Source organism: Nestor notabilis, unplaced genomic scaffold, assembly GCF_000696875.1.
Source record: "Nestor notabilis isolate BGI_N333 unplaced genomic scaffold, ASM69687v1 scaffold1338, whole genome shotgun sequence".
NCBI classification, from domain to species: domain Eukaryota; kingdom Metazoa; phylum Chordata; class Aves; order Psittaciformes; family Psittacidae; genus Nestor; species Nestor notabilis.
This window is the reverse complement of record NW_009941270.1, coordinates 10,722-82,810: the sequence shown is the minus strand read 5'-3', so window position 1 is coordinate 82,810 and position 72,089 is coordinate 10,722. Positions and strand designations below refer to the sequence as shown.

Sequence of the window (72,089 nt, the reverse complement as noted above, 5' to 3'; positions counted from 1 at the left end):
TGTTTCCGCGAAGTTAACTCCAAGGTGACTTCTCACTGCACATGGACAGTGATGAGGCTGCGTGGAGCAGCTTCTTGATATCTCAACTATGGAAGGCCAACTTTGTGCTAACTTTGAGATTTCTGTGAAAAAACCTCCAGGAGCAAGTCCTCCATCCTTCATTGCTTTGCTGAAGGTTTACAGAGAACTTTTGGTCAGTAGAATCCGAAACACACAGTGTTTGATTGACAACTTGATTGAGAATGACTACTTCTCCACTGAAGATGCAGAGATTGTTGTCCAATTTCCAACTCAAGCAGATAAGGTAAACTTTCTATTTCACTAGCCAGGGTAAACCTTTTGTTGCTTTCAACTTATGATGGGGGTTTATGGGTATATCTGGCAATTTCATATCTAGCGTCTTTTCTAATCTTTGTTATATTGGAGTTTCCTCACCCCATTCCTTCTGGACGGGGATTCACAGCACACCTCTTTACACCATGACTGGCACTGCTTGTAACGCCCATTGGCAGCTGTCAAAATGAGCAGGGTGATAATTGCTGTTCTGTCTCCACTAGCTGCAGCTTTGTCCTCTGATAAGATGTGGCCACAGCAGCTGTTGAGTACAGCTTGCTACACACAAGCCTTCATTATTTTGCAGAGCACTGCAAGGAAAATCTGCTTCAGGATGCTATGGGACATTGTCCTGCTTTAGAGGAGCAGAGCTGGAAATGAACTGCTATTTTAAAAGTTAATGACTGCCCATGTGCACACCCTCCCTTCTCTTTAAAGACGTGTGTACCTCGCGAATGTCTCTGTGGAAAACTGAGACATCCTGGCACGTTTGGGTTCTTGATTTGTCTTTGGACATCAGTAGCAAAAACTATTTCTTGGTCTTTTGATAGGAGAAAATTATCACATGTGCACAGTAGCTCTTTGCATCATGACTTAAAACAAACCCCTAATTTCTTTCCCTGAGAAACCAGCCATGCAGCTGCAGAATAGTGTCACAGTTAGAGGCAGACAAACCACAGAAAATTCAAAGACCTTGGACTGCACTGACAGTGCAGGTTTTCATAAAGTAATCATTCTTGGTGGCAAGTTGAGATGGTGGCACAGTGCTCACTCTGTATAGGGTCAAAGCTGGATAAACGCACACCGTATAATCATCTGCATTTCTTACTGTTCAGCACAATATACATGATCGTAACGAGGCCGAGGGGGAGGCCATGCGTCAGGAGTCTCAGCAGAGACCGCAGGCCACAGCAGTTTAAGTGAATTGGAGTCTGGGGGAGCTTCTCTGGGAGGCATAAAGTTACACTTTTAAAAGCATAAAAATGCTTTTTAGAGCATACGAATTGTAAAAAAATACTGTGTTTATGCTGGGCTGCATGTTCCTCACCCTGCTTAAAGCTCACAAAAGACCGCAGTCTCTATAAACACTTTGTCTAGTTTAGAACTGAATTCTTCATTAATTTCTAGCAAGAGGATCCAGACATTCAAAGTGGGTCGCCAGATGATTGCTGTGTCTTGAAAAGAGGGTTTTGTACTAGGGTTGCCCTGTCCTAGTTGCACAGAGATCGTGCCCTGCCTTGCATTCAGAGGTGAGGCTTAGCCTTGAACTTCTCCAGCCACTGCCTGGTAGCCAGGTAAATGTGTTGGTAAATGTTGCAGGCAGCGAGTGCATTGTAGCGAGAGAGCCTGCAGAACTGAGCTGCTGTGTTAAAAGGAAGAGTCGTAAGTTTTGGGGTCTGCATTAAGATCCAGAGAGAGAGCTGCCTTTCCTGCTTTGGATCTGGCTGGATCCTGAGGTAAATCTGAATGTGACTGGAGTTCCTTAGAAACCAGAGGGTGAACTTGGGGCACTGGGAAACCACCCTTTTTTAATCTTAACCAGCATGGGATTTAAAATACACTAGCTAGTCAGGCTGAGGAAATCCTTTGGGTCCCTTCTTGAGGAGCAGTTTTTATCCATTTTGTTTCTGGTTAGCATATGATTTAGGTAAAAGTTCAGTCCTTAACTTGCAGAGCCAACTCTCTTGCATCATCCCAATACAAACAGCAAGTGAGGTTTATGGCAGTTCAACTTCAGAGCTCGATTTTGCATTCACATTGTTGAAGCACCTGTTCTGATTTTGGTCCCCTGTTCCAGTCCAGAAAGGATCCTAAAGTAGTCTACAAGTGTACCTGTAATAAAATGCTATGTGTCAACGATCTTTCATGTGGTATTTCTTCAGGTTCGCAAGATTCTAGACTTGGTTCAAAGCAAGGGTGAAGAAGTTTCGGAGTATTTCATCTGTGTCCTGCAGAAAGTCACTGAAGCTTACTATGAACTTCAGCCTTGGCTGGATGAAATAGGTTATGAGCCTTCAGAGAACATTTGTAGTAAACCTGTGGTAAATACAGATCCAGGTAAGACCTATACTAAGCATCTATACTCCTTCCCTTAGAACTACCTTGCTACGTAGGAAGCTCTAACCAGGTGACATGAGAGTGGGAAAGTCTAGGCAGGCACAGGCAGTGCATGCTGTACTTGCTAGCAGTGGCAGCCGAGTAATTAAAAGGCACGCCGTAAGACACAGCAGTCATGTTGATATGTTACATCCTGTCTTGCTGAAGCCAAACTCTTTCTGCGTTTGTTTGTGGATATGTAGCATAATGGCATAACCATCTTGTGCCAGCTGTGGCATTTTCTAGGCCTCTACTATAATTTATTAGCAATACTGTGATGTTCTGGCAATGGACTAGCCAGTATTTCAGGATGAGGGCAGTCAAGCAAAGAGGCACGTTGCCCAGAGAGGCTGCGCAGTTTCCATACTTGGAGGTTTTCAAGATCCAACTTGATAAAGCCCAGAGTAACCTCATCTGTTCTCGTAAATAACCCTGCTCTGAGCAGGAAGTAGGACTGAAGACCACCTGAAGTCCCTTCCAACCTGAATTATTCTATGATCCTAAACGAATTATACCAAAAGTCAGAGTTAAAATACTGCAGAAATAGATGTTTTCCTCTTTAGAGATATTTTCATACTATATAAATACAAGAATTACTTTGTCCCATCTGAAGCAAAGTTTCTGTGGCAGTAAAAACACAAACCAATGTGTAAAAAAAAATAATCTTTTGAGATGCTTGGCACCTGGTTTCTAAAATGCATGCCTTCTATTTACAGTAATAAAAGTTAAAAACAACTTAGGAAAGAATAACCACCTCCTTGATAGAACTCTCAGGTAGCATATAAATATAGTGAAAAGGCAGATGCCAAAACTAATCGGTGACCAACAAGCTTTTGCAGAGAGTAAAACAGCCTTTGACAAAGTGTCAGGGTCTTGGCTTTGAGTCTCAACTGAAAAATGGCAGCCCCTTAACCCAATGCAATGTCAGTACTGGCTTTCAGGAAATGGTGGCTACACATTACCTTTCATTAGCACCTGAAGAGTGATAATGGCAGCACAAATACAAGTAATCTGCCAAAGAACCTATTTTGCATTAGTATTACATTTGCTTATTACCCCTCTCAGTTCCCAAAGAGGTGGCTCATTGTATACACAGGCTTTTTGATAATAGTCTTTTTAATAATAGTTCACTGTCTTTTTAGTTAGCAGGTATTGCCAGAAACTCAGATATGAACTGGGACGGGACTCCAAGTTTGTTATGTCATATGCTCAGAGGGAAGAGATGCTGCTGGAAGAAATCTACTCCAACAGTATTATGGAGCTGGTCAGTTTTACCAATGAGAGCCTAGGCAAAGTGTGTCAATTAGAAGCCCTTTTTGATGACACAGTTGGTCTAATTAATGAAGATGGAGAGACCATTTATGTCTTTGGTGATGCAGGAATTGGAAAGTCCATCTTGCTGCAAAAGATACAAAGCCTTTGGGCCAGAAAAGAACTGGACATAGGGGCCAGGTTTTTCTTCCGTTTCCGATGTAGGATGTTTAGTTGCTTTAAGGAAGACGAAGCTGTATGTTTGAAAGACCTACTCTTCAAATATAATTGCTACCCAGACCAGGATCCCACAGAGGTGTTCCATCACATCTTGCGATTCCCTCATACGGTTCTTTTCACATTTGATGGATTTGATGAGATCTATTACAACTTTGATCTCAGCAGCATGCCCGAGATGTGTTCACCCAGTGAACCCGTCCACCCCCTGGTGCTGCTGGTAAGCCTTCTCAGAGGAAAACTGCTTAAGGGATCCAAGAAAATTCTTACAGCGAGGACAGGAACTGAGATCCAAAAACACATCATTAGAAAGAAAGTGCTGCTTCGTGGCTTCTCCAGCAATAACCTGAAGGACTACACTGCTGTGTTTTTCAAAGATGAGGGGCAACGAACACTGGTATTGAACCAGCTGGAAGCTAACCCCAATCTCTGCAGTTTGTGTACGGTGCCTTTATTTTGTTGGATTATTTTTAAATGCTATGAACACTTCCATTCCATGTTTGACAGCCATGAGCTTCCAGACTGTTCCGTTACACTGACAGATGTATTTTTGCTCATGATTGAAGTCCATCTGAACCGGTCTCTGAAAACAAGTTTGCTGAAGAACAACACCAGGAGCCAAGCAGAGGTGTTCAGATCACAAAAGGAAACTCTTCTAGCTTTGGGTAAAATGGCATATAAGGGGATGGAGAACTCTCTCTTTATCTTTGAGCAGGAGGAGGTCTCATCAGTGAACATCTCTGAAGGAGATTTGCAATTGGGCTTTCTTAGGACAGTTAAAGGTTACAGCGGCTGTGACGATCAGTTCACTTACGAGTTCTTGCACCTAACCCTTCAGTCTTTTTTCACAGCTTTGTTCCTGGTTATTGAAGAGAAAGTGAGTGCCAAGGAGTTACTTCGGTTTTTCAATGAGTGTTCCTCCACTGAGACTGCCCAGCCTACTTGCCTTCGTATTCCTTGGTTGAAGAAACAACTAGCAGGGGAGGATCCTTTCCGAAATAATGAACACTTTCATTTTACCAACCTGTTTCTTTGTGGCCTGCTTTCTAGATCCAAGCAGAAGCTCTTTAGACATTTAGTTTTGCCTGCAGTCATTAAGAGGAAGAGGAAGATACTCATCACATACCTTGGGGAGAGCATGAAATCCCACCTGAAAGGCCTCACTCGGTCCAGGCTTCCAAACTACAATCAGATCCAGGTCCAACCCAACTTTGTTTGGATGCTGAGGTGCCTCTACGAGACTCAGAGCGAGAAAGTGGGGAAGTTGGCTGCCAAACGCATGCACGCCAATTACATCAAGCTCACGTACTGCAATGCCTACTCTGCTGACTGCAGTGCTATTTCCTTCGTTGTGCATCACTTCCAAAAGCGCCTGGCTCTGGATCTGGACAACAACAACATCAATGACTACGGAGTGAAGCAGCTGCTGCCTTGTTTCAGCAAGCTTGCAGTGATCAGGTGGGAGCCTGTGCAAGCAGGTCTTTGCTTATTCTTAGTTTATTACACAAACTGCTGGGCTGGAGGAATTGATCTCCAAAGTGGAGAAGGATGAGGATTCTTACTGCTGCTGGAAATCAAAGTTTCATATTTTCTGAACTCTTTGTTCAGCCAGTCACAGGAGCCAGGGACAAGCTGTGAATTTGGAAACCCAAATGGAAAGGGTGATAAGAAGTCCTTAGAAGCCAGGACTGTTTAAACCTGTAGGTTCAGTTAGCTCCACCTCAAAAGAGGATTTTTATGGGAGAAAGTGCATAAGGGAAAAGAAAGGACACAGGAGTGCTTCCTCCATTACCTCAAGATTGCCTGAGCCTGTCTTTGTCCTTGGTCATGTAGGGTAAGAGAGGATCTGCTGTTCACAATAAGCCTTGGTCAAAAGCTCTGAATTTCTTGCTTTTACAACTTGCCAAGATGCCTGGCTTTCACGGAATAAAAGCTAACATGTTGTACTCCATGAAGGATGTAGCTGTTGTCTTTAGATGTGGTGTTTCCCTGAGGTGATGTGGAGAGAGGACATGGCTTGGTGTGATTACGGAGAACTAACTCCACTTCTAACATCACAGGCCAGATTGTTCCACCTGTAGTCCTTTGAGGTTGTGCCATGTAGTTATACCTTGTTCGTCCAAACATTTAGGTGCAGAGGACCAGAAACTTCAAATACACCTTTTTTTAAAGCTCCTTCAGCTTCATGAGTTTGTTGAGGGGGAGGGGGTTGTTTGTTTTTTGTTTGTTTGCTTTTATAAATGGATTCATTCCTCATGGTTGGCTGTGCTCTGCCTTGTTTTCCTCTAGGACTAAATCAGAACAAGTGACACTTTTTCCAGTTAGTTGCAAATTAGCTGACCTCCCAAGAGAAAGCAATAAGGAAATCTGGGGGGGAAATGCTTAGGTATGTAAGACAAACATAGAAGGAAAGGGAAGACTTTCATTCTTCGTCCCTATCATATGATCATGCCCATACAGAGTGTGATATTAACACCATCCCCAGCACCAGACCAGTCTGTTAGGCTGCCTTTTTGTCTTTATGGCTCTTCTGATGTTAGGACTTTGATTTCAAATGAGGAATTTCTCCAAATCAGGAAATGTTGTTTCTATCAGCTTAACCATCCCTTTCAAAGAAGCAGACTGTGCTGGTCTGTAGAAATCAGCCCTGATTTCTCCTGTGTGCTAGTGCATGCTAAAGTGACCAAGTTACTAACTAGCAATAGCCAGTGAGGCTTTTGGTAATAAGGGACTCTGAGCCGTGAATGTTCGACTTCTGAGTTTGTGTAGAAACTAAAGCTGGTCAGAATGTTTTTACAGGGACAGCTTTGCCCAGAAAAATGTGATTCATCACAATTGAAATGCTTCATGGGAGCCTGTCCATTTCAGCAAGGTGAAAAAGCTTGAGAAGCAAAAACCAAACCAACACAACAACAACAAGAAGAAAAAAAACCCAACCCAACCCAAACCTGTGAAAAGAAGTACTTGTACTCTGTGAATGACTGATACTGATTTATTTCATTGTCTAGTTGGTACGATAAAACTAGAAACATGTAGGATACCCATGGGATTGCAGTTCTATTTCCTGGCCAGGAAATACTTTTCGTATTCAGTGAAGCCTGAATGTGTGGTGGCTTCCAAGGTGCCTGGCTTTCACTAGGTACTCAAAGTGAAGGTTTCAGGAAGAGTACTTAGGAAAGCTTGGTTTTGGTAGGGTGTCAAGCAGAATTTCTTCCTTGCAATCACAGTAAGTGTGGGAGGAGGCTGAGGGGTTTGTTTCTGGTTTCTGACTTACTACATTTTGTTGTTTTCAGCTCTATGGACAGCTTCCAGAGCATTACCTTGGAGATTTGGGCCTTTTGTTTTCTGTTGGTTTCAAAGTGAGCTGTATGAAACTGAGCTCACATTTCCCTTAATGGCTTTTAATTTGTGGCATAAGGGCCTGTTAAAATATCAGAGACCTCTATGTGTAGACCTATTCATTAACTCGGGGGTGATGAACACTTGTAATCTGTATCAATTCAAACTTTCTTTTTGTTCCTTTCATTCCAGGCTCAGTGTAAATCAGGTCACAGATCATGGAGTAAGGATCTTGTATGAAGAACTCTCTAAGTACCAAATTGTGTCTTTCTTGGGGTACGTACCAACTGGGAGCAAACCACTAGGTACTGATACTAGAAAGTAAAACTGGCATGCTGACAGTACCGACGCTGCAAAGGTGGGGTGGAAACCACAGTTACCTTCCTCATTTACTAATTTACTGAACATGTGCGAAGCAGCATTTTGTGTCAGGAATGATTCAGCTGCCATCCTGTAGCAGGTCACTGGGAAAAGGCCCACGGCTTCCTCTCCCATTGCACGCACCATAGGGTGGCCTTCCACTGACAGCAAGCCCTTCCGTAACATGCTGCAGCCCACTGGCAGGTTACTGAACTGTGTGGGAATGCTAGTTTTATATCTAAAGCCTTCTGCTAGCTGTGGAGGAGGGAGAGACAGAGCACGAGCAACAGTGTGAGCTTCATAGCTAGACACTTCTGTTTGCTGTAAACTGATTTATTTCAACTGTGCAAAGCAGATACACCTTGGTAGAGACTAGTGTCAGAAACGTGGAGTTTAAAGCATGATGTTCATGGTACCAATTTCTTTAAGACCTTAATTAGTTCTTAGTCAAGTTGAAGCTGGAAGGCATGTTAGCTCTGACTCCCTGCTTCCTGGTTAAGTAGCTACGTAAAAATGACTTTTTGAAAAGTAAATATGAATAGCAATAACTGCCTTTTCCCTCCAGTGCCCTAATGTAAGTACATCTGCTCAGGTATCTGATTTTTAGTAATATTTGCAAGGGGATTTTCTGACTTTTAAAAGACCAAAAATACATTCTTCTGGTGTTTTCTGGCAATATTATTTTTGTACTAATACAGGAATAGAGGGAAGCTTTGTGTGCTTGGAGACACCATTTATTAAAAAAATTATATATTTTCCCATCATTTGGAGTCTGGTCTCCTTCTATTTTATATCCAGCCCTTCACAATATGAATTGTATATCAAATACAAGTAACTGTGAATGTGTACAAAGGCATACAAAAAAAGATAGATGCTATGTGTTATTATAGAATGTTCAGGTTGTAAATATTAAAGTAGTGGCAGGAATAACCTATTTTTACCAATGTGATTTTTCTTTAAGCTTATACAACAATCAAATCACTGATGTTGGAGCCAAATATGTTGCCAAACTAATTGAGGAGTGTTCAAGCCTTGAATACGTTAAGTATGTTGGACTTTTTTCCTTTCTTTTTCTACGGTATCCTAATTAAAGCAACTCGAAACAGGCGGGAGAGTGGAAAAAGGGTAAAAATTATGACAAATAACATATAACTTAGATCGAAGTCGTATCTTCTTTTACAGTCGTCTAGCAGTGAATGGCAGCAAGTGAAACCCTGCTCATTGCAAGGGGGTTGGACCAGATGACCTTTGAAAGTCTCAACCCAAACTGTTCTATGATTCTATAATTCTATAATCCAAAGTCTTTACTAGAATACAGTAACTAGCAAAAAGAGAGTATAAGACCTGTTCTTTACCTATATTCAGTCTGAGCACCTGAGTGAGGCCAGTGGTGCATGAATCTTGCTGCCCCTTGCAGTAAGCAAATTCACTTGGCTTTAGTACCAAGCTTCTTTTTATCTTGTCTTTTATGAGCCATTGGAATCAGGCTGTGCTGGTGTCATACTTCAACTCTGGAAATCCCTGAATTCACTTGGTGAGTTGTTCCATTTAATTCCTGGAACTTCCCCAAGTAAGAGTGGCCATACACAACACTAGTTTGACATAAAGGTCAGTATGGTCATTAACCAATGGTTTATTTGTGACCATGGCAGAAAGCAGAGGTAACTACAGCAATGTCAGCTGTAGTTGGTATGAATGTAGAAACCAGGAGCCAGGGACTCTTGGGTTCTGGTCCAGTTCTGAACACCGCCCCCAGCAGCCACATCCTTCCCACTTGAAATATTTGCAGAGTTTTGAAACCAGAGAGCACTTTGGTTCTTTCAGTGCTTTGACACAGTGCTTTGCTTATTTCATGTAACTTTCACAGGAAAGCCTTTCTGGCAGATGGTTATTTTCAGGCTGCATAGTTACCCCAGAGATTATTTCGAGGTAGAGCACATGTTCATGTGCCTGAAGTCAGTCAAACAAGCCAGTTTTACTTTATGTAAATGTAGTGGGTTGAGGGTTTTTGGATTTAGTTCGTTCTTTACATCAGTGTATATGCAATTGAAGCTTAGCTCTTCCTTGAGCTCCAGCCATTTGATATCCGCACATAGGCCAAAAAAACCCAACAGGGCTCCTGCAGAGTGCCAGCCAGAGACACAGTTGCACCGACCTATGCCAGTACCTATAGCCTAGGCTCAGAATAGAAAGATTTGAATTTGTTAGGATGCTGGGGAGGGACTCTTCATCAGGGATTGCAGTGACAGGACAAGGGGTAATGGCTTCAAACTTAAACAGGGGAACTTTAGGTTAGATGTAAGGAAGAAGTTCTTCACAGTGAGGGTGGTGAGGCACTGGAATAGGTTGCCCAAGGAAGTTGTGAATGCTCCAACCCTGGAGGTGTTCAAGGCCAGGCTGGACAGAGCCTTGGGCGACATTGTATAGTGTGAGGTGTCCTTGCGCATGTCACGGGGGTTGGAACTAGATGATCCTAAGGTCCTTCCCAGCCCTGACTATTCTATGATTGCAGTCTGTGCTTATCAGCTGCAGTCTCTTCTAGAACCACACAGTAAGGAACAGGTGCTCTGTTCCCTGTGGCATAATGAAACATGCTGGATGTAATTCATGTATTCTGTAGCAACTGCTGATATTATGAATTATATTAAAAACTAGGCAGGGGTCCTTGTCTTGAGGATTGGTTCCTAAAGCTCATTTCTGACATACTGAGCACCAAACCCAAGATTCTGTACTTCTGGTTTGGAGGGCTGACATGCAAAGTGTGTAAAAGACAACATAAAATTACGTATTTTAATCAAAGGTTAAATGACTGCAGTATTTTTGTACTCTAGGTTAACCTTTGATAACTGCAGCTAGCCTCCAGAATTAATTAGCATTAAATACTTGCATTGCTTTCTGAGGTGGTGTTCTGATAACTGTACAGTTGTAACTGATGTACCTCATCAATTCTTCTATTTTGTGCAGAATAGGAGCAAACAAGATAACCAGTGAAGGGGGGAAGTGCCTTGCCCAGGCCATCCAGAAGAGCAAGACAATGTTTGAAATTGGGTAAGTTCAGTGCTGGAGAGCAGAGCTCAGGGCTTGATCTTGGCAATGCATCTGTAGGATTCCTTCTTTTAGTCTTACCTTCTCTCCTGCTATTCCCCCCCCCTCCCCAGTGGTGGCATTAGAACAAACCAGTGCAGAAGTGTAGTCATGTTTTCAACTCGGAGAAGAAGAGCTGCTTTATTCTCCAGTTCACATAATGTTTGCTTTGGGTTTTGTTTTTTCCCTGTTCTCGCAGAACCTTAAAGGAGAGACAAACTAGGAAGAGGAGAGTATGTAAAGATAACCACTTCCCTTGCGGCAGCACAGCTTTTCTAGAGATACTTGGTCATTTTTAAGTCTGGCTGGTTTTGTGACTATTGGTAATGTACCTAGTTATGGAGTGTCATTGTTACAATTGGCAAACCTTCTGCACCAAGTCCTGATAAAGCTGTGAGAGAATAAAACAGAAGTCCCATCATCTTTCTCTCTAGTCCCTAACTGGAGACTCTACTATTATTGGAGAGAGGTCTGGATGTACTCAAGTAAACCTTTGCTCCCTGACCACTTCCTCGGGAGTGGTGCTAGACTTCAGGCTTTCATTTATTTTTCAATCTATCCCCCCTGCCGCTGGCACCTCACAGTTTCTCCTTCCACTCTACAGGAGAACATTTCTTTCAGAATCAAATACTCGAATGCATGGAATTGAAACCTTTTTGGCCATAGTGAATGTCACAAAACCACCTGAAATATGAAAATCAGATTTGAACAATCAGGGTTTTAGCTTTTAATTTTGTTGTTCTACAACATTTCACGAGTATAGTCAACAGCAGCACACTGCCATTATCATATAGCTGGGTCTGCTGTTCTGTACTTGCTGTAATTTCAGTGAAGGACTCCTATTTTCTCCTGTGGAGGAAATGGTCACTCCAAATGGATTTAGGATAGCTTGGGCAGTATTGTTTAAACAGATATATGCAGCATTTACCTAACAAACTGTCAAGGACAAGGAAATTCTGGGGAACTTACTGGAAGTGGATTTGTTTAGGTACCACAAAGCTCAATTGATTTTGAAAGAGCTGCCAACTAATTACCCATCAAGCTGAGTGTGTCTCTGAGTCATCAAGCCATGATCCCTGTAAAAAACCCCTCTTATTACCTCAGCATAGGCGCTTTCAAGCCTCGTAATCCAGGGTGAATTTTCAAAGTGGTTGGTCTGCATAGAAAAGATTTTACCAGATACTGCTATTAAATGTTGACCAAATCTCTGCAGCTTTTACCACGTTACCTGCCCTTACCCCTTTGTGTTACCAAGGATTGCTTTACCATTGGAAATACTATTCCTTACAAATGTGTGGAAGAGCCCAGGGTCTTTACTGTCCCCATGAGATTTTGATCTTTCTCCTGGCCACTGGTGAGAGCGGAGATACCATTTGGGTATAACACTGAAGGAACTGTAACCATTTTGCCAGACTATTCTGAAGGAGGAGGGGAGCTTGAGAGGGGGAGGAAAGGCTGAGCAGGAAAGTTACAGGATTGAGGACTTGGCCTGTGTCTCACGGCAGCTCATGGTACAGGACCACAAGACTCCTTTACCCCATAACGGTGCAGGGCTGCAGAGGGTTTGCCCGATGCGGGAAGGTGATGCCAAAAGCAGTCCTCCTGCAGCAGGCTGTCTCCTGGAGCTGTTCCTGTGCTGGAGCCTTGGGGCACGGATGAGTCAGCAGAGGCTGGCGCTGTGTTGTGCAGGGAGTGGAACATGCCTGCCTCAGCCAGGAGGTACCTTCCAGGTTTCTCACAAGCCTGAAAGGCTGTGAAGTGATCAGGGGGTAGGGGAGGGAAGAGAAAAGGGGAGAATGCACCACCGAGGGGCACTAGGGCAGCACACCTGATATCTCCTGGTTTCCTCTCTTCACCAGGATGTGGGGTAATCAAGTTGGAGATGAAGGAGCAAAGGCATTTGCAGAGGCCCTGAGGAACCACCCCAGGTTAACAAACGTGAGGTAAAGCACCAGCAGAGCCGGGCGGCTCGTTGTAGTGCCGGCTGTCCCATCGTGCGTCGGAGCAATGATTCTTCCCACCAAGTGTTAGCTTGGAATGCCATCTGGTACTGCAGCCTTCTCTGTGGAAGCAAGAGGCCAGATTGAATCAAAAAGCCCCGTGCAACCATTAAGCCAGTTAAAAATACTGCAGGGCTGGCATCCTTTCCTCTGTCTGCGCCTCCTCCCCTCGTGCTGCACAGAGTTGCTGGCATTTGGGAAAGCATGTTGTCAGTGGGTGCCATTTTGAGCTGGGAGCTTTAGCAGAAGGATACACCAGCTGTCACAGAATCAGGATCCCAGCGAGCTCAGTGCTAACAGCTTCTGTTGTGAAGATGTACTTTCACCAAAGCAATTTTTACAAGATGCTGGGTATGGGCCTGGGCATTCTTCAATCCAGGCTCATCCCGTACTGCAGTAACCCAAGACCCCACACATTCAGTGCTCATGAGATGTGGTTCTCACTGCAGGTCAGTGATTCATTTCAAACCAGCTTTCGGGAAGCCCCAGCGTGGGTGAAGGTGGTAGCAGAGCACAGGCAGAAGCCAGCAGCGTGAAACAGCCCACCCCCCGCCAGACTTCAAGCGCTGCCGGGGGATTTAAAGGTGCCTGGTTTGGAGTCCGTGCACGCAGCGGGCTCATGGTCATCCTGCCGATTTGTCTCCCAGTTCCATTGGCCTCCACCGTGAGGGAGCAGACGAGGCTCTTCAGTTTCCCCACAAGGTGGCACATGGCACTAGTTTTGGGATCTCTGGAGAGCTTATTGCTGCCACTTCGGGTACAGGGATTTTGGAGCTGGTGCCTCGTCTTCCTTTCTGTGAGTGGAGAATCGGGCTTAAAAAATTAAAAGCTGACCAGGTGCAGTGACCTGGATATATTTAAACTTAAAAGCTGTCTGAAGCAGCCGTAAGTGCAGAATCCATCCAGACGCATCAGATGTGAAAGAAAACATTCTGAACCTGAACCAGAGCTGAGTGATTCTCACACGGAAACAAATCTGCTGATGAATATGTTTGCAAGAATAAGGAGGAGTAACTCTGCTGGCTCGACCTAGGTTTTGCTGGCACCTGTGCAGGCTGAATCCTCTGCTCTGCAGTGTACTTGCACTCAGGTTCATTTCTTACCTTCCAGCGGTTAACCTTGCCTCATGACTTGAATTCATAGTTAGCACCAGTGGCAGCTTTATGAGACGATTAAGGGAAGATAGTCCCTACTACATGAGTTTACTTCAGCATATTTGTCATTTTTAGGCTCAGCCATGGCGGACTGAGAATATCCAGTTTCAGCTGAAGCTAGGAGGGACTTGTGCTAACACATATTTGTGCCATTGCCCTACTTGATGCCCCTTTCTACCTTTTTTTTGAGACGTTGCATTATTTTCAGGTTCTGGCCTGGCTTTTGAGGGGGGAAATGCTTTTTGAACTCTCAAAGCCTGGAGCATAATTTTAACTGGATGATTTTGCCAACGTCTATTCAGACAATGAAGGGCAGACTTAAGAAATGTTTGTGGTTTGTAATGGAAAGCATGCATTTACAAGCTCATCTCTCCCTGCACAACAGAAGGTGGTGTGTTTGGAAGAAAAATGAGGTATTCAGGTGTCTGAAGGACTTAAAGAACAATATGCCCAGTTTATACGAGGAGTTGGGTTGACAAATCCATGTGAAAACCCATGTACTGCTAAGCACAAGTCTTTGTCCTTGTAAAAGCCTTTACTCTCAAAACCACTGGGTGCCGCTCTGCTTTCAGTCCCCAGAGTGCAGCTTGCCGAGAGCAAGTCTTAGAGCCTGCACGACAGACCTGCGCTCAGGCCACAGCCTGTGAACTGTTCTCACTGGTAACATTCGTAAGGACTTACTAGTTTGCAAAGTATGTGAGCCTTTGAAACACCCAAATGCTGAGCTGTACAACTGGGAAGTAGATCATCCAGGATATGCACTAGTATTTGGTGGTGGAAGGGCCAAGTGATGCCTTGTCTTACACATTTGTATCTTTATTTCACAGTCTTGCATTCAATGGCATCACAACAGAGGGAGGCAAAAGCATTGCTGAAGCTATGCAACACAACAACTCCGTGAAAATCTTCTGGTAACCGACAGAGTGGTCTGATTCTCCTCTTCTTCTTTCTCCATAGACAGCTGCAGTGTAGTTTTATTTCCTTCAATCCCATTGCCTCCTCCTACTCCCCCCACCTCCTTCTCTCCCTCCCCTCATCTGCTATGCTTTCGCTACCAACAAGCTGTAAGATGTATCCCTTTGGAAGAACGTGGACATGAGTAATGGATCAGCAGTGCCTGTCCTCTAGGGCACATTCCAATGTCCCAGTGTCATGCTTCACTCTGCTCCCTCCATCTCACTTTCCCCATCTTCTCTCACTTCCGTCATATGAAGTCAAGTTCTTTGTCCCCAGTTTTTGCACCTCTTCAGTGTTGTCTCCACCTCTTTGCATTTTTCCACTACACCTCCTCCACCTTTTGGCCACTAGAACATCATTAGGACATTGCTCTAAGAAATGAAGATCTGATACTTTTGTTTCTTTTACCTCTAGGGCTTCTCTTCAGTATCTCTTTGTGTCCAGACTTTAGATATTGCTCAGGGCAAGAGCAGCACACCCCCCTTGGGCTGTCTAAAGCTAAGTCACAGACAAGCTGGTAAAACAGGGGGCTGAAAAATAATGACAACATCCTAAGTGAACATTTTATCTCCCATTTAGGTTGACTAAAAATGAGTTGGATGATGAGGCAGCAATGAGTTTTGCAGAGATGCTGAAGGTCAACAAGAAATTGGTGCATTTATGGTGAGTTACATTCCACAGAAGCACAGGCTCTTTGGCAGTCACTGCATTAAAGCTTCACTTTCCAAGTCTATGTAGGTCACAGTAAGCTTTCTGTGCATGGTCTGGATGCAGCTGACTGGTTGTAGACAGTTATAATGGAAAGTTAATAAAGCTGCTGTCTGGCATTCTGAACCTGATTTCATACAGGCAAAAGTTGAAGCTGTTTGTGTGTCCTGGTAACTTTCAAACTACTAATTGATTTTTATCTTTCCTTTGGGGAACAACACTGGCCTCAAACACAAAAGTTTCATAAAAAACCAAAACCAGACAAAAACCAAACAAAAGAAAAACCAAGCAGACAGCTAGAATAGAATAACCTGATTATGATTCTTACTGTTTATCATCATACTATGAAAGCAGCAAGCTCAACTCTTACTCTTCAACCAAGAACCTACATGACAGACACTTCAATACATGTCCCATTTGCTTGATGTTTTCTTCTAGGGCTAGCACTTTTGCTCATGCAAGACACTCACTCGTCTGTAAGAAGTCCCCAGAGATCCTTCCTAGCAATCCCAAAGAAACTAGTTAAACTTCTAAGAAAACACAGCATTGGGTGTTCTAACACAGAGGTTCACAAGAATTTGTCCATGGATGGAGTTGGGCACATGTGGGCTCTGAAACAAATGGCCATCCATTCATTCCAAGTGATCAGGAGAACATAGTAAGTGGAGTCCCTTTACAAGCCATGCACAGACTTTTCTAACTGCACTCTAGCGTTCCCTGAATTAACTCTTGTTCTCACCCCTTAGGAAGCCTGGTGGTTGTCAGAGGTGCCAGGTATTTGTAGGCTCTTCTGAAACCAGTAGAAGCTCTGCTGCCCATCACCCTGAAGATAAAAAATGGTGGGGAGGGCTTGATTTGTTTGTGCAGAGCTGCAGAACCATTTCACTGAGCAGTTTGGTTTGAATTCATATTAAAACTTTCCCCATCCAAATCAGGCCTAGTAATCCTAGATGTGTGCCCTTATTGTGGCTTGGGGGTTCTGCCAGGAGACAAATTTATATCCTACTTTGTTGGTTATACCAATGGATGCCTCCCAAAGGTAGTGACCCATATAGATAGTTGGACTTGAGGTACAATTAGAGGTAGCTGAAAGCACCTACTGGATCCCTTTGCATTTTGATTAGTTTAGCAAATGCAGAAAGTCCTTTAATGGGAATGCCTCCCTGATTCCTTCCTTCTCTCCCCCGCTAAGAGATTGCTCAGTTCATTCCAATTTTCTTGAATCCTGTGGGATTCATGCAGCCAGTCACATGAAGAGGTACAGCTACAGGGCATACTATGGCAGTCTGAAAGGTAAGTACTGACTTGGGTTAGGGGGATGAGTGCTTTTATACTCGTGCAGATGAGAGGGCTTTGTTAATTTTTAGCTAGGGGGATGGTCTGCAGTCTGCAGCGTTAAGAGTTACCTACTGCTTCCATCAGCTGTGCAACTTGAGAGTCTTCTTGTATCGGATTTTTCCCTCAGCTCAGATAAGACATATGTTGTAGCTGCTAAGGTGGCTTCACTGGGACTTGCACCTACTCATACCAGAGTCAAATTCAGTGCCTTATTTTTTCAGAGATCTTGCTGGTCTGATAAACAAGAGAGGAGGATTTGGCAACCTGCAGATCATAACTGCTAAATCACTGTGCTAACACAGGTTCTGTACCCAGAATTTTCTGTACATCACTTATGTCTCACAGCATTCTTAATAAGAAACCAGAGCTATGAGTTTTTGTGTCTCAGAGAGTCCAAATATCACAGTCCTATACCAGCAGTAAATGATTCTTAGCAGAAGTTTGTCAGCTATGTAATTAAGCTTAGTATTTCTGGAATGCAACCACAAGCAAGATTCAAAGGAAAAGACTAATACCCTGAGCTCTGTTTCTGAAAGCGCGTGTGGGGTGTTTGCCATCCTCGCAGGCAGGAATCACGGCCATCGTCGTGTGGCAAACAGACAGCTCTGCTCCTTGACATCAAGCTGAGTGTAGGTTGTGCATGTCCTGTAAACTAGTTTGTGTGTTCGTTTGACATGAAGTGCTTGCTTTTTAGGCTTATCCAGAATCGGATTACAGCCAAAGGGGTGAAGTACCTCAGTGAAGCTCTCAAGGAGAACACAGCTATTAGAGAAGTCTGGTAAAGATCCCTTCCTCAAAGGCTCACTTCATCAACTCTCCCTTTAAAACACTTCTGGCATTGCTTCTTTCCAGCCTAAAAAAATCAGAGCACAGTTTATGTGAGGCAGGGGTTGTAGTTCCAGCTGTGGGTTTCAAATAGGTAAAAAGTCTCTGTCACTGAAACACTTCCCCGTGTGTTGTGAATGTCACGCAGTTTTGTGAGTTCACATCTGTCTGTACCACTGGTTCACAGAATGTGGGTGTGTGTTTGCAGAATATGGGCCTAAATTCACAGACCGAGTCTTGCTTGTCCTGATTTATTTTTAAACTTTGGAACATGTTGATGCTTTTCAGGAGCTAAATCCCAACAAGCAGGAGATGGTTCTGTTTAATTAGCATTACTAACGTGGTTCATGGAATTTGTGCTCGGATTTTCTTTGGGCAATGCTCCAAACACACTCAAAGTGCTAAGCTACAAGAAGATTAACTTTTCGTAACATTTGCTTGTAGATTAGGTGGGCATCACGGAGTCACGCATGTGCAGTGTCAGGCACAAAGCCAAATCCCACATTCCTTCCCTCACCTCAGGGAGCTCAGAAGTCAATAGGAGAATGCTGGGTTTAGTACCACTGCTTTATTATTGAACATGAAAGTTATTTTTAAATGTATATATTTGTTTTAGTGAAAGGACACTGAATTCCTGCTTCGGAAGACGATGACTCACTATCTGACTCGTGGGTTCCCTGGGGATGTGGAAGAGATGCTTTTTTCAAAGGCCACTGCCAACTTTCGTCTACAGAAGAGGCATCAAGTTCCACTTGGGTCGTTCTGAATCTTCAGACTGAAATCTGCCTCTTGATTTCTTGCCTGAATTTTCAGAGGTGTTCATTAACCCCAAGAATTGCCTCAGTCTAAATGGCTTAATAGATCTCAGCTCTTACGCAGGCTGCTTATTTTCAGGGCTGTAACTATCAGTGTAGATTATGATGCCAGACTTGAAAATTTTGCCGTAAATGTCTTCGCATTGTTAATGCCCGAGCACTTTAGAGTTTTCGTCCCATGTTGTTATGGAAGACACAAAATGCTCTGAAGACTATTTCAGTTTCTTTAAACTAGCCCACTGCATGGTAACAACCTTTGTCAGCTATCTGCTGCTTGCTGCAATGCAAACAGCTGAGTATCTACCACTGATTTCAGTTCAGTGAAGTTTCGGTCTTGGTTCAGTTTTATTTCTGAAGATGAAGTTCCTCATATATGCAGTGGGAACAGCAGAGCTGTTCCTGCTGGTCTGAGGCCAGTGCTCAGCTGTGTGCTCACAAGAAGCATGTAGCTCATCTGCCCTTGCAAAGCTGAGGTGTCTGCTCCAAAGCTTTAGAAAAATACATCCATTGAAATAGATGGGCAGCAGTCACTACCTTACTCTCACATCCCTTTTATTTTTCCCCTCCAGTTTGAACGGGAACCTGATAAGCCAAGAAGAGGCCAAAGCTTTTGAAGATGAAGAACGGATCATTTGCTTTTGAATGAGGACTTTCCCATGTCGACAAGATTTGTGTTACAAAGGCTACTCCTACACTTGGGCTGCAGAGTTTATAAAGGCATAAATCTGCAGCGTTCATGGCAGGAGAGAGATGCACGATTAGCTGCCTTTTTATGAACGTGCTGCTCTCCCTCAGCTCCATCCTTTATCCTGCCTGTTATTCTTAATCCTTTTGGTGAGTGGGAAGCTGCTGGGTAAATAATTAATGTCTGTATGGTGTTTTGAAGGTGAAATGCAAAGTGTTACCAGACCAAAGCCACTGGCAGGTGTATGCATTTTGATAACTGAGGTTTAGATTTATTCTGTACACTGTTGTAAATATTCCCTAACTTATTTATATAGATAAATATACACACACATACATATATATATATGCAAAAAAGAGGAGAAGATGCACAAACTCCATGAGCTCACAGTATTACCTGCTGCATAACTGAAAATGAACAGCTTTACTGGAAACATAATCCATCTATAATAGTTGAATGGTATCCATCTTTGCAACATGAATACCTTCTCCTGCCTAGAAATTAGGCCCATATTTCCCCACTGATCTCAGGCAGCATTGTAGACACTGCTTATTTTGGGGGAAGAAATTGATACATCAGGCTCTGATTACTTTCAGTAGTCTTTTCTTTTTCCATACTGAAGCTAATAGATTTTCTTTTATACAAGCAGAAGTCCTTACTGCCATCGCTGTAAAAACATAAACGTGGCAGTAAAACACTCTTGCTGAATGCTTCCTGAGGACTACATAGAAACTGCTACCTCCTGTTTTCCACAGTGTCTGTTTGGGGAGGGGATCTGGAGTCAGATTAATTAGCAGGCTGTTCATTGCCTTGGCTCTGGGCCTAGACACCATGCTGGTGGCCCATACACCAATATTAAGTTGCCTAGCTTCAGTGGGGAGAAAGGATGATTGAAAATCAATTGTGTCAAGCAGAAATCCCTTCTCTTAGCGACATGTAAGCACAGAGGAGTGAGATCTGCTTGGAAAGCTTTTAGTCTGTGCTTGAATGAGTGGAAAATGCAAGGCAAAGGACAGGTAGCAATGATAAGGACCAGCAAGAAAACATTATCCCCCCCCCCCAAATAATTAGTGTTTAGGGAGTGTAACTTTAGATGCCCGTAAAAGAAAGCAGTTTGCAAGGGAGTGGTGTATTTGTTTGTTTTTGTGTAAGTTAGTCATGCTTTATAAAGGATAATGAAGTTCTACCCCGCAGTGTGTACAAGGAGCCTAAACTGGAGAAGCGTGAGCCATTTTCCTTCCTCCTCCCATGTTCCCACCCCCCAAAACTTTGAGAAACAGTTCTCCAGTTTGCTGGAGGAAGAATCTCCAGTTAAAATGCCACCCCAAGGAGCCCTCCCCTTCCCATCTCCCACATCTGCCCCAGAAAGCGAAACGTGAATACAGGCTCGCTTTGCGGGTCAGAGCGCCTCCAGTTCCTGGGTGGCAGCAGAGCTTTCCCGCTCCCCAGCGCTCTCCCTTCAGCTGCACAAGACATTTTAATACTCATAAGGCTTTTCAGAAAACCTGCAGTTTACAAGAACAGAGCAACTTCCTGTTCATCACTTTTCAGTGGCTTTTCCTCCTTGTCCATGGTATCATCAGCACTGGTGTTTGCCGGAAGATAAGGCTTTTAGACCATGCCAGAGGACAGTCAGCTAACTTGAACCATTTCTGCACCTGGGCCATTTATTTACTGAAGCAAAAGGGCACATGGTTACAGATGAGCTGGATTCCAGCTGCATAAACATCTGCCAAAGCAAGGCCTTTCCAGACTCCTCAGCACCTCTAACAAATCAGACACCCATGATGCAAAATGTTGTTCCTGTTCTGCCACGCTGCCTTTACAGAGGGAGGCAACACTGGTGTGGGAAGGGCCTTCACCAGAACTGTCGCTTGCCTGTATTGGAGGGCAGTTGGATCTAATCACTGAATTATTTCCTCATTTTCCAGGTAGAAAAATACAGTTTAAAACTCCACTCTTGCCCTCACTTCACTGATTGATAGACTAAAGCTGCAAAAAGCATCTCTGACAGCTCCTTCCATGCTTCCAAGCGCAGGCGCTTCTGCCCCTTGTTTTGGTTTAGAGCAGCCTTTGGAGGTGTTGGTAGCACAGCCACCTCAACCCTGTTGCAAATCCTGTTATGTGCCTGGCTGTTACAAGCTGGGCATCCAGGGCAGTGTTCGGGGACACGAGCATCTCCGTGGCTGCAGCAGCTAAACATAGCCTCACTCAGAGCAAGTGGTGACAGTAGATTAAGCCCAGCTCCACATGGGACAGGGTTTGGCACTGTTTACGGTGTTAGTGACTGTGCCAAGTGCAGCCACTCGTTTCAGAGGTGATTTGGGGCTGTGAACACAGCTCCGTCTGGCACTGACAAGTCTGAGGGGTTTCACAGTGCTCCCAGCTCAGCCAGGGCAGAGGGTGCTTCATGCAGCACATCACGGCCTCGGAAATCACACTGAGGGAGCAGCCAGAGCTCCCTTGTCTATTGGTACACCTTGTTCGGGGCTGCAGTTTGTTCTTCCTAGTCTTACCAGACCATTTGTAGAGCACATCGGAGCAGCACGTCTGCAGTGAGAGCCTTGTTTACCCAGAGACAACTATCTTTTTTAAGACTTGCCATTTGATGAGACCTCCTCTGTACACAGCGTTGTTTTTTCCACTTGTCCAGTGTAATAATAAAGAGCTTTTTAAAGAACTAACCAGACTGCCTGTGAGTGGTGCTTTGCTGAAGCCACGTCAAGCAGACAACTTGGCTGAATCAAGACAGGACCATGACATCCCAACTAATTCTGGCTGCAGATGAGAGGAGCTGCCACTGTCTGTAAGGGACCTTTCCAGCAGCAGGTGCCAACCCAGCTAGGGACAGTGAGGGAAACACTCTACTGACCTTCTTCCCGCACTCTTGGGGACGCGCTGCTGCCACGCTGACTGCAGGAGCTCTTTGCGTTTCCACCCGCTGCTGGGTGCAAAGCCTTGCTGGCTTGAGGTGCGACACTTCCATTGGGTTGGTGCAAGCTCTGTGTGCTTATGGTGCCACACAATGCCTGGCCCTGGAGACAGCCCAGCCTCGCAGGCCAGGAGACTCAGACCTCACCGCCTGGAGCAAATAGAGCTGTCAAGTTTTCACACTCCTATTAGCTGCCAGGCTCCCTAATCTGAGTTTAGCTGATGATAATCCTGACCCAGGTGACTTGTGAGGAGGAAAACTGCTCCCTTTAGGAGTCACCCAGGTCTGCTGAGGCAGGGAGCAGGTGAGGAGACCCCACTGCTGCGTGGGGGGACATGGTCCCATGGTGGTCGCTCTCCTTGGTGACAAAGCCTGACCGAGCTCAGACATAGGTTTGGTGGTTTCCGTCTTAAAGAAAGCAACGAGGATGGGGAGGGGGAGGGATGTCTGTTAAAATCCAAACGTGCGCTCAAACAAATCAATCTGTAACCAGGGTGAAAACGAAATGCAGGGCAGGACAAAAACAACGGCTCAAGAGATAACGGGGCAGATGGGGAGAGGCACCGAGCACCTGCAGCTTCCACCAAACTCAGCTGAGGACCCATCCCCGTGCTTTTAGTACCTGCCTCCTCTACGAGCAGTGACTCATCTTGCGTCAGCTGAGGATGGGCTCTGAGCAATTACTTATTTATGACAAACCCTCCTCCCTGCCCCCACATGTCCCTGATCTCATCCCCTTGCAAAACAGATGCTGCATTAAACGAGGGCCGGAGAATGCCATCTCACTTGGCTGTCGCTGAGGCTCCCCGTTGTCCAGCGGCCGGCTGGTGAGGAGGCGGATGTGCAGCACCTCACAAGCAGTGTCCTCTGGGGCCTTGTTTGGCTTTTGGACATGGGCACCCCTCTACCTGCAGGGTGGGATGGAGCTGGGAACCTGCTCAGCTATACAGACACATCGGGGGATGTTCACAGACATCAGCGGGCTCCAGGCTGCGCCCCCAGGCACTGACAGTGCTTGGGTCTTGCAGCTTCAAGAAAGAGAATGAGACCTTCCAGCACAGGCATTCAAAAGCCAGTGATGAAACATACCTGTTTAAGCTCCAGCTGCTGCAGGGGACTCTCCCCTCCCTCCCTGCTCTCTTTGCTGCAGGCTCTGTGCTTAGCAAAACTTCCTGCTTACAGCAATGCAGCATCCAGAAGCCAATGTGGACCACTGGCCGTACCAAGCAACAGCCTGCGGTAGCAGGGCCAGAGGCAGGCTCACGTGCAGCATCACCATCCCACACTGACAGCCACCAGGAACAGCCTGGGGCAGGCACTGCTGTCTAGTTCACAGGCAAGAACTAGACAGGGCAAGCACCTCAGGGCAGAAGCAGCGTGTCCCACGTCCCAACCACAGGCAGGAGGGCAGGACAGGATACCAACAGATGCCACTATAAATTGCACACGTGAAACCCTGTACCTACCGAACTGGAATGAATTCCAGCAGATTTTCACGATGCAAAGCCAGACGTGGCTCTAACTAGTTATCAGTTGCTTCCGTAATATGGCTCAAGACTGAGGAGAAAAAGATGGGAATTACTGGCTTCCCAGAAGGCAACCAGGAAGGGGGGCGGAAGTTACACTAGCAAGAGATATGAACACGTTCCTTAGTAATTACATCCAACTGTCTCTCGGCGCAGACTTGAATAACTCATGCATTAAAATTACCATCTCTTACAGAGAAAGCTGTGAGGGTCGTGACTGTCACTGAGCTTCAGCAATGGGCTCAGCTACCCTCAGCCACACCATAACGCTTCTCACAAAAGTGGAGCAAGGATGGACGGACACCCAGTCTCAGAATAACCTGTGCCATAAATCCTTGCATCCCATTCCATCAGCAGCTATTCCCAGCCTGGCTGGGAGAAGCAGGTGGTTGGGTTGACATGCAACACACAACGTAAGGAACAACATTTCGTGCCTGGAGAATTAACTCCTTTCATTTTCCCACCTGCACTCCACGTAACCCTTGTGAACTGGCACTTTGGTTTTGCTCAGAGCACCCACAGCTCCACTCCCAGCTACAGTGTAGGGGAAGTAAAATCACCCCCTCTCTCCCCCCAAGCAGACTAAGTCTCACCATACACCATCCAACACCTGTGTGTCCTCAGTAGCACACGGCCTCTGTGCTCCCATTCCTACCTCACTTATTTTTAGCCCCTCGGCGGCTGTGGGCAGAGATTCCCCCCTCCAGCAACACGTCCTTGCAGGAGCCTGTTGCAGTAGCCTCCTCCCAGCTATTTAGGGACAGAGAAGAGAGTGCTGGTAGGAAATCCATGCACCGCCCAGCCACGTAGGGAGCCAGCTTTGAAGAGGAAACTGAAGTGTTTTGGGAGGAAGCCGGAGTGGTATTGGAATGGAGGAAACGGAGCAGTGTATTAAGCCAGCGTGGTGCCTTGCTGGACCTTCCCAGTCCCTGGGTGATGAGAAAGGGCTGTTTGACGCCCCCTTCCCCTCCCTGTGTTTCTCTTTATAAACCACCCATGAGTTTCCCACCTCCAGGCCTGGCAGCTCTACCTGATGCTCACCTAAAAAGCCACTCATTGTGTCTGCTCAAGACCACCAGAGGACACCAACCAGAAACACCCCTCCTCCCCCCACCCTGGCACAACAGCAGCTACATCAGCTCTGCTCTGCCCAGGCCAGACAGGTAAAAGCCTCGTGGCACAGAGCCACCAGATACACAGATACATAGATCCGGGTTTGCCGGATACACGGAGAGCGAAGGGGGCTCTGAGCAGAGCTGGAGGCTGGCCCAGAGGGTTTGCACTCTGACCTGTAGGACTGCAGACAGGCACATACCGACCTGCTTTTCCATGTACACACCAGGCACTGCTCTCCCCTCCTCTGCTTCAGCGTTGTCTGCAGCACAGACACAAAGCAGCTCTGCCTCACAGTGATGCTTTTCTCACTAAAAACATAAATCAGATGGAAGTGTGAAGAAAATTGTGCTTCAAAAGATTTATTACATGTATTTGTACATATTTTACACGAATGGAATGTTAAACATACAACCTAGAAATCAATAAAAAAATATTTTCATTCATGATTATGTACTGGCAAACCACTGAAAAGAGTACCTTGGAACAACTGAAGTCAACTTGCAATCATAGTGCTAGATCAAAAAAACCAAAACCAGAACAACAGAAAAACCCCAAACTGAGTATGTTTTACATTAGCCATTGCAGATTACATTCTGATTTCTGGTAATGAAGGAAGACATCTCGTCCATTACTGCTGCACGTTAGGTGGCATTCCAGAAACTAGCATGGAGTTCCCTCTAACTTGTTGTGGGCAGGGTGAGCTCTGTGGGAAGAGGCATAGAGGGGAATATACACTCTGCTCCCCACCAGCAGGTACCTGCCAAAGGGTAGGAAGAGCCAGAATGCAATTCCCAATCAAATGATAGGAATAATGCTGATCACCACCCATTCAGTGTGATGCTGCAGCTTGTAAAATTAAGTAGTTCCTTAAAACATCCCCTCTACAGCTGAGCCACCTCCCTTCTTCCTTGAAAGTTACACTGCTTTGGCAATATCAGCCAGGAGGGAGCTCCTGACTGTACGGTAACAAATACTTCAGCCTCATCTTAATAAATACAGGAAGAGCACAGAACCATGCTTCGATGCCTCTTCTGTTAGCATTTCACATCTTGAGATCGTGCGACCCATCCTGTTGAGAAGTGTTTACTGTTAAATATAACAAATTAGCAATGAAAGGGGCAGATGTGAGGGAAAACAAGATGAACAGGATTCAGCAACAGATTATGTTCTTGCAACGTCGGGTTACTTATACTTGAAACTCTGCCAGAATCAAGCAAATCCTACTTATCATTGCAAAATCTTTGCCAAAGCACACCCAAGGGCAAAAGTCTCTCAAACAAACATACATGGATTAAAAGCTGCCAGAAAGATCAGCTAGCAGGCTTGCTGCCTTCCACTTCTTGTGCAGTGGCAACTTACTACACCAAAGACACAACCAAGTCCAGCCTTTTTGAGGTGCAGGATATTCCTGCAGTGGTTTACCTGAGCAAGTCATCAGAAACCAATAACGCCCCACAGAAGGGTTGTTTTACAGTTTATCCCATCGTCAGCTCTGATGGACTTAACTGTGAAATGACTTTACAGAATGTGATGCAGCAGCCTGGGAAGCCAGTGAACTGTGTGACAAGACAACCAAATGCAACCTGGGACAACTGCAGAGTGAGGACTGGGGATTGTTTTTAACCACAGGCTAAAACATCTTTAGCCTGATATTAGAAGGAGGTTGATTTATATGGAGAAATGTAAGTTCCACATTCAGGAAACAAATCCTAGACATAGTTCTGTTGTGAATTTCTCATGCAGAGCATTTTGAATAACAATAAGTTAAGTGGTACGAGCTGATGACACTGCTGCAGGAAAAACACACGTTTAGCTGGGTTGTAGCGAACCTGTAACAAGCCCTTTTCTTCCGGCTACAGCCTCTTACATTAATTTTGCTGATGCCAACACAAAGCCTGTCCAAAGATCGAAAGAATATGGCCTAAAATGTATCATGACCTCAGCTAGGAAGAGGAGAAGAAATAGATACTAAAGTGACTTTTAATCTTGGAAGGGTGGAAGGTGAATCACAAAATATAGCACTCATCAAAAAATGAGATAATCCTCCACTGGAAAGGTGAGGTGGCAGTAGCAGCGCTGCACTCCCAGGTATATGGTAGTCTCTTGGCAGGAAACCCCCACCGTACAGCCAAATTAGCAGGTACAAAACAGCAATAGCAAATCTGCACACAACTACTCTCTTTCAATATGGGAAAGCAGCTAAAATTCACAGAAACTCAGACAGAATATGGCCTATAGTAAAAATAATGTATGCTTTGTTGCTGTTTATGCAGAGATAGTAACATTGAAGTGATGAGTTTCCTGCTTTTGGTAAAATGCATAAGAAACGGAGCGAGTTTCTGCAGCCCTCACATGGAAAAGACAGCATACTAAAAGCATCCGTAAGCACATTTTATGTGCTAGACATTTTCCATCCAGAAACGCCAAAGATCCATAGTTCTGAATAAAAATTACCTTTCCCACATTTGCTGAGGTTTTAGTTTTCAGAAGGGTGTCAATTTTACCAGTTCTCCAGCCATTTAGCAAAGACTTAATTAAAAAGCCAATGCCCCTAACATAAAGAACTAGGATAAATGGATAAACTCAAGATTAGATCATAACCCCCCCTTTACATCATAAAAGGGAAAAAAAAGAGGCCACTAGTATCCACCTACATCTTCGTGCATCATCTACACATTTGTCATTTCAAAACACTGCAGTACACTTACCCTTGAATATGAAAGTAAAGTTGATTACAAGCAAGACCGTTCGTTTAGGCTTTATTCTGCCCACAAACTGCAGTGTGCTTTGCATTTTTGCTTTTATGTCTCCCGTATGAACATACACGTAGAAAGAAAATTAGCTACCTCCTTTAAAAAGGAAGTGTTGGTACAGATATACTGATTTATTATGAGAGAAAGGACAGTGCATGTCCCGTGGGGACAGTGGCATGGCTCTCTTGGTGTTGTATGGGATATGGTTATATACAATCCAACTCATAGCTACCTCCACTATGAACTTCAAAACACAAGTTGCTACTCAAGATATATGGGTATGTTACAAGTTCAGAAACATCTCACATTTCAAGACAGTGTGGAGTCTACTCTTCCCCTCCTGGCAAGTAGCATGTTAATGGCAGACCTGAGTATGGGAATTACTTCACACCCTTACATACATAGGGAAGATACAGGCCAGACGACAGGAAATACACTGAAACAGCACAGAATTGGCAACCTCAAGATATTTACAGGCAAAGAAGCGTATATCACTCCGTAATTTAAGTTATTGCTTCTTGTGGACAAGCGTGGTATTCCTTGATCAAGACACAGGAGTTGTTCAGTGTTGATTTTCCCCTTCTGAAGCACAATGACTCAGAACCACTGTAAGTATGCTTTTAAAACAAAGGTGTTGCCTATGACCCGCGCTATGCCTACAGCATGGTCATCACCGACTGACCAACACAGCTGGTGAAACAAAGTTTATGTAGGTGAGTTTCTGCAGTCATTTTCAAACACAAGCATCACCCTCATGCTTCCAGGGTCATTCTAGGCTTGGTCTAGACTACAAGTTTCAATACAAGGAAATCTCCCATAGCCTTTCAGAAGAGATTTATGCATACCAAGAGTGCCAAACTAGGATCTAAGGCTGACCTTGCATCAGTTCCTCAAATAATTGAAGGTACTGCTCCTCTGTTGTGCTCATGGGAACAGCAACAGACACTTGCCTGCAAAACCACTGCAATTGCTAGTGGCGTGCTTTTCAAACACTGGTCCTAAATGTAGGACAGCAGTGATAACTGCTGGGCCTGTAAGCCAGCCACTTGCATCTGAATACAGAAAATTAAGGTTTTTGAAACAAACTCAAACAGTAAATGAACTAGAAATATGAAATACTAAAATTAAGCTTAAGTTGTAAACAGATTTATATTATTTACCTACTTAAACCCTAAGCCAAAGGCTATCTATGACCCAGCACAGGACACCAAAACAATTACCTACCCCCTTTACATTATTACTGGTGAGCATCTGTAGGCATGAAGCTAACAGCAAACACTAAATCAATGCAAATGCAAAAGCTTTACTTTCAGAAGACAGCGGGAATTTAAAGCAGTGGAAAAGTGGGCCTGCAGGCAACACCACTACGGGAGCATTACAGGTGCTGTAATTCCTCATCCTCTCCCTCCCCTCCATAACAATACAAGGCAACACAAATATTCTTGTTTAAAAAGGAATCTGTACAGGGAACGACTGTACATTTGATGTGACTACAGAATTCAAAGTGTGACAAAATGATTCTGCTCCCACTGAAAAAAAGAACATAACAGGGGCCCACAGCTACAGGTTCAGCTGAAAACAGTGATGCAAACCCAAAATGTAGAAACTGCACTGGCAATTATGACAATTGTCTAGTTTGGACTCTTTTAGATTTGCAGCATAACAAAGGCATTTCACAGAACAACATTCAGAAGAAAATGTTATCCAGGCAAGAACTGCTCTGTAAGCAAGATAGAGTTCAGTATCGTGCACTGCACTTGTTCTCCAGATAGCAGCAGTTGCTCCTGTTCTTTGTCCTTTTTTATATAAATCACAGTAGCAACAGAGAAAAGTATGTACTTAAACAAAAAAAAAAAAAAAAAAAGAAGAGGAGCAGAATTATTTATGTACAGGAAAAAGTGTTTGAAGTGTGTGCAATTTATTTTAACTTTTGAAACTCACTAAAATGCTGTTGCTAATAAATATTCATAAACTCTTCCCTGTGCTGTGAAATTAAGAGACTACTATATTTAATTCTAGATATAAAAAGTATACTTCTAAGCCCTGACAGCTGTTCCAGTTTATTGTCTTTTTTGAACTGTGATACGTTATGGGAACTAATACTTATCCACAGCTTTACTTGGTGTAACCCCCCCCCGAGACATCTTGTGTTTTATGGAGCCCTGGTTTATACCAATATAATACAGTAAAATAATAATAAATTAAACAAATGCAGGTACATTAAAAAACCAAAATGAAACAAAACCCAAACCACACTGTCAAATGCTGGTCTCCACATGAAGAGACCAAGGACTTAGATGCAAAGTACTACAGATCCTGTCATCAAAAAAACCCACGTTCAAACAAAGAAACAGAACCTTGCGTGTTTTAGAACTGAAGCACAAATCCCACCTCGATGTTCTCTCACCCATGCCTATATAAACCTCTTGCTGTGCCCGCATTTGCAGTTACTCATTTACACATCAGGAGGCAGCCTGGAGATGATAGTAGTACAATAAAATAATTACCTGAAACATTGTTAAAAAAATACCCGTTAAACAAATTACCTTGAACTGGCAGCACTTAAAACTGGTTAATTCTTCTTTTTTCCCTAGTTAAAAAAAAGTTGCATAGCTGTAAGGTTTTGCTTTGCTGCAATTTTTGTTGTTGTTGTTGTTGTTGTTTTTACTCACAAGCAGTAAAAGAGAAGTTTTAGTTATTTAAATAGCAACACGATGTGCAGATTTCAACAATCCCTATAGCTGGATCAATAGAAGTTAGTTGCCTGTCTCGGTTTTACTCTTTGGACTGCATTGTGACCAACATTTAGTTACAAAATTCTGAAGTACAGTATTCCTATGCAGAGAAGTTTATGTTTTCTGTTCTTGAAAAAAGTGAGGAACACAAAACAGGGTGTGAATTCAGCAAATCAAGGTCACACTGTTAGATTCTATTTAGTTTGCCATTTTACTGTTCTTCAGCCAACAAGAAGGTGAAAACATTCCCACACAAAACCGGGGCCATCTTCTTGCAAGGGTCTCAGATAGCACGTACTGAACATCTCCACTTCCACTTGAGGCACATGTCCAATAACCCGCTTCTTCACAGAACCAGAAGTGAGGCTGAAATCAGGAACTTTGGCCTTCGATACAAAATAGTGTCAGTAACGTCTGTGGGGAGTCGATTGTTACAGGATGTGCAGCATTTTTAAAATCCCTGTGTGTCTTTTGCATGAGTGTTTGGTACACTGAGCACTACCGGCAAGTAACCAGTTTCTGCAATGCTTTTTCCATGTCACTGTCCATCCTCGCCTTTTTCAGCCACAAAGAACTGTGAGTCTCAAGCCAGGCATGCTGCGTTCAGCAAAGGAACCTCACACGTCCTGTGTTTTCTGATCAGGGGAAGCAGCTGTTGAAAAAGCAGAAGACAAAGTACCATCATTTTGGCTATTTCAGTATACAACACACTCAAACAGCACAGGCACAACCACTGTGTGTTTCCCTTCCCCCTTTTCCCTAAGCCTCCAGTTATCAGCATCTCTGCTGTGAAAAGCAAATAGAATTTAACACGATGCTCACCCATGAGCATGTACAAAGACGAATGTGTTCAAAATGGGCTTCTGTCGTGGTTTAAGCGACAGCTTCTTCCACAGTTCAATTGTTGGGGGCAATATAGGAAACGTGTTTGTTTATTAATTTTGGATAACACTGCCCTCAGGTTAAAACAATTATCCCTGTGGCAGAATACTTGCCTTCAGGTTTCCTCTGCTACCCCTGCAATAAGCATAGCACTGCAGTGTGACCTGCAACGCAGACTCATGAAGCAAGATCAAACCAATGTACAAATAAATATCAATGACGAACTCTTCGGAGTATTATTTTTCTTTTAATTTCTGTCAGAACAACAAAACTAAACCCTAAGCTACCATTTAGCTAAGAATTCTCTAAGACTGTTGCTGTGTTTTGCAATGCTCAGGGGCAATAGTTTAATAGAAGATAATGTTTTCAAACTAGTCGACTAAAGGAATAAACCTATCCTTTAAACCTTTGACACTGATTGCAGATCTGAAATCATTAACACAACGTAAGGCATAAGATAGAAAAATGTGAGCCTCTGTGAGATGGGATGGAGAGAAATATGTTCACATTTTTTTATTTATTTCTCCATTTTAAACATTCTGGAATGCATTAGCATGAAAGTGGTTTTGAAGATACCTAGTTTGAACTTTTTCATACGATTCCAAAAGCTTCCCGTTAGAAATAAATGCCCGTGCTCATGGAACAAGCCAAAATTACACAATTGTATTATTTTGATTTTGCTTTATTTCCATGGAAAAAATACTCTTTCAAAGTTAATGCTAAAGCCTTATTGGCACAGACTTGCCACTTTCCAGTACTAAAACTGGAATACACCATTTTAGACCATGCCATATAAGGATGCAGAACCCTTTTACATATTGCAATACACGTCAATACTTGCTGATTAATATTGCAGTTCCGAGACACAGTAGCACATTCACAAATTAAAAACACCAGCATAAAGAGTGATTTCAGATATTCAAGATATCTATTGTTAAAATGTACACGTCTAAAAATAAATATTACCTAAAACCATGAATCTTGTCTTAATCTGATGGATGCTCAGGGCAAGATCTATTTACTTCAAACCATTCGTCTATGCAGCTGTTGGATACAAGACACAAATGAAAACAACTGACATTAATATCTCAGTAACGTTCAGCAGTCAGATATGCATATAAATTGGTTTCTCAATTTCAATGACTAGGAAGATTGTATATTATACAAATAAGTATATGCGTATACACACATCACTGGAAAATTTAATAACCCCAAACCACAGTAATATTTGGATATTAAACACTATTGAAAAACTGAATTTCCTAAGTGCTAAAATTTTCTAAGGAAGCATTTTACAAGTTACTATCCAGCTTTTATACACAGGTTACTTCACTACTATCAGTATCATCTTGCTTATATCATTCATTGACATTTTACTTCCTGTAGTTACAGACACAGACGCTTGTGAAAACAGATACGACACAGGTTTAAAAGGTGTCCCCTCCTCTGCCCTCCCAAGTCTACTAGCACCTGACAAAACTGAAGTACACACAACCTAAGCCCCCTACCCATGACGTACACTCCTTCCCCATACAGGTGACTTTGCCTAATTTTTCTTGTGGGCTTTTCATGCAAGCATAAGACAACAACAGCAGGGAAACTGACTGCAAATCCATGGGTCGGGACACAGAAGGATACCATTTTAAAGCATCTTTAGGGTTGCTGATGTTGTTTCTTTGCTGTTTGTTTGGTTTGAAATGTAAAAAGCAACTAAATCTTAGTGCTCCTTTAAGCACCCCTTAGAGGAGCTACCCAACAAATGCAGCCTTCTGGCATTTTATGTGCATCCTGAGAAATACTTGCCCTTTATGATATATGCAGAGGCAAGGCAGCCGTGCTATAGTATCTCCTTGCTGCAGGTCTTCCAGGCATATTGCACACTCCCCAGCATCTTTACTCAGCACATCCTCTAAGGAAAGAGCACAAAGTTAAACGGTTAAAAAGCAGCCAAGCAGACCACTACAAGCAAAACATTCTTTATTCAGAACATCAAGAACAGTTACAGAAGATACTTCTTGTCCTGCAGAAAGCTCTGTCAAGGTGAGGATAAGTCACACACCAGCTGAGTATTCCTGATGGGAGACCTCTTAGCAGCTCAAATTAAAATATGGTTATGATTCAGTTTCGTGCCTGAATACCACAGCTGTAGCTCAAAATGAAATCCTGTAGGAAGATCCCATATGGAGAAGAAGGGTAGCAATAATCAACAGTTGGTATCCCTTTGGAGTTTATACTCTCCAAGATTATCCACACCCCACCACACAGAGCGCTCTGATCTGACCTCGGAAACCTGTGCTCTAAACCACGTGGCCACAGCAGACAGATGTGCTGGGGAAGTTGGGTACTTCATACAGATACGGTGTGTAATCCTCCGGGGCTTTGAGGATTCAGGCTGGGTGGGTTTTTTCTAGCTGTACCTTCTTCCCTGTGCTCAGTTTTCACTATGGAGGTTAAGGTCAAGCCTGAACGTAACATTTCTCTGGACAGGACACTGCAGGTGATTAACTAGGTAAAGATTATCTTAACTTCTAAACACTTAGCCTATCATTTGCTTTTTCTACCCTCCTACTCATCTCTCTTCTATACATCTGGATTTCTTTTACCAGCTTTGCCAGTACTAGTATTCCACACCTTCAACCTCCTCTTCTCTCCATGTCAGAATGCTCTACCGCATCCCATCCACCTTTTCCTCAATGTAAAGCATGCAACTGTTAGTAACAGGCATAGGAGTTTTCCATCAGGGAGAGATGAGTGTTGTATAACTCCAATAACTCTAAATTCCTGGAGAAACTGATTTTTTCGAAGCATTACCAAGTCCCATTACAAAGGAGGAGAAAGTAAGTTAGTAGGAATGCACAAGAATTGGCTTTACCAGAGAAGTTTCTGAGAAACTATATTATTCTTAATAAAAACCTTCCCTCCTGGACACATCTCTTAGCCAGAATGTGTTTGCACAAAGCAAACCAGGAGATCATGTAAGGCCCTGTTTGCCAGAGGCAGGTTAAAAGCCCCAGTTAGACCTCACAGAATACACAGGGCATTCCCAAGGGACCATGTAGCAACTAAGCTGGCGATCTCTGGCAGATTAGAAAGATGCACACCTGGCAAAGTAAAGCCCACATGTTCAAATTTCCAAAGTGCCGTGGGAAAAGCTTCCCCTTCTTAACCAAAAGGAGCCTAAAGGGACTCCTTACGGAGGGTACAGTTCCCAGGTACGACTGAGAAACAACCAGCTCTACGCTGTTCTCTTCAGTGGCTCAAATTCTCATCACTATGGCATTCCAAACACACAGAAAATGACAAGCAGGCAAGTAAAAAAGCTCTCATGGCAGCAAAAAAGTGAAATGAAATTAGGCCTACCTTGTTTCCCTTAAAATGACAGCAACCTGTCTTGCAGGTGTTTGGGTTTCTAAATCAGCACTTACTTCAGTCTCTGCTATACTCACTGGTTTTGCTAAAAATTCTGTATGATGCCACGTGTGTGGCGTCTTCATGAGGGTATGTGAATATCTAACATCAGGTGAATTGTTATAAATATTCAAAACAAAATAACAAACAATATATACCCACCACAATGAAGGAAAAAACAAAGTATTTTACACATGGTAACATTGTTGGTAGGCATCATATTAAGAAATTTCTTCTATCAGAAGCTGTAAGCTCCCGGGAACATCAGAGGTACCTAATAGACAAAGCAATTTAAAATAATACAAAAGATCTTAAAAACTCTTGTATGTCGCTACAAAATCCGGACACTAAGAACTTCCCCACCAGGGGGTGCTAAGAATAAATACTTCCTTGAGGGTTTTTTATTGTTGTTGTTTTGTTCTGGTTTTAAATTAAAATATACTTTAATATCTGACACCAAGAGGCACAGACTCTCCAGACAGCATTGTCCTGCTACAAAGATACCAATTTTTGCCTGAGACACAAATCTTTGACTGAACATTACCCTCCTAGACCACCTCTCTGCACAAGTATTTTGTCCTATGAGTAGATCTATTCTCTTCCCAAAGTAAGGCTGCCTGGAGAAGTGCCATTAGTAATTCGAGCATGTACCATACACACAGAGAATTCTTATTAAAAGTCACTTTTTTCCATGGAGTCACTCCACCAGATCAGCAGCTGGTACCCAGAACCGAAATGGCACTATGATGCCTCCAGTGAATTAAACCCCAGCTTCCCCCTCTCAGCACTCTCGAGAGGGAAGCATTCAGTCAAGCTTTGATAAAAAAATTAAAAAGCTGCTCAATAAAAACACAATTTATAAAAGAAAACATTCCTGTGCAACTGCTTTCCCATCATTCTCTACTGTACATGGCTGGCTTATCATGCGCTCACCAGACTGAGCAACGCTTGGGCTTGAACTCCTGCTGAGCAATTTAACAAGGTTCTGCACCTTTGGCTAACATTAGGGTAAGATGCCAATCTAAACATCTGTATCTCCCACCAGCCAGGCTGTGTCTGAGACTCCTTTTGTTCCCTCCTGTACTCTCCTGCTCTGCCCAACTGCCATTAGCCTCCCTTTTGCCAACACTAGCCCTGTTGCACAAGTCCCAGGCACACAGCTTGCAACCCTCCCTGGCTTCATCCCAAGCTTTTCACCCAGGATGAGCTGCCAGGCACACACTAGATTTGCCTAGTCATGCCAGAGAGAACTGGTGTGAACGCTGGCATGGATGGGGCCTTAGAAATGCGGTGGAGTTCTGCCACCCCTGCAGAAGAGATGTTGCTAACAGGCTTCTATGCTGCTCTTCCTCTGAAATAACAAGGAGTCAGCACTCCCTGCTTCTTGTGTTAAACTTACAAATCCCACCAGGCTCTTGTGCAAGAGAAAAGCATAAATACTGAAGGACTCAGTACAAAATATGCAACTGGTATAAACGCCCAGGTGCAACTTGGCACTGCATGTTAACGGACTCCAAACTCCAATTATGCTCAAAAGTGATTACACACGCAGAGTGACACAGCAAAACCAAATCCTTCACAGACCTGTGAGGCTTTGGGTCTGACTCCCTTTTGACCACTTGAGGTGATTCGTATCATCAGACCCAGATAAAGAAAAAGGAGTAAAAACCTGTTAGACCTGGATCTGGTCAGAATTTGTTCTGTACTTGTTTCATGCAGCACTCTCCTGTACCAGCACTGGCTTATACCAGATGGAAGTCAGTTTAAGGGCCATCTAACACCACCTTCTAAACGTAAGTGTTACAGAAAAATGTGTAAATGATTTTGCACAGAACCACTGCAGTCTGAACAACTTCTTATTTCTTTCCTATATTCCCCTGCAGCAGTGATTCAGCAGTATTCTTTTTCTCTTAAAAAGAAAAAAAAGGAACAGTTTGAGATTTCATCAATGTTATGATTAAAACACTTATGAGTGTATTACCTAAATGGAAGTGAGAAGAGGAAATAAGCAGAGGCCACATTTTTCCATTTCACCCACACAATGGTACATACACAAACACTCACCACACCCCCCACATCCATCTGCCTTGCACCAAATAGGAGGTAAACACTCCTCCGCCTTCCCAGCTATTTGAACAAGTACTCACTAGCCAAAGACTGGTGTCAAACATGAAATCTGGCAAGAAAAGCATAGTATTTCCTTCCTATGTCTGCTCAAATACTTCTTCCTCCTCTCCTATCTCCCTGGTTAATACTACTGTTTTAACTTCTGGTTGTCAATAATTTTACCTCCTAAAACTCTGCCTTTATCTTATCTTCTGAAAAATAAATTCCATTCCACTTCTGCAGTTATAGCAAAACAGTACTGAATTAAAATACAGTCATCCTGGGGATTTTGCACATACTTTACCAATTAAAACCTTTTCCTAGAACTTGGGAAAAATATATCCAACCAACAACTGTCAAAGCTACTAACTCAGCCATGGTTAAAATGACAGGCAATGTCTGCGATGAAATAGTCTGTCTTTAAACTTAGGACTGCAAAAGCACATGCAATACATACCTCATGGATTAAGTCATTAAAATCTGTGCCACTGCTTTTTGGTTTTCTTTTTAAAACAGAGAGAGCTACAGGCCTAGGCTCAGGGAACACCAAGTCACAAATCACAGAGACAGGGATAGTATTTGCGGAAATACCACCTTATAGTATTGCATTTCTCTCTAGGCATTTACTGGAAACAAACACCATATTAGAAACACCTCTGATCTAATCCACTATGACAGTTTTTCAAAATAATCCATATTTCTTCTAAAACCTAAAAGCTGAAATGTCTGTGGAAGCTGCTAACTTAACAGCAAAAGGATACCACAGAAGTGCATCCTCTCAGGTATATGACTGAAACTTAGTTGGAACATAACTTCTGAACAGTATCTTAGCAGCACTGAAATTGGTAAAACAAGAGTCATAAGAGGTTAAAAAATATTGATGGATAGTACATATTACCATATATCTGTTCCACATTAATTTTTGTTGCCGATTACTACAAACTTTCTCAATTTAGAGACCGTTTTTGCTTATTTCTTAAGGGAGTATGTCAAGCTCTAGACACCTAGAGGCCAACCTATTTCTTCACACATATAGCATGAATTCATCCATACTGCAGAATCTTTTCTGTAGTTTTACTGATACCACCTTCTGGGACAATCCAGGGTTTTTCTTTACACTGTTAAGAAAAAAAAGTAGACAAGAAGGACCTGCATGTTCCACAGGTAAAACTATTTGGTAGCCAGCAAGTATGTGTGTATGTGATATTCTTATTAGATGTTACTGACTTTATTTACTAAATCTTTCCAGCTTCTGCCACATCCGTTTTTCTCCCTCTGCATTCCTTTCCATCTGCTTCCTACTATACTCTCCTCCTCTTCATACCCATTTTCCACAAAGTACCATTTTCTCTAGTCTTGCAAAGAGAGACTTTTTCTACCACTCATCCTACCCCCCATCATCTCATTCACTGTTGCAATGCAGGCATTGGAGAAATGAGGAAGAGATTAACATTATTAGCCAGTATCTGATATGAATAATACGGACAGCCTTCTTATTAGGAGTTAATATCCTTGGGAGAAGTAAGACACTGGAATGGAAAGAAAAGGGACCATTATTCAGGGTGTACGTCTCTCATACAGCTCAGTAACTGTCTTTGCAACTTGGTTCTGGCTGCAAGCAAAAGCTTTTTCTTCTAGCCCATCCTAAGGACTAGGAAAGCAAGCAGTTTCTTTGGCATTCCAGCTAGTTCTTCGGCTGCCACAAGAGGAACATCCTTGATTCAGCGTGCTCCAGCTAGGGGCCATTTTTGGATGACCAGGTCAGCCCTCTGCTGCTGCTCAGAAACGGAGGCAAGAAGACACTCTGAATGACAGCTGATTCTTTAATGCGGAACGTCGTTGCTACCCAAGAGCTTTCCAAGCTACAGGGCCTGTCAGCAGATTGAGCACAGCAGAACTAAAGCTATTAGCTTGGCTCACCTATGAAGACTGCACCTTCATAGCCAGAAGCTAACCTTGTGGTAATATAAGCAACCTCCTCTCAATTAGATGCAAAAGGGTAGCTCTTTAACATCTACTGTTTTTACCTGAATCACAACTAAGCGGTTTTCAGGATGCACAATACCAGAAAATTGAGCACACAGAAATTCAGAATTCAGCTCTCCTCACTAACTTCAACCCAAACTCCCTTTTATACTGCTGAAAAACCCAATACCCATATGCTAACCAAAAAAGCATGTTACAACTTTTTGTGCGCTTCTGATAGGCACAAAAACCCCAAACACCTTTGCACAACTTGCGTGGTAATACCTAGAGCTTCAGCAATCTAAAACACTTTCCCCACCACAATACATAAAACTATAATCTCTCTAAAGCAAACTAACCAGCTACAAGAAGTGTGGCACTTCATCAAACACTAACAAAGCATTTAGTGACTTTTGGGGGAGGGTGGCTTTTGGCATCTCACTCTTCACCCTTTGCCTCACGGCAGCCTGTTACAATTTCCTATTCAAAGTCCAAGCGTTATCCTTGTCTTCCCCTTCCCTCTCACCTTGCTCAGTGTTGGTCCGAGACTGAGATATCTATATACAAACAGACACCCATCATGGAAGACTTCCTCCACAAACATTGCCTACAGTCTTTGGTGCTCCCTCTTCTTAAAACACAAAGGTAAAGGGAAGGGAGCACACAAAACAAAGAGAAGTCACACAAGAAAAAACATTCACAGAGTATGGCCTAAGTGGAAATTCTTGTATTGCAACACCACACTGTGCTGGAGGGAGGTGGCTGCAGAAGTTTCGTTGTTTCTCAGCTAACCTAACATTTGAAGAACTGGATTTAGACTTTTGTGGGACATTCTCAACTTTCCGAAGCTAATTCTGAGAAACAGCTAGATGCTTCCTGTTCAGACAGATAGTGATCAGATGTATGGTAGAGAAAAAACACTTTGTTGAATAAAGATAAAAACTGAAATAGTAGCGATAGAAATACATTTTAGGAAGCAGGATGAGTGTAAAAGCCTGTATTAGCCTAGTTACCCTGATGCAATTCTAGTTAGGTAAACTAAATAATATAGAGAGGAGAGGGATTTGTGCACCGAGGGAAAACAGTTCTTTTGAAGAGCTTTCCTTCAGTGGTCACAGTGGAAATCTGCAACTTTAAAATACATGGTGTCAATACAAGGTACAGTTCTGCAAAAAAAAATTAAATCCCAAGTTTAAATGACACAGCTTTCATACAATGGTCAATTAAGAGATCTTGATTCAGAAGAAGTCAAGTTTGTATCCCAGGACTCCCAGTGAAGAGCTAGGCTTTGAAAAAAGGCCAACTATTCTGAGAAACAAAGCTCTTCACTTCTGAGCAGCAACATCCGCAGCCGCTCCTACGCTGTCGCGATCAGTGTACCAACTTTCTCAGTCCATACTTACACATTCCCAGTAAAAAGCGCTGGGGTGAAAGAAACTATCTCACGTAAGGTAAAATTTAACGACTCAATTAGACATGAAACATCTTGTGCTCCTGTGTCTTGAGATTTATTGCCAGAGTGACTATGTGTTTCCACAGTGATTCAAGATTTGCTCTCGATTCAGAGAAAATTATCCGACTGACTCCAAAACTTCTGTTTAAGCTACTGTCTTTCCAACTTCTGTTTTATCCATCTGCTTGCAGTTTGAGATGCCTTTGAATGCTAAATCATCTCAAGATAGCTAAACAACTTTCTCCTGTTGCACTGACTTCTGAAGGTAAGTTTGTTCACCACATTTGTAAGTACCATGTGCTAAAGTGTCAAATTTTAGTCCAGGTACAGGCCAAAAGCTGCACCTGTTCACAAATGAACCACAAACAGTCTTGTCCTCGAGAACATGATTTAAACGGACTTTATGCCAGCCTTACCCATTCTGTACTAACTCCTCAGTCCAACTGAACGGGTGTATATTTGTGTTTTTCACGACCCAGGAGGTAACTTGTTCTTGCATTGTCTTTCTTGGCATACTGTGTTTGTCCCAAAGGCTAGAAACATTATTCCTGGGAGATGAAAATACTTCTAAATATTTTCTCACCATGAGGCATCCAGGTGAAAAAGCCCTGAATGCAGCAGTATCAAACTAGTGCCCCACAGTGAAACCCCATCACAAATGGTGAACCCCAGCACAGATCATCTGAAACAAAACCTGTTTGTTGCAGCACAGGGAACAAGGAAGCTGCTTTACACTGTTTTCTTGGGTTTTAACTTTTAATGTTTTAATTACATGACCTCTTAGATTTTCAGGTATTACTCTTGAATGTCAGGAGTTAAATCAAAAGTAGCATGTAAAGGGGCAAACCTTTGAGAAACGAAACAGCAGCAAAATAAGACTCTTTAGGAAACAGTGTAAGGAACTACCAATGGGGGAATACCTTCTCCTTGGCTCTGGTGGGTAAGAATGATTTACACTTCTCAAGGCTGAGAGTTTACCATCAAAGAGTTTCTTGCACCACATATATGCTACAAAAGAAGGATTGGTTGAGTAAATGGCCAGGGGCAACCAGCATGTATTGCTGACAAAGAATATGCTGCAGTTAGGATTGTTTCTTACACCGAGCTGGAAATAGCTGGGATGAAAGAAACTTGCAGAAGAAAGCAAGAAAGAAGATCAGTGTGGGATCCATGCATGCAGATCCTTTATAATTTTTATCGTGTGCTAAACAATGCTTCTTATCTTTGAGGAGTAAACCAAAGCAAAATATTTAAGGACTACTTGTATGTATCTGCCAATATGTACATGCACTAAGAAACTGCTATGATAGATGGGGGGAAAAAAATCAATTTAGGCACGTTGAGAATTTCAGATTGCAATCCAGAGATCCAGTCCGACCCATGCGGCTGAACCATACCGTTTCCCCCTGAGCAACAGGCAGAAATCAAGTCTTATCACCAAGTGGGGCACACTCAAGAAAAATGAGAGAGGCCTGAGGTCCAGCTTGCCTTGCGTAGTAGTTGTCTTCTTTACCAATGGTGTAAAAGCCAACAACAAACAACAACCATACAAAAACAAATCGCACCAACCAAACAAAAAAAACACTCAACCCAAAATCAACCAACCAACCAAAAAAACCCACCACCACAACCAACCAGGCATAAAACCCCAGGAGTATTCATCTACAGAAGCTTCTTCTGGTCGTACATCACTTGGGAATCTGAAATAATGATTTAATGAGGAAAAGATACCACTGTGGTCAGGAGGAGGGTGAAGAATTCATTTCATATACCTTGCAGAGACAGTTTTCTTCAAATAGCTTTATGGTCACATGGAAGACTTAACTACAATCATTTAAGTCTGCTAAAATGAGCAACTTCTCCACATCAAGAGTGGATGCCTGGATGCTATCAGCAACAGTGTTCACGAAGACTGGGAAAGTAAAGCAGAGCGAGGATGTGGCAGAGTACATACAACAGAAAATGGTTGTCTCTGATCAAGCTGAAGTAAATTGGAAAATACCTTGCAAGTGCAGGATGTTGATGTGAGTGCACAAAAGGATCCCCACTGAGATTAGGAAATTCCTCTTGCTTTGTCAGCTTTTTTAAGTTACTGAGCTGATTTTATCCCCAATACAAAAGGGGACCAAAAAGATTGCAGAACACTGTTTTTCCAAATGGCAAGGCTTCAACCATTGACCATCACCAAAACTGTGGTCAGAGGAAGCCAAAGAAACTGCTTTGTAATGATTTCCAATTAAGAAGTTTCATTCTAGTAACGGTCTGCAACGAAGTCACGGTGTGATGGGGACATGCTGGCCTAATGAAATCTACAAGAACTCTCATGTAACAAAATGCAGGTGAAGTAGTGACACTGAAGAGCAGAGACAGAGACAGAACGTAGAGAAGAAGCTCAGACGCAGTTAGCTATCCTACTACCCTGGACAACATGGATTACTTTAGCAGTGACTTGTTCTGAAGCTGGATGTCAGATTTGATTCAGAGTTTTGCTTGCTTTGTCCTTTTCCAAGTTCCTATACCAGGCTTCCTACAGGTGCCCTGAGCACAAGGTTTTGCCAAGTCTTTTTTCCAGTCTTTTAACACTGGCCGAATAACTGACTCACTTCTTCGCAAGCCTGCAGAGGAGTCTGGTTTGATCTGATGCAAAATGAATGCATCGGGAGCACTAAGGAAGATGGCAAGAAAGATGAAACTATGAGCCTAAGCTCAAAACAGGAGAAGGGGAGAAAAACAGGTGTGTCTGACTAAAACACTATTCTTTGGGGAGATACAATGCATCACTGAGCAACACACAGTGAAGACACTGGTGCCAAAACTCAGCATGCATAAAGTCTGGCTTATTAACCCCAGTGCCAGGTGCTAGGCCTACAGGGCGCTTTTCCCGGCAGGCTTGAGATCAGCCTTCTCCAAGTTAAAATTGAATGTCTGGTGTCAACGTGCATACACAGGACAGGGGTATGAATCACTGCATAATTTTTACTTGTCTGTCTTTTCTGCTCACAGCAGACAGACTGCTTTTTACAAGCTATTCCTATTTTAAATGCAACTATCCTTGTGATATAGATGGAATGCAAAACACATCTGAATGCAAGAAGTTCTGATAACATCAAATATTGAGTCGGAGCTTTCAAAGTTATCTCAATTTTTCTGCTCTACGCTAACCCTTACTCCAGTATTATAACTTATTCCTGTGCTAACAAGTACCTACAGGTTTTCATTGTCCCAGTAAGACACTAAGTATATGGGTGTTTAAGAGGAGAAAAAACCCGAAACACCAAACCCCATCAATAAACCTTCGTTTATATTGTAAACCAAACAGCATCAATTTCTTGATCCTAGCAATTAAGTCAAATAAGACACACATAATTCCAATCATCAGTCATGACTGTTCACAAATATTAATACAAAAAGATTAACATGGGAGATATGTTAAAAAAACCCCAACCCAGTAGTCCCCGAAGACAGTTCTCCAGTATTGGTTCAAAGCCTTATGCACATAGTCTGGCAGTATATTTCTACAACCATATTAAAGTCTTACTTTACTCCTCATTTTTTAATTTTACAGGCTTTCAAAACTATTGGACACCATCATGACAAGGCATTTCAGCTAATAAAGCCATAGATTCAAACAGACTCCCTTGGAACGAGGGAGAAAAAAATAAGATGAAAGTGTTAATCAAACAATTCCTCCCCCATCTCCTCATTCCAAACAAATAAACATTATTTTTGAGCTAAAAATTATCAATGAATACTACGTTATTGCTTAGCTACATGAAAGCTATCCAATACCTACTGTTACACATGACTACCTAATGAAACTTCACATAAGGAGGGGACAAAGAACATGGTCAAAATGAAGACAATTTGATGTGGCTTTAAATTACAGGTAGATATTAGTGGAGGGTTATAACATTAGTTATCTGTGGTTTTCATGAGGAAACTTTAACAAGGTTTCATCAGTGTCAATACAGTTCAGCAATAAATCTAGCAATAGTAAAGTTTTTCCTGTTTCAGCTGTTAGAACTTCGCGTTATTTCTGGAGCTGAACAAATCTGTACCCATGTGAGACAAAGTTACGCAAACTTGGGGAGCAAGGAGGTTCCTCCAGGGAGGATACAACAGGCAAGTCTAGTACTTTGTACCTATGTCAGTATATAGTAAATGCAATTCATGCCAATAGGCAATTTACAGCCCTGTTCCGGAATCACTGAATTTTATTAAAAAACCCAAACCATTGTATTCTTTCTCCTATGTAGCAGTGACAACAATATGATCGAGTACTCTCATTTCTAAACTGGGGACTAACAGTGCTTTCACCCAGCTTGTTTCTGAAGAGTTAGGCTTGTTCTACCACTGAAACCCCCTGCAAAAGCTTACTTTGAAGGGTTGAGTCTGCTACTCAGAAGCACAAGACTTCAAGTAATCAAAAGGCAGCAGGTTTTAAAGGAACATTTTAATCTGAAGAAAAAATAAAACTACAAATGGCGTTTCAGGCAATACTTCTGATTGTTCTGCTCTTGGGGCAGTTTCGAAGCAAGAAGCGCCTCTTATTCTTTTCTATTTCTTTAGAAAAAAAAATCCTGATCTGCGAATAGTCTGTTCTAGTTCCTGCAAAACAGTGAGGAATTTAGGGAAGGAAATACCATTAAATTCCTACACAGATCACTCAATCTCTGTGAGATGTAGTTTGGCATTTTTTTAAAAAAGATTTCACGTGGTTTTATTTCAAAATCCAGCCTGTGAAACCTACTCTCTAAGATCAGGAAAAGCTATGTTTTTACAAGCATTTTGTTTCTACAGATCAACTACAAAAAAATAAGAGAGTTTGCTGCTAACAAACAAGTAAAATCTGAAGGTTTTAGAAGTATCAGCTTTAAAGACTGCAGAATTCCCTTACAAAAGTAGGAACGCTATTTCTCCTGAAGCTAAATTCCCAGCAGTCACAAGACTGCAGCAGTTGCAGACACGATTTATGACATCCTCCGAATGACCTCTCAAAGCTAAAGACTGATTAAGAGTAGGACACGGAAGGTAGCTCCTGTCTGCCTGCATTACATGATGCAGAGTCACAGCACACTGAGCATTTGCTACCGAGCAAACCAAACTGCCCCTTAGCTTCCCACTGCATGCAGCACTGCACTGCCATTATATAAAACAAACACATCATACAGAGCAGTATATTGGGGCCTCTTCTAACCCAACCTGAGTCACTCTTTTTGGCACCTAAAGATGTTCTTTGCAGCACTGGTTCACAGGTGTATCTGTAATTTTCTAGGACAAGAATTGTCACTTGACTTCAGCAGCACTCGAAGTAGCAAAGCAAGACAGCGGCAGGACCTGAGGTTAGGAGTAGCTCATAAGGAAAAGAAACAACTTGAGCTATTCAGCACACGAATGATCCTATTTTCTCTACTTCAGAAACAAGCAGACTTGTTCTACAGCTGTCAAAAGCTTTACTGCACTTATCAAGTGCTGCATAAAAAAAATATTCCCATGTCTCATATGTGCATTTATATAAAGGGCCATTCCAATATACTGAGAAAAAGATTTGTTGTCCCACTCTCAAGAACTGAATTAAGTATGAGGTGATATTGCAGCGATTTTGGCCAGGAGTGATTTGCAATGGCTCCTTCACAGGAAGTTCAGTCTAGCAGATTTAGGCCTTGCTCAAGGGAAAGTAGGCGGAGAATCACACCCCAAATACCCTTCTGCCCAAAGGTTCATTAAAAGAGTAAGTCACATTCACAACAAATTGGAGAAAAGTTTAAGATATGATCTCTGCAGTGTGCCCTTCTCAGCAGGATCTAAGCACGTCAACTTTACTTCATTACAGCAAGAAAATTCAGCATATTCTATTAAGCATCCCCAACCTGAACCATGACAATGACCTGTCATAGCTTCCTTACAAATCTATGCCTCCCTCTCTCTCACATGAAAATAAAATAAAAACCAATATTGCTACCTCAACCACCACCACTAAACCTCTAAGAGTCTGTCTTACCAAGATAAATGGGACAGTTCCAGGAATTGCCATTCCAGACGTTCAAAGCACTTCCCTCTTAGTTACACTATGTTCCCGTTTCAGGAGCTTTCTTTGAAGACACACCATTGGAAATACACAGCTTAGTTTTTTGACCCCATAGCAAAGGGTTGACAGTTTGTGGATGTGGAGGCAAGATAAGGGGCTGCAGACTCTAGAAGTGCTGCAACTCCACACTATCACAGACTGACCCAGTTCATCCACCGAATGAGGCTGAAATGGGGTCACTGAAGCAGGCCCTACCCCCAGTAGGTACACGCTGAAGTTGAGTGTGGTTTTACTTAGTGACATTTGTCAGCATTACTCTTTAAAATGAACAAACTCCCTCCTAACAAACCCAAAAGGTAACAGGCTGCTTTTGCAGCAATACTCTTCTGAGAGGTACCAAAGACTGTTGAGGAGAGAGCTGGGATGGTTGGAAGGAAATACAGCTTTACTGAACAAAAGGAAGAGCTGGAGTTCCTGTTCCTGCTGGCAGTCTGGTTCTGATAAGTAGCTATCCACGAAAAACACAGGTGAACACCACTGAAAGTTTCCTACTGAAAGTTTCCTCCTTGTTCAAACGTTACCAACAATTCTCAAAGGGAGGAAGTACAAACCAATCAATGTATTTTAATCAAGTTCTTCAAACACGAATTCCTCTTTAAATTGTAACAATGGTTTGCACGACAAGCTGTGGAAAGTCTGGGATGATACTGTATCAATTCACAGAACAACAGCTGTCCGAATGTCTGAGAATGAAGTTTTATTTACTATACTAATGTTCTCCTGTCACCACGTTAAAATCTTAAAGTTCAACAGAGGTACAACAATTATTATTTTAAGAACTACTTAAGAAAACACTTTTAAAGCATCAGGGAAACTGAATGAACCTCTTACATACTCTGGAGGATGCTCATGAGTACACAAGATCAGAACAAGAGTAGATGTCACTATTTTAACTGCAAGCACAAGATGAGTGTCTGTTTATTTGTCTTGTTAAACTACCTCCTAAAGCACGCCCTTCTCCCTCCCCAGCATTCCTGAGGGCAGAGCAAGAAGCTTGAAACTTTTAGCCAAGAATCTTGTTAAACTTCAAAAATGGAATAATTGAGAAGTTCTATGGAGAAATTTATACCTTGGGTAAAGTGGAATGAATGAACTGATTTGCCTTAGCATTATTTTGTGCTGCTTTGCTGAATGTCTAGTCCTATTAAAGGATGAGGACAAGGAGGAAGGCTTAAGCTTTTCCAGGCAGACTGGCAAGATGCCCTTTTGCAAGGTCTCTTAGGGTATGAGCTCTCTGGCAGAGAAGTGAACTTGAAGTTCGCAATTCTTTTTATTCCAGACAAGTTCTGAGTGCATCAGTCAAAACCGTTGACAGCATCAGCCCTGCTGAGTAAAATACTCCCCCTTCTTTTGTACACAGAAGTGACCAAGGAAATCAAGTCACTGCTGTGGGCTGAACTTCCAGATTCATGTATTTCAGTGGTCGAAGTGTTAGGTTAAGGTGTGCTATTTTTATCCCTTCTGCTGAGCAATACAGACTGAGTAAGTTCTAGCACAGGTAGCTTGCCCCAGAGATGTTCAAACAGCCACCAATCAATACGGCTTACAGCTTGTGTCAGAAAAAAAATTAGTTCAGTCCCATTCACAAAGAATGTTTCAAAAAGATTTTTATTTAGTCTTTTAGGTGACTCATGCCAGTCTTTGGGTCTCTGCTTCAGATCAAAATGCCTGTATTATATGGCTGTCATTTAGATGTCAACTCCTCTAGCGAGATTATTGCTCATACAGATTCCAGCTCAGGATTCTGACACTCACTCAGTGCAAGCCCCAGCATGTAGCAGTACCAACATTTCTCTCTCACAAGACAAAACTTAGCCAAATACCTAGAACTGATTTAAAATAAAGTGTATTTAAATCCTCATGGCAAATCCCTGTTTTGCATCCTTGCTAATCTAAATCAGTTGCAGTGTTGTGGCCAAGTCACTTTGATTTCAGTTTGACAGCAGGGGAATATTTGGCTAAGCTGTGCATGGTGTTAGATTCGAACACCCTGGAAGACAAATTAAGTTGCTGGACAGGAAGAGCACAGAGTTTCATTCACATTTTCCCTTCTAATACCCTTCTAATTTTCAATATTCTGTCTGTAACAGTCTTTCAACACACTAATCCTCCATTCAAAACAGAGCTACATAAACTTTAAATATAAAATCATATAGGTAATCCTTTCTATCTGTGATGTTTGATCCCCTGCTCTTTTTTGGGTAGGGCTAAAAAAATTCACTTACTGTAAGTGAATTTAAAATGAAGAATTGCAAATTCATTAGCTCGAGTAAGGAAAAAACCATCTAGCAGCTTACGCACTAGCTGTCCCAACATTCTCCCTCTCTGAAATCACACTAGCGAAAGCCTTTCCCCTTAAACTGAACCTTGGTAAATATTTTAGCCAACAATCAGACTCTCTGCCACATCTGAATTAAATGCAGAGTGGCCTGAGTGAAAGCGGCACTTACGTCAAAGCGGCAGCACCACCTCTCAGCAAGCAGCTTTGAGGAGACCCGCTGAAAGTTTCCAGTAGAACAGCGTTCCAACACTAAGTGCTGACTTGATGAAACCCAAAATATTCCACAGGAATGTGCTAGTTCAGTCAAAACTTTTGAAAGGGGACAGGCCGGCTCACTGAGCCAGCCAACCAGTCTAGGGAGCTGACTGGCTCTCCCCAGCTCCCCAGGGTCACTGGCTTCCCCGTGCGGCATGGAGCCAGGCTGCTAGTCCCTGTGCTCTCAGCGAGGCCCTTTAATAACAATAACAATAATAATGACGAAGTGTTACAAAGTGTTCTGAGAAACAAACAAAGGAATTTTTCAAATGAAAACCAGAATTACTTCAGAACCAACTGCAAGGTTTGTTCAAGAGGAACTGGTTGCATTTGTCGCAAAGCATCTAAAACTTGCGCCTTTGAAGTCACAAATCTCTCCTGCATCTTCTAAATTTTTATAAAACACTTCCCAGTGAAAAAAGGCATCAACACTGTAACAACAAAAAAATGAACAGTAATCATTTTCAAAACCTAAACTTCACCAGATAGGTCATCAGCAAGGAGTTGAAGGCAAGCTGCTTCCAAAGCACTGAGTAAATTCAAGTAAATGCCCCTGGCTTACCAAAACTCAGGGCTATCTTGTGAGCAACATCTTTCACAGAGTAGTCCCTACGCGGGCTCCCTGCGTAACTCATGATGGCAAACTTCAGTGAGATTGTACAAGGTGCCTCATTTAAGACTCTAGAGGCTATATATATGCTGATATTTTAGCAGTGGCTAAAAAGAAAGAAATAAATAAAATCTGTCAACCAGCAAGTAACTGAATTTCTTCATAGAACTGGCTTTTGGCAGCCTGTGGCTAACCAGCGCATGGCATCTACTCTGGCCTCTCAGCAACTCGGCAAGTAACAGTATGAAGAGAGTTTTTAATTGCTAAGAGAAGCGAGGCTTTTTAAGACAGTAATTCCAAACACCACAACGGTTTTGCACAATTCTATTCATTTAACCGACTTTCGTATCAAAATGCCTAGATACTGGTTCATGTGTGAACACAAGTAGTTTTAGAGATGTTAAACAAAGTTCCACAGAAAAAAAGAAAGAGGTCTTTTTACATGCCAAACTGAGTCAGCACTGAGATCTCTGTTGCAGGCAAGTCATATGATGGTGAAAGAATAAGGCTAATAAAATGTACTGATTTATTTATATGAAAATCAGCACAACTTCCCGCATAGAACCGAACAAAATCTTGAGCACTCTCAGAAAAGACATGTAAATCAGACAGCTGCCAGAGTCTGCAGTTCGCTGACCCTTCCTACTGCCAAATGCAAAGCACAAAGGTAGCTCAGAAAGCAATTAAGAGATTGGCTGGGAGGACTCATTAATTTTTTGCAAATTTAAAATCACAACTGCACAGTCTTACAGGGTTTTTCTGGGGAAGACTGTATGCCTCAGACTTGCAGCCACCAAAAAGAAAGGTTTGTCTTCTCAGAATGACAAAATACATACAGTTTGCTCCCTGCGGTTTCTTAGACAGAACAACTAATACATTTACAGTATCATGAGGAAACACATCTAGAACCAAGCTAGACATAAGCACAGTTCAATCCAACTGCTCATTTTTTTAACATCTCAGCAGCTGCTGAGATAGTCTAAGGCTCCCTCCAACTACTGCGATAGTCTAAGACTAAGGTTTTCTTCAACTACTAGCAAAATTGAGATGCCCTTCTTATGGCTTATCACAAAAAAGTAGATCTCCTCATCATGGCAAAACCACACAAGGGAAAAAAACCCGCATACAGACATTCATATGCAATTCTGGGCCTGTAATCACAGCAGCATTAAGTTACCAATCTGGTGGTTAATTCTCTTTCATTAGCCTCATTAAAGGGATCACAATCATACCACAAAGTAACTCCTGAGCACTGTACAACTCTGGAGCTATAGCCTCCATTTCTTTGTGCTGCAGTAATTTAAATAACCAGATATAGGCTATAATTTAAGCTTTAGTCCTTGACTCCAGGAGCTAACCAACTGGAGTCCGAAGGATCAGTGCACACTTCTATTAAGTGTTTATGAGAATGAGACCATACTTCTAAGTAAGTGTCTTTCTCAAACCAGCCTATGTAATTCAGTCATTTTTGCTTTCAAGCTTACGTAACTATTTCCTAGAGTGAGTTTCTGAGGCTTTCTATACAGTAGATGCACTCCTAAATTGAGAAATGACATGTTGCTGGTAATAACTTGGATTGTGCTTTCTAAAACTGCTTTTATCATGTTGCAGATTATCCAGAGAGTGGCTTCAGGTGCCACTCATGTTTTACTTCTGCTCATTTATACAGAAGCTTGTTGCTTTAACAGACTGCTCAGACATAACAAGATGGCCCAAAGCAGTGCACCAAAAAACGAGCAACCAACCAAAACCAGTCTAACTGAATTGCACCATTGTGATACGAATGAACATCACTGACAACACTGAGAGGTTACGTTATGCAAATGATGTGTCTTTGGGGGAAAAAAGGTTACTCAGCTTAGTGCGCTCATACGTACATGTAGGAAGCAGCAGGGGCAAAGGATTTCTGTCAGTCACCTCAATTTGTGCACATCCCATCAGCTGGGTTACTGCCAGCTTGCCTCCTCCTGCTCCACCTTAACTGAACCCAAGTGCATTATCTGTCCCTGACTGAGGCGATAGCCTACTACTCCTTAATGTTCAACATCCCTCAGTACACAGATGCCTATCAACTCATTTTGGAAAACGCTCAGTCCTAAATGAGAAAAGGGAGAACAGAGAGAAAGAAAGCCTCCTCTGTTAAAAGAAGTCAAACCTTCTCAAATGTATGTATGCTAACACCAGGAAGAAAAAAAAGCAACAACGAAAAAACCAAATGAACTTTTCCTGAGTGCTGTGCTTTGAAATGGATTTCACAACTCTAAGTATATGATCTCAAATTATTTTTGCAATTAAGGACCAGCATTATTGCTATCCATAAAAAGAATAAGGTGGGCCCAACCATCCTTCAGGATTTGTTCCAATAAAAAAGATCCAGTATAGGATACCCTAAGAGCAAGGTGCCAGGAAGGTCAAAATGCTCATAACCCTGCAGGTTATTTATGCTAACATAAGTAACTAACTTACGTTGGAAGGAACCTCTGGAGGGTCTCTGGTCCAGCCCCTTGCCCAAAGCAGAACCAAGTTAAACTAAGTTGCTCATGGCCTTGTTCAATCCATTTCTGATCATTTCCAAGGACGGAGGTTGTACAACCTCTTCAGGTGCCTGCTGCTGTGTTTGACCACCCTCATTATGCAGCGTTTGCATTCAGTTCTCACATATTTCACATCTGATGGCAGGTAAGCAACAATCTCATTAAGGAGTAACTAAGGTTTCCTGATGGTAGGGCAGCTCTGCCAAATTAGGCACTAAGATTTCAGTAAGATTTTCTAACTCCTAGTTTTCTGAAAGCTTTTTGGGTGCTTGCCATAGAACTGTCAGCTTAAGCAACAGCGATGGAAAGATTTGATACCAACAGTGGCAAAAGTCCTATTTGCCTTGCATTAAAGGCTGCCTATAAGCAGAGCTTAGTAGTAGAGAAAAACAAGAGCTACCACACGTGATCCATTTGACATGGACAAGCTTCAATAAAATAACAAAACCATACATATGTACCAATCTTTATGGAGTATCACATATGCAATCAGCTGAAGGAGAAAGTTCTTCAGCTCCTTTGAGAAAGGGGCTTTTTCTTGAATAACATGCAAATGCACAGCACAAGAAGTCCTTAATTATGTCTCCAGAAGGAGACCTGATTGACCTACTTCACTACTTGATATCATTAGATAAGAGGATGTTTAAGCCACACCTATCTCAAGTGGACACTAAACGCACACTGACCAACATCCGATCTTGTGGTCAAAGAATGGGATCATCGCACTCAAACAAGAATATGTTTATATTTGCAGAACAAGCCAACAGTGTAACCTGTATTGGCATGCAGAATAAACCCCGCTGGGTTCTTAGGAATTAATATGAAAAAATAAACTACAAGCAAAAAACGCTGAACTATTTACCTCAGTATCTTATTAAATAATAATTATCACTATAATGTTTAAAATTAATAATTATCAGCTTATTTCTTTCTTACCATTGTAGGTTATCCTTGGTTTTGTCAGACACATCACAAGATGTAAATCCATTTCGTCAGATGATACAAATTTTGAACATACAGGGCACTTGAATCCTATGGAAAATAAAGATATGTAAGTTTGAGTACACTCAACCATGTTGCAAATATGTATATTCAAGCCAAAAAACTGTTCTGCACACATCAATAGAAAGAAAAAATATAAACATCTGGCAGCTTTTCAGTTTTGACCTGACATTTCTCACATTAATATAATACCCTTGATTTCAAAAGATCTCAAAATGTACAAGTGTTTCTGCAAATTAATCTGTTGCCAATTGCAAACATGTCAGCACCTCCGGAACGCCACCTTTCCCAACAACTCTAAGAGCAGTTAAGACAGGAGCAAGAGGATAATATGACTCTACTGAAAGAGAAATTAAAAAATGTATGGGGAACATAGCCATTCAAATCTGAACTTGGGCAGGAACCCGGAGTTAACATCTTAGATGGAATAGCACTGAAACTTTAACAAAAGATCTCAGTTTTACATCTCACCATGCAAGCTCCAGCACCTTTTACCAGTCTGGGGCACAGTGAAAACATTAACTCAGGGGTGTTGCCTCACCTACTGAATCACCAGTATTTCCTGTAGAGCTGAATTTACTTGACACATCTCATCCTAGCCAAGCATGACCTTGTTTAGCTCTTGAGGTAACAGCCTGAGCCAATATGGGGTACAGAATAATTAAGACAGTCTGGATCGTGATGTAACTGCACGCTAGTTCATGACAAAACTATTTAATGCTTTATGTCATTACTGAAGACAGCAGTGTTCCCGTTAAAGGACAAAGTGGTTGGACAAGTTTTATCGTCCACGGAAAAGTCTGACTGTCGTATCCTGAATAATTAACACACAGTTGAGACATAAAAAGCCACCAAGAGGAATCCTGATGTGTAATAGTTGTTTAGGAATATATCTATAGAACGACATGCGGCAAAAATATTGAAATCCATGCCCAGTGCAAAGGACCAACTTCTTTGATGCTGTTGGAAAGTAGTAACACAGGCATATATAAAAGACCACTGCACCTTCCACCAACATCCACATCTGGGCCTGCTCCCACGTGTTTGTTTGTTGCCCCATACTTTTGTACTTCTAACCTTGGGAGTCCACAATGAGCTGAATCAGTCAAGGATGACAAGCAACTTGATGCCGCACTTTCAAGTTACTGTTGCCTGAGAATTTTGATCTTTACTGTTAATTATTAGCCAGATTTAAATCAAGCAACTAACCTGAAGCATTAGCACTTGATAGAAGTAAGTACAATTCGTTAAGACAACGATTTTTATTTCTTCAGTGCAGCTAATAGGAAGCAAGACAAAGCAGACAACTGGTAACACCCATGAGGAACTCCTGAGCAGCAGCTGAACATGTACTGGAAACCACTTCCTGAGATAAAGTACAGTTCTGATTCTTCCCACTTCAGCAATAAGCAGTTCATATCTATTTCTTCTTGTGTCAGTCTTACACTTCAGTTTAAATATTGCTCTTCTCTCCTTTTTTTAATCCTCCTCCCAACCCACATCTTTACAGTTACAACCACAGGTTAATAAGCCTACAGCAGCCAAACACATCTTTTGGAAAAAAACAAATTGAAAGGATTCATTTACTTGCAGAAAGCTTTGTCAGTGACTCTTCAGCCACTGTGTAGTCTCCTTCCCCCAGGCTGCATCTCAACATGACTAAGATCAAAATTAGTATCTCGGTCCTCCAAACAACCAAAACCACCCGTAACCGTTTTGTTACGGTTTTCTTCAAAAACTGACCCGGGGGAAGTTTTCCCTCAACCTTTATCAGCCTAATGCAGCTGACTACTCTGAAATCTAGTCAAAACCTGCGAAGACCCACATATTAGTCTCATTTATATGCTTCTGTAAGGCATAATTGACAACATACCTGGATACGAAAAGGCATGTAACTTCCTTATGCATTGCAGACTGAGTCCTGCTGTGCCAGAACAGTTTGCATTGGAGCAAGTTAACATCTGTGTTCATGGCTCATTCCTTAAGCACCAGGACCATCATTAACAGGTTCCCTCTGCTTCTCTGCTTTCTGGACAGAACCCCTCCAGCTTATTCCCTAGGGTCATCAGCACATCTAATTGGGACTGATAAGGGGTATAGAAAACCATCACTACATCTTTAGGTTTATTAACTGTTAACTTGCTTGCATTAAGAAGGTACATATCGCAGGAATCATTAGAGGGAATACTTAAATCCAAATAAAACTGTAGGAAGAGTTTGGGTAAATAATAATGATGATGATAATAATAACTCTTTAACTTAAAACCTTACTTAAAGGTAGACAGCTGTGAAAATCTTTCTGCTTATCCACCTACTCAGCCAAATGTGCTTATACTATTATGTACCTGCCCCTAAACCTAGTAAACAGTTTGCATTCTACCAATATAGTAATTATTTTAACAATAAGTATATTGTAGCTTGTCCAGTATCAAGGGAGATCTGAAGGTAATAGTTAAACAACTACAAATGTCCCCCTGACACAAGTCTGGGATATCTGACTGCTGTAGCTCTACTCGGTGTGCAGAACAGTAAACTGAAGAGCGCAAGAAGCAGAAGACACCACACTTAACTAAGCCTCATGGACCAACTTAGCTGCCAGTGGCAAAGGTATCTTTGTGGAAAAGATGTTTTTCCAGTGACCAGAGACACAGAAGCAGAAAAAGAGCCTTAAACTCAGAACACTTGTTGAACCATTTTTTAAATGCAAGTGACATCCAACTTCTCACCCCTTCACAATGTTCCGTTGCAATGTTCTGGATTTATCCATCTTCCCTAAGAGATGCGCAGTATATGTTCTGTGTGAAAGAAACTGCCATTTCCAACTCCATCAGTAACCCAAAGAACAAATTATTTTGACTGTAGACGCAATATTTACTTTATTAACCGTATTTGAAAAATATAAGTAAGTGAACGATCAACACTGTCTACAAGCCAGTTAAAGGTTCTTAAAAAAAGCTGGTATTTTCCCCCCTTTCCACAAATCATAAGGCAATAGTTTCATGACCCAGTTTACAATTAAGTACTCCGTAAGAACAAAGGCTCTATTGTACCATTGCCCAGCAGGCTAACAACATTTATAGCCTATGTTTGTTTTTACCACGAGTCTCAAGGAACAATTCCGATAACTTGAAGAAAGTTTCACATGACTTTAACAATCAACAACAGGTCGAAAATAACTTGCTCTCTACATGACTTGTTTTACTGAGTTTTGCAGATAAACAATGCATTCGCAGACATTTGGACAACAAAGTGGAAGCAGTCATCAGATGAGGTGGCATCACATGAAGTGTCCTCTATAAACTAGGAAACTCAATAAACTACTTTCTCACTCTCTTTACAAGGAGAACACAAGAGAAAATGTAGTTTTAGGTAAAAATACAGCTCTTATGAAGGTGTTGGTTTCACAGCATCCCTTATCCTCATCCAAGATGAGGAACTATTACCTTTGTATGAGGGTCGTCACTGTCAGCATATGAGAGCAAAGTTGTACCTCCTTCTCCCATAGTAGAGAGGACATTGCCTGTGATACACCCTAAGCCAGGGGAAGAACCACCTCTCACCCCATTCATTTTCTGTTCAGCAAGAAAGAACTGAGCAGTGAAACTGAGCGAGCACATGCCTTTAGCTGACTTTTACAACTGCACACTTAAGAGTCAGGGAGACAAATTGTCACAAGCTCCCATTGTCTGGTTTCACAACCCTGACTACAATACTGAAAGTAACACATTACTTAAAACCAGAATCCTGGGGGAAGAAAGAGAAAAAACCACTTACAAGAAAAGAGACAGAACAGAAAGTTGCAGCACAGCCTCTAGAAAATCCCAACGTGGCACAGAAAGTTTGAAGTAATTAAACCTATGCAAGTAGCAGGACTTGAATATTCAGAGATGACCTCTCTCTCATTCTCTCTTGAATGTATTGCTTTCTTCGGAATCCACCAGCTTTTGCAAATGAACCTGCAGTTAGCCAAGAATCCCATCTTCTCTCAAATCCATCTACCCAATGTGCAACTTCCATTTCTGGCAGGCTGGGAAACTATCCACAGGGACAGGCAGATGGGTGACTACTCATTCTATCTGTACCAGTTTCAGCCTCTTACTGATATTTTACTGTGTTCGCCTTGCTTTGCAAACATCGGCCTGTTTAACTTACATTTCAGTGCACCGTGAAGTAAACAAAAACCATCCAACAATTAACAAACTTCTGGACCTCTATGATTTTTTGAAAAATAATGTTAGTAACTCATTCTGGAATATCTACTTCATGGTGGGAAAAAAAGGAGCTAAGAGCTCCCAGACAGTCAGTGTGGAGTGTCCCAGACCTGCTCATAAAGGAAACACATTAAAGCTGTATCAGACTTGCACAGAAGAATGGATAATCCTTCTGGTCAACATCAAACAGTTGTAGCAAGGAGTAACCACAAATAAAACCTGCAACAACACAAAAGACTGCATCAGCCTGATCAGAGTAACCTTTCAGCAGAAAGCGTCTTAACAGGAACATTGCCAAAACCAAACTAGAAGTATAACGAGACCAGCTGTTCTTTTAAAGTAAGTATGCAACATACTAGTATTTTAAGGTTTTTGCATCCTTGTGTTTTCAAAGAAGATGGATAAATCCATCTTGTCTTACATTTAAAGAAGTCATAAGAAAAGAGAAATCCTTGCATGCACATACTTTTCTCAAATGTATTTGACAATAGGAAGCTTGACAAATGCTTACTCGCACTTGTTCTTTGGTGCTCAGAAAAAAAAGTATAGACAATCTGGAAGCAGAGCATTCAGTAAATATGATGGCATACGGGTGGTATGCAAGATTACCATCACACAAATAAAGCCTGCAGAATGATGCTAAAAGAAAATAACACAAATAATTCCCTCCCAACAATAAACAGAAAAGACTTCACATAATCAGAGAAACCTGTCAGAATGGACCTCAAGAGGTCACCAAGTCTATCCTACACTGGAAAACGGTTGAATGTACTTAGAGGATTTAATCTGCCCTTAAAAATCAACTAGTGAAAGATTTCACAGACATCCCGGATAACCCACAATGCTGTTCAGCTGTTCCTAGACAGTTAGAAAAATCTTTCCTTATCTGTAATCTGGCAGCCTTCAGTTACAAAAGAGGTTGCTTATTTCTTATGTGTTCAGTAGATGCAGAAAACAGTAACTGTCTTCAGTATAAAAAACATGTTCGCACTGGAAAATGTGTGTCCTTCGTCTTCTTCCCCTAGGCTGAAAAAAAAGTTAGTCTAATCTTTCCATCCAGGCCTGGTGCCTAAACATTTTGTTCCTATTGCTGTCCTCTGGTCTCTCTCCAACCTTAACATATTGCATTGCCAAGAAGTGGGCAGACATTTCAGACTAAGACTTCATAAGCCCTAAGCAGAAATTAAATAGTTACTTATCACATCATTCTCTTACACTAGGAGTCGAATATAGATCTATCTACAGATAGAAATTGTGTGTGTATATAGGTACATACACATACATTTTAAACCATCATATTACTGGCTCATTCCTCTCATGACCCATAACAATCCCTAAATCTTCAGCAGAACTGTTACAAGCCAGGTGCCATATTCTAGTGGCACATTTTGTTTCTCCCCACATTTAGCAATTCTCATTTACCTTTTCTAATCAATTATGGACACTTTTCTAACATGTTAAAAACAATTATGAACTCAAATTTTGCACTCCATAGTGCTTTCAGATCTTACAAGTTCATCATTATATTCCCTCTTTTAAAGTGTCCACCCTCCAAAAAAAGATGATTGAAAACAGACCCTATGATACTTGAAGTGCTCTTCTAGAGCAGCTACAGGATTTTGTTCCCAGCTCTTTCAGCATCCACCTACTTTTTCACCTAGACCATATTCTTTAAGTTTCCTAATGAGAATATAAAGCAGAATAGCATAAACATTTTATTAAAGTCAAACTGTAATGCCTTTATTTCTTCCACTTCTTCCTTTTACATTCAACTGTGTAGAGGACTATGAAGTGAGATTGTAAGAACAGCATAAACATAGATGGCAATAATTCAGATTCTTAGTGAAGTAACAACAGTCTGGGTCAAGTCAAAATTCTGTTACTCCCTTCTTCTGTAAATCCATTTGTAAAATTTAAAGAAGGAAAAAAAAGACAAAAGAGACTACATGGATCTAACAGAGTTATGTGGCCACAGAATCCTCTTTTTTCCTCAGACAACTGAAATAGAAAGACAGAATTAGTCATTTCTTAAGCTTAAAAATATGATGCTTTGTACACACAAAAGCTAACATCTTACACGGCAACCTTACCTCTGCCACTTAAGAGAATGTGAAGATTATTTTGCACTAAACTCAAGGACAGAAAACTGACATTAAAAAATGTCTTTAAGTTAGAAGAGAAAAGAAAAAAGAGCATTACCAATTCCCAGCGAACCCTGTACAGGAGGGTTCTAGGTGCTGCAGCTCTCAATACAAGGAGCTACTTGGATAAGGTTTGCCATTTTATGTACAGAAGTTCTTTTATTCAGGGAGAAAGTGTCTTGCTGAAAAGATACATCTAGTTCTCTAGTTTCTATCCTTCCTTATGCTGTAAATGGCCTAAGCTGGGAGAACACAGCACCATCTGGAAAGACGTCTGGAGATTAAAAGAAATAAAGAAGGACTCCCCTCCATTTGGGAGAGAATAGGAAATCAAACAGAAATAAGGAACAAAATACAAACGTTCCAAACTCTGCCTTTTCCAGAAAACTGAACCAGGATAAGTACAAATAATTTCTTTTTCTCAGCACTTAATCTAGAGGGGTTTTCTTCCCCACTTCTGTATGATAAAACTGAAGTACATAGACTTGTGGATTCCTTGACAGAAACGAGATTTTCCCCTGTATTTTCCTATTCAAAGCTCCCACAGCACTCAGTGGGAAAGGGGGATATATAAATTGGGGAATAAAACCAAACCTGAATCTTATTTTAGTTAAGGAACCCATGGAATAATTAGAGAAGATGTGGTTAGATAATACTTCATCTCCTAAGCTAAAAGTTATGAAAGACAAAATTGTACTACATAACTTCTTCAGCTTCCTTGCCTTGGTAATTAGGGAAGTGACATCTTCAATAGCAATCACTGAAAAACAACACAGTACAGAATAAAGAAAAATTGAATTCAAGTCACATTTTTTTCTTCATAAGTCTTTATCAACTGCACAACTTCAGGTGTCTAAAATCAATGTAAAAGTAACATGATAATGATCGTAATTGACAGCTGCACATTTTTAGAAACTGAAGAACAATTTCTTGAGAAAATTGAGAGAAAAAAGCGCCCTGTGCTAAACTGTCTGGCAAACCAGAAGATGAAATTACACGTGGGAAAGACCTATGGGAAGATTGATTTTACCTCGTCATACAAAAATAAGAACAGCTGTTATTAGACGAACAGCTTTTAAGAGTGACACTTTAGATCAATGCAAGCACCCAACAAAGAGAGTAGGAAAAACCTTCTTAGCTCCACCTGAGCTTGTGGGCAGGTGTTACCCCCCTATCCCATCATCCACAGGGATCTGTAGTCAAGGTAGACGAGAGACTGCTCAAGTCTGCTTCATCCAAACTCCTAGAGCCTTTGTGCTTTCAAACTGACAAGTGCATAAACAAGAACAGTTCTTAAAGTGACTCGTAAGCTATTAATTTACTCTTTAACTTACTACTGTATTAACTGCATTTCAGACATGTCACCCCCCCGCCCCAAGCACAGATCCATAACGTAAGTTTCTCAATGGAACAGAAGCAGCTGAAGACAGACAAGTGTGAATATAAACTTAACTTCGCGAGTTGCATTTGGTACATGAAGAGGTAAGAGCAAGATGGTTTTCATGTAAAAAAAATCCACCCACAACCTAGACTATTTTAGATTTCAGCTTACTACGTTTGAGAAGTGTATTTTCAACTAGCAACCAAAACCTCCCACTTATCAACAAGATTTTCCCCAGAAGAATACCATTCATTTTCATAGCATCTTTCCCAAGGGAGGGGGGCAGGAGCAAGAACCCAAGGAACACACTTTCTCTCTCTTTCATATAGGTGTGATGATTCCCTTCCAAAATCTGAATCAAGGGCAACAAGGAAAGAAACTTTTCCTTTCTCTTGTGTCTATTCATTGTCAGATCTCTGGCAAGCAGAGATAAGAACCAGGTTCCCTTCTAGCCATGTGGGCAGAGCAACGCCAGTAGTAGGGGCAGAAACTAGCCCTATCCCTATTCCACAGGCTTCTGCACACGAACGGGGCTTTTGCCACACTGGAGAACTGCTGAGCTGTGAGGAGAACAGTTATCTGAATATGTAGGTAAGCCAGGTTGGGAACATTTTTGAGCCCAATTGACTACCTTATTCAAAAAGCAACTAGTCAGAAAGCACTGTCAATGGTTTGGGGCACAACACAGCAGGCAAGATTAACCTGTCAAACAAGCTGAGTTCTTGCATTACCAGATGATGGCAATTAACTCACTACAGGTCAGCCTGGAGGTCTGAAAACTGTATGTGAATGAGATGCCTTAAAACTCGTACTTTAGAGATATTACATATTCCCATTGCTTTTTATCTTCTAAACTTATCTATCACAGTTGAAGGAAGAAGAATTCTTCTCTCTCGTTCCTAGTCTCTCCTGAACCTATAGCTTTATTTGTTTCTTCTTTAAGTTTCCTACTCCCTCAGTTCTCTCATTGCCTGGAGCAATATGTTCCTCAAACACCTGAAAAAGGTTTTTCCACTCGCAATTTCACAATGAAAGCTGGCAAGACAGACAGGATAAAGGTGTTCCACTGCCAGATATAGGTACTTCTGGAGTAACTGAGTAATTTGGCAAGACAACTATAATTTTTTAAGTACAGGGAGCAAGTTTGTCGACACTCCCCTCCCCTTCACACTGTCAATAGGTCACTACTTTCAAAAGAAGTAGGGTTAAAGAGAAAGTTTCCATTAGAAATCACATTATTTAAAAGGAAGTGTAGGAAGAGCTGCTTCAAGATCAGAGGAAAGAATGAGTCCCGCTTGTGGAAAATTACGTAAATATCTTGAAAACCTGTACTGTACAATGCAACAAATCTGGTTAAAATTACATGAAGCATGATAATAAGAGAGGAGAGGACTATACCATGCTGACAGTATATTTACTGATAGCTAAAAGGGAAGAGGTATGATGTGAAAATGGCTGAATAATGGTTGACAAGGATGACTAAACTGAACACGTGAAACAGAGCATCTTGTCAGACGCAGAGAAGTCTTCTGAGCAGACTGGCCAAAATGCATACAAGGTCTTACAAAAAAAAGAAATGGGAGAGACACAGTAAACACTGCACTTGAAACGCAGCAGACAGGAACAAAGGAGCAAGCCCCAGGAGAAGGCAGCATCTTGGAAGACAGCACAGATAATGATGCTGCTTGAAAGCATGCAGAAGACAAAGTCTCTCAGAGAATCTGAAAACTATTACCCTACTACACAAACAAGGCGATAATGCAGATCTGAGGAAGCACAGCATTTTATAGACAATAGGTCTGTTGTCTACAAAGTTTTTACCAAAATAAGTGAGGGTAAAAATAAAAAAGAAGTCCTCACTAAGGCAAAACTTTGTAAAGTCTGATTTAGTTGAAATACTTACCAATAACCTACTTGTTCCTGCAGAAATAGAGGTAGCAGTGACAAAGAAAAAAGGGGAAAACCAATCAATGACAAAAAAGTCAGAGTACAAAATATTAAAGATTACAACTGGGAAGAATATATGTAAATAGAAAGTTAAATGATTATGTAGGATGTTCCCAGGACTTTAAATATTAATTCTAAACATAACAATGTTTCATTTTAACAGCAACATTAAGTTAGATATCAAAAGTAGTTATAATTACACTTATCATTCAGTATAACAGAAGAATGTTACCTATTAAAAGAACAGTTGCAAGAAAGTCAAGGACATACTTGTTTTCTTGTGCTTTTCATCTCATTTTGTAATCACACATACAAAACTTTTTATCACCTCAGCACGACAGCAGGGTTTCCTGCATTATTATACACTATATTTTCTCTCTTTAGCTCTCAACATAGCAGTCCTCCACAGAGGGCACCAATTTCTTAATTCTGCAGGGAAACATCCAACCTACTGACTAATGTACTTTCATTCACTTGAAACTGGTGAGAGCAGAGTAAGTATGTTTGTTTGTTTGGGTTTGCTGGTTTTGTTTTGGTTTCTTGGGTTTTTGTTGGGTTTTCCTTTTCTTTCCTCCCTCCCCAAGTAAAGGTATGACTTATGACTAAGGCCTGAGCTTAGCAGAAAAGTACAGGCTGAAAAGCATCATTCATCCTCAGAATAAAGGAATTTTGTTTAAGGATTAACATCGTAAAAGTACTGATATCTCTGCTTATCACAAAGCAGCCTTTTGTTTTTAGGTAAGAGAAGTTCACTCTGCATTGACCCCTCTATTCTTCCAACCTGAAAAATATTTACCTTAGTGTATGGACTGTTGCAGAAATGGGGCAAAGGGTTACAAAACACCACTTCAGAAAGGTGCACACTGGAGTTAGATCATTAAATTGTACAGAATTAACATATTTAAGTGTTTAACATTAATTATGTAAAAAATTCTATAAAAAGTGAGAGCAGTTTCCTAAGTTTGAATGATACACCTTTATGTACTATAATGACTAGTTTTGCAAAAGTTCCTATTTCTAAGACAGAACCTTTTAATCACATTTGGGGAGGTACCATAGTGAAGAAAGCATGCAAAATACCTAATAAGAGGAATAGTAAACATGATATATCAATCGGTTAAGAGAAAGACGGAACTGAACCCATAAAGAAATAACCTCACAACCAAGTTTTCTTAACTACTGTCAGTAGAAGCTGAAGAAAATCAAGTTATTGACTTACATGCTTTAAACATAACAATCATGACAGTTTCATCTATATTTACGGTCTTTTGCCTGTATTAAGAGAGTACAGAGCTCACATACCATATTCTGCCAAATTTAATAGAACATCCATAAATCACAAACAAGCCAAACTTTCAGATGACATGCCACATCATTCCGGCCACAGCAACTTAGTCAGCAATGTAATTCTTGCTTTTTCATGGTTAAACTGCCACTGTTCGAACAAACTGTTAAGAAATACTTTGTGTTTCACTCACATTTTAAGTGACCTTTGTAGAAAATGCTCAGTAGCATTGTCTCTTTTTTACTGTTCACAACTGCTGCACTGGTCTATCAGTTAAATTGTTGAGGAAATTGATTAGTTTCCCATTTTAAACATCTAGGCTACGAAGAGCAACATCTTGTTTTCATTAACCGAAGCCTCACCTAATGAGTTAGCAAGACTTTACTGAAGATCGCAAACACAACTGACCAAGCAGTTAAAATATAAATAATAAAATGCTCAAAAGAATAACAACAAAAAAAGTATCTGGTTTTGAAGGAAGAAAGTTCTCTAGAATAGTTCTTGAGGGCAGCATAAAGAATGCTGGAGTCTGAGTCTGCACTCCTCAGCTTATTTACATGTTCATCCCTTCACCTTCCTTCTGTCTCCTGGCAGTGCTACCTCCTTTGCTCTTGCTATCTCTTCCTACCTGTGTGTCAGCTGGTGGGGACCAGCCTAAGCAAGCAGGACTCTAAGCTTTCCCAGTGGGAAATTCCACTGCATGGCCACCAACAAAGTAGTGAGATTAAGCCAGGTATAAGTCATCAGCTCTGTTGAAAAGACAGACTTACTCAAGTTCTTCTACAGGAAACTCTGCCAGAGTTAAAGACTACTGAGAAGTAAGCCACAGGCATGCAGGCATGTGAAGGGCAACTTCTACCTCGAGGCTTTGTAGCTTCATCAAGTAACATTTTAAAAAAAAAAATTAAAAAAAATTGCGTTTAGTTGCCATTTTCAGAAACTCCTAAAAGAGCTCCCGAAGGAAGTCTGACATTCCTGGTGGTCATCACAAAAGTACACTTCCTCTTCCTAGTGGAGATCTTGCCATACCTGCCCTTCACAACAGTTGTATCACATCAGAAATCAGTAAACTGGGAGATGTGCCAAGAAGAGAAATGTACTTTTATTGTTTTTTCCTTGAGAAGCAGCAATACTCAATGCAATTCTTGGCTTTGTGCAGTGAGAATGCCGTTTAAACATCTAAACTTACGTCTTTGCTTTCCAGAACGGTGGAGACATCGTACCATTTGTTCTATTAATCCTATAATCTACAACAACGGTTTCTCCGCAGAGCATAGGCAGGCTACAGAAGACTAACAGCTGTCTAATCTTTCAGAGAGATATTCCAGCTCTAGGTTAAAGAATGAGTGAGTAAATGCTGAACAACATCAGAAGACCATAGCATGACATGCTGTCTCTCTGGTGATTTCCACACAACATGGTAGAACAGACTGAGATTCTGTTCTTGGTGTAAAACCAGTCTGTACCTAAAACTGTATCAAAATTGTCCAGAAGATGGTCTAAGAGTAAAAAAGACAACAAATAAACCCCAAACAAAACAAAACAAGAAAAAAAAAAAACCCAACACCAAAAAAACCCCAAAACAAAACAAAACCCACCAAACCAAAAGAGATGCAGTTGAAAGGGTTATGTCATATGCATGGGAATATAAATATTTTACACACGAGAATATGTTTTTAAGTCAACATGAAAATCACCCTTCTTCACTACTGTAGAGGTAGGACAATTCTTATTGACATCAAAGACATTCAAAAACCACTGAGAATTAAGCTCTTAGTTAAGGCAGGGAGTTTACAGCACTTAACAGCTATGTAATAACTTCCAGAAAGAAAAATAAAAATTTCAATTTATTCATCAGGTTTCTACCTGCAACAAAACTCAAAAGATGCACTAAATCTTGAGACAGACTAATCCTGTCACTTAGTTACTCTGGAACCATACAGTGACAACTTCAAGGGGAAGAAAAGTTCATGTAGGCTCTTAAAAAAATAAATCAAATGTTTCAGATGCATTTATATCAATTCAGCATGTTACTTGACATACAGCATAGGTGGGATTATAAATCCTGCAGTATGTTATTGTGGCTCTTCACCTAGCCTGGTATCTCACAAAGCTGAGGGTAGTACCATACAGCAAAATAAAACAGCAAACCTTCGGGAATATATTCGAAGTACTAAAAAAGGACAAACACAGTCTTCTAATCAATTAATATTCCAGGGAGAACAAGTATACACAAATCTGAGTCTTTAAAACAAATTTAGACAAAAATCCTAATCTCAAATGTATTACTAGTGACAGCTACAAAGCAAATGTATTAATAGGGACAGCTACAAAGCTTTTTCTTTTTTTTTTTTTTAATAGATAAACAGCTTGTACATGAGAAATTTATAAAAGACACAGGAACATCTCCTAAAGTACCACTTATGACAACTTTTATTATCAATTCTTATTCCCTCAGGGACAGTTTTACAGAAGGAAATTGGAAGTGAGGCAACAACAAAAAACCCGCCTCTTACTCAACTACTAGCTTTTGTCTTCCACTGGCTGATCTGTTAAAGTAGGTTTTAAATTTATTTAAATGTAAATGTACATGGTGGATTCCACACCCAACGTGTCCCCCCATCCAAGCAAAAGTTAATCATATTTTGTTCACTTCTCAATCTCTGTAACTACTTCAAGGACCAAACCATTCTTATACCAAACCTAAGAAATCAGAATACCAGAGAAATAACTTCTAGAATATGACTTCAATAAAGCCTTCTAAATAAAACCATGTTATAGATCATCTCTGCAATGAAGCAAGTTCAAGGGGAAGGTAAAAAAAGGAAAAAAAAGAAAAAAAAGTGGACTGCCACACTTCCTAAGGCAGAGGTCCAACCTAAACAAAGCAAAGGTCCAACCCAAACAAAGCAAAGTTACCCATAAGTTAGGGGCAACTGATTTGGAAACACAGCTTTTCCAGGACATTGAGGAAATTCTCACAGTAATTTTGTTTAATGATGTTATTTCCAATCTTCATTTAGAAGTCGAAATGCATGTACTCCCACAACTGAAATAGCAAAGCTAAGGGTTTTTTTCTTTTCCACCTGAAATTCATTTTGTTTCTTCTAGGAGGGAGCAGCAAACTGAATAAAGCTGCCCATGTTCTTACAGGAGCTAGTGTAATGGTATGGTGGTATACCAAAAGGTCTTCAGCATAAAAAGGAAATAATATTTATTTAGGAAAATCCTGCAAGACATTTCTAAAAGCTAACAGTATGTAGGAAAAAAAGCACATAGTATCTTAAATAAACTGCACGTAACAATAGGAAAAAAAATATTCAGACCACATAGCTCGCTGCAGCAGGGTTATAAAAAGAATGGAAGAAGGTCACTGAAGTATTTATAAATCCTGTTTTCACACTTGAATCAAAGTATTAGTGTGTTTTCCATCTTGGCTTTGAAAGCCGTTAAGTGAAATTAATTATTTACTTGTTTTGTTCTTTTTCCTCCACAGAAAAGATGGATCTTGTTACCTCAGCACTACTGGATGCAAAACTACCCCTTTTCGAAAGTAAATCTTTCAGAATACTATCTTCTAGATTTTAACCTCTTGTCAAGAAAAGAATAATATTATGTCTAAAGGTTAATCTTGCAGTGAGCCTCCTACTGCTCAAGACGTCTTTCTAATACTAACTCAAAACATAACAGAAGTTTCTCCAGGTTTTTAGATATTTAAGGTCAAACATTTTAATCATCTAATTTTAAAAAGCGGTGTCACCTAGTGTCAAAGAAAACTGAATAGACAGTGTGATAACAGAAAGGATCTGTATAATTTGCTTTTGATTCTTCTACTTCCACTTACTGGAAGGAACCAAGCAGAGAAATCCACTTGAAACTACAAGACTAACAAGATTTTTAATAGAAAATGAGAGCTAGCTCCAGAAAGTCCTTAAACCAAGGGAAAAATAAGCAGAAGAGATAAAACCAAGAAGAAGGAAGCTAGCTTACGAATGTTTGGGAAAGCTGTGACCCAAATAGAAGAACCTATTTTCTAGGATACAAATAAACAAAATAAAAGTGAGCAAATACATGAAGACTGAATTTCTGAAACCCAAATAACATTAAAAATTGAAAACACCACATAGGAACTGTATGTGTATGAGTCAGACTTAGAAGGAGTTACAAAAAGCCTTCCGAGGGAGTCTATCTGTCTAGGCTGTCAAAAGCTGCTTTCTGTACCACAGGGAATAGGGGCAAATGAGAGTCTATCACAAACTCTTGATCTTTTCAACATAATTCAGTAGCCCAAACAGAAAGCTTTGGGCCAGCATGAAACTCACTGTTCTTGAAAAATACCTTGTTTTATCACCTGGATAAGAACCCAGCACATCTCATTCCAGAAGAACCTGGCATGAGCAGCTGCCTGGAAGAGGCTTCGCTTGAGCTGTCCAGGGTGCGGGTGCTGAACAGATCCCTGCCCTGGCAGGGTCTCGCCTGGGGCCTGGGGTTCTCCTCTTTTTGGCTTCTAAAGAGTGTGCATTAAACCCTGAACAATTTACCCTTGATTAATAGTCCTTCATTAATCCTGTTATTAAGTGCAGTTAGCCAAATATCATAGCAATGGCACAAATAGATATATTAATACATTGTCTGCCTTCTTTAGCCAGGCCACATTCAAGCCCTTTTAATAGTTTTTACTCTTGGTCTTCAGGCAAGATTCATAGCTTAAAGACACAAATATACTAATTTCAGTTTGTGTAAAGATGATGAGGTACATGCAAGTGTAAAAAAAAAACCCAAAAACCCAAACCAAATTCAAAACAACACCTAACCGAAATCCCTCTCTATTTATACAGCACTAGAGCCAATTTGCATACACAGTCACAATTGTACTTCTATCTGTGCTATGGAAAGGTTTTTCACAGCCCAATCAAATACTTTGAATTTTAAAGAATAATTGCAGCTAGCTTTCTTGTTTATACAGGAAGAAGCAGCTTCCAGATTACTAGCTAACAGAAATAGTAATATCAATCAAACTTAAGTCTGTTTTTAATGAATTCTGTTATCAATCTATCCTCCTGAATCTGGCTCAGCAGAAACAGCACTGTAAGTTTTCTAGGGCAGTTACTTTATTGTTAAATATTGTCTGCTTCAATACAACCCTGGTCCTTTATTGTCATACTCACCTAGTAAATTACAGCTCTCTACAAGCCTGATTCAAAGTAAGCGGATATAAAAACTGAGAGATGCTAAACCATTAACAGTGCAATAAATGCCCTTTCAGTTACATTTCAAGCTACATACATTGCTGAAATTGTATCTAATAGCTAGAAAGAGTCAAGTAAAATTTAAAAAGAAAAAAAGAGTCCTTTTGAATCAATTGCAAATTTCTGCATTCAAAATTGGGAATCAATTGTGAAACAGTAATTTGCTTATTAGGAAGTTTTCCAATAGTAAAATTAGTTGTCAATATAAAATACCCAAGGAAATAGATGTATTTCAATTAAGAAAGAATAAACAGATCAATAAGTAAATAGATTAATAGCTGTTTTTCAACACATCGTGTGAGAAGGGAAAACGCAATGTCTAAGTATTGCATACAACAATAACTGACTGTAATAGCTGACAAAGCATCTTTTCTCTATACTTACCCCTCTATGAACAAGTACTTGTGGTGATATTCCTAATCCTCAGTTACAAGGTTCAACTGTCGTACCATTCACTGACTTCCAGGGTTAGGAAAGCACCATTAAAATTAGCTTGCAGTTTAAGAGTTTCTGAAGAGGACTATGAATCTTAACACTTTAAAGATACGAATGCTGACATTACAGAAAGAGTTCCTTTCCTTCAGCAGAGGAAGGAATCCTTGTCAGCAATATATGACAATTCCTGACAAATAGGATTATGCTTTTCAAAGGAGATCTGTGAGTATACCAAAAGTTCTGCACATGCGACTCACTGATCTGAGTAAAGCTATCCTCATAGTGTTGCAGCTGTACAAGTATCTTAAAACTGTTATACCTACTACACTTATCATCACGCCTGAAGGAGCACAATATGTTAGAGAGAAACTACAGTAGGGGAAATAAATGCAAGAAAAACAAGGTACTGATGTGAAGCTTTTCTTCCTTTCCTATTTCTATATGAAATTTCACGTCTGAAATTGAATGACAAGTGTGTAATCTTGTAAATTTACAAACCTGTAATCCTATCAGGATTACAGACAGGATTAGAATTTAACATTCACATTTAAGTTCCATGCTTTGATGCTATATGTACAGCACATTTACCCAGTTAGATCTATGAGGAAACAAGTTAAATCAGTTTTTACTTGTGTGCACTTCAAAATACTGCTTATGAGAAGAAAAAATTACATGACAACTTTCAAGTTTGGGGAAATTCAAGTTAGAAAAACGGGAGACAAGGAAATACATAAAAATAGATACCTTAAAATAAAGAATTTAATCCAAATGGCCTCTATTCTCTTTGATATAGAGCTTATTACCTATTTCACTGTGTTTCTCCTCAGTGTTACTCCTCCATTAACAGTAGAGATGTAACTATTGCTAGATAAAACTAGGATAACTAAGGTAGAATCCAAATTAAATGTAGTATCCAAAATTATGTCCTCCTAGGAAAAAAAGAAAAAAGTCCTAAACTAAGACACTTTTTTTAAAAAAAAAAAAAAAGGAATTTTTTAAGATCCAGGTGAATCAGATTTCTGCAGGTATTTTTGTTTCCAACAGCACTTCAGTTACTAATACAGGTGTTGTCAGCAAGGTAACTCATACACACTGAAAACAGCAAGAGGGCAGAAGAAAAAGAGAGGCTTCCAATAATCTATACAAACACAGCTTGAGTGTGTCACAATCACAGTTTAAAAGCTTGGAAAACCACTGTATCAGCACATGTATCCATGAATCCCAATTCCCTCTAAGAGTAATGTAACAAACGCCACCATTCCCTACAGTCTTTTCCTCCCTCCTCTCTCTGACTTACAAATTTGGCATCCTTTCCAAGGATTTCCTTTCAAGTTATCATTTCCTGGGGTGCTTATTTTTCACTCATTTTAACTCTGCATCTTTCTGGACAGTGTCAGGCCAGCCACATGTTGAATATAATCATTTGTTTTTAAACATATTTCAAAGAATGCTTGCATGCTACAGCTAACAAAGTTTTACAATTAAGAATAGGCTGTCATGGGAGGCAGCTGTTAAACAGCCCAGAAATAGTCCAAATCCGCGATGAGAAAAGGAATTAAGAGTCCCTAGAGGTGCATCTTACAATCAGTATTTTGCAGCACTTTGTAAAATGCAGAATATTTTACAAATATTACAGCTAAATAAAAGTAGAGACATTTGACTATTGCCAAGCCTTCCTCATGTTGACAAATTATGCATCATTTTTGCACACTTAACCTGCAAGCTGTTTGTTGAACAAAGGAAGGCGAAAATCAGAATGATACCTGAATTGATGGCATCTCATCTAGACCAGAATACCTTCAGGTCTCCCATTCTCAATATCAGAGCTGTAACTAGAGTAATTTCCATTATTGAAAGTCAGTATAGCTGTATTACCCCAGCACCCTGATCCTCAGCACAGCAAGCAATCCAGACACACCACCAAACCAACAATATGGTTGTATAGGTTTTCACACTCAAAAAGCCAACATCATTCAGTACCATGCGACACCCTCAGTCACTAGCACACTACACCTGCCATTTTCATTAGTTAATTAACAAACAGTTGGTGGAATGGCAGAGATGGAAGGCACAACTGTGGGCAGCAAAATACAAGAACCACTTCTCCAGTACACTTCAACAGGGATCTACTTCATTTTTGGATGCTTTTGGCCACTTCTGGCTTTGCTGCTAAGTACATGTTTTTCATCAAAAAAGTACCAGGACAAAATACAAAATCTGTACGCCAGTATTTTCATCAGTACATTAAAATTCAGCGCAACTTGAGGTCAATACTATTGATTCACTGTTAAAAGTCATGCAACAGCCACACATAGGCACCTATTTCGCAGATAAAGACTGGTCAGAGCATTTTTTTTTCCAAGAGCTGAAAGAACTTACAAAAATTAATTCCTACTGACTTTTCTAGCACTACTAAAAGCAAAGGCTGCAGCAGAGTCCTGGAAAGTTTTTGCTCTTAATATGTAAAATGTAAAAGGCCAAATATTTAACAAGCTTTTTAAAAAATATTTAGCTACTGGTCAAAAATACCTCGATTAAAGATTACAGCTAGCCAATCCCTAAAAGATAATCAATAGTGGCCAGAATTTATAAACTAGAATGCTTTTGACAG

The 72,089-nt window shown here is 41.3% G+C and overlaps 2 protein-coding genes across 2 annotated transcripts in view; one reads left to right on the top strand and one right to left on the bottom strand.

The window, feature by feature from the left end:
• The window catches only part of NOD1 (nucleotide-binding oligomerization domain containing 1), a 19,428-nt gene extending 28 nt beyond the window's left edge, over positions 1-19,400 (top strand). Inside the window, exons 1-11 of the mRNA XM_010020781.1 lie at positions 1-304; positions 2,217-2,391; positions 3,573-5,376; positions 7,450-7,533; positions 8,579-8,662; positions 10,582-10,665; positions 12,561-12,644; positions 14,683-14,766; positions 15,392-15,475; positions 17,553-17,636; positions 19,068-19,400. The exon at positions 1-304 is cut by the window's left edge and continues 28 nt beyond it. Coding sequence (XP_010019083.1) covers positions 89-304; positions 2,217-2,391; positions 3,573-5,376; positions 7,450-7,533; positions 8,579-8,662; positions 10,582-10,665; positions 12,561-12,644; positions 14,683-14,766; positions 15,392-15,475; positions 17,553-17,636; positions 19,068-19,140 — 2,856 coding nt within the window. The 5' untranslated portion in view covers positions 1-88 and the 3' untranslated portion in view covers positions 19,141-19,400. The remainder of the gene's footprint in view (positions 305-2,216; positions 2,392-3,572; positions 5,377-7,449; positions 7,534-8,578; positions 8,663-10,581; positions 10,666-12,560; positions 12,645-14,682; positions 14,767-15,391; positions 15,476-17,552; positions 17,637-19,067) is intronic.
• A 10,866-nt stretch (positions 19,401-30,266) lies between these two features.
• On the bottom strand, positions 30,267-52,859 carry ZNRF2 (zinc and ring finger 2; the record flags this gene model as incomplete). Its single annotated transcript, XM_010020782.1, has 4 exons — positions 30,267-30,897; positions 32,094-32,171; positions 32,931-33,036; positions 52,764-52,859. Coding segments are annotated over 3 exons (260 nt in total), but the record flags the coding sequence as incomplete, so codon positions are not given.
• Positions 52,860-72,089: the final 19,230 nt, after the last annotated feature.